Source organism: Puma concolor, chromosome E2 (genome assembly GCF_028749965.1).
Source record: "Puma concolor isolate L17-30 chromosome E2, mPumCon1.1.hap2, whole genome shotgun sequence".
Lineage (NCBI taxonomy): Eukaryota > Metazoa > Chordata > Mammalia > Carnivora > Felidae > Puma > Puma concolor.
Genome location: NC_141681.1, coordinates 57,337,916 through 57,391,667, shown reverse-complemented (window position 1 = coordinate 57,391,667; position 53,752 = coordinate 57,337,916). Strand labels below are relative to the sequence as shown.

Sequence of the window (53,752 nt, the reverse complement as noted above, 5' to 3'; positions counted from 1 at the left end):
TAAGACTGAATGTTTACTCCTGACTGACTTGGTTGGGAAAGACCACAATCTTCCTCATGCTTCCTTTTGTTCCTGATGCACAAATAGTCCCCACTGCACAGTATGATTGTGGAAACTGGTTGTGAATTACTGTTTAGATCAACTACCTAAGATATTTTTAGACGATGTCCCAATTCTTTTTCTATTAAGTTCTAGTCTATTACTAAAACACATTCAGAAGTGATAGAATATTTCCCAACGACAAGCCTTTTATAGAGCTTTCACTTTAAGGGAGAATGGAATGAATGGAATCTCAAAATCACTCCTTCCATTTTTATACCAAGATACTAGAATCAGGGAGTACCTGGGTGGCTCAGTCAGTTAAGCATCCAACTCTTCATTTTGCTGAGGTCATGATCTCATGGTTCATGGGATCAAGCCCCCCGTTGGGGTCCACACTGAGTGTGAAAAAATAAATGAACAAATTCTTAAAAACTTTTAAAAAAAGGTACTAGAATCAGAACATCTGTATTGAAACATGGCAAACTAGTTGATTCAGATAAAATTAACTTAAAATGAAATCAATAAATTTCATAGGAAATAAATCTGTAAGTTAGAAAACACTGAGGATTAACAATTTTTTACTCATTTCAAACACATATCAGACTGGTCATGGGTTGCATGCAATATTATACATTCAGGATAAAGAACAAAGTCCACTGAAGAATCTGTCTCATCCCAAAGTTATCCTTGAGTACCTTGTCAGTTAATATTAATAGTGGGTATTTTTAAATTTGGTCTATGAAATGTTTTCTTTTTTTTTCTTTCTTTTTTTTTTTTTTTTGTTTATTCATTTTTGAAAGACAGAGACAGAGCACAAGCAGGGGTGGGGCGGAGAAGAGAAGGGGACACAGGATCCGAAGCAGGCTCCAGGCTCTGAGCTGTCGGCACAGAGCCCGACGTGGGTCTCGGACCCACGAACTTTGAGATCATGACCTGAGCCGAAGTTGGACACTCAACCGACTGAGCCACCCAGGCGCCTGAAATGTTTTCTTCAGCATTGTTTTCTTTTACCTTCTGTTGTTGAGGTGGGTGGTAATATGAAATGTGAAAATTCCTCAATATATTTATTTTATTTTAATTAATTAATTTTAGAAAGGGTGCATACAGGGGCGCCTGGGTGGCGCAGTCGGTTAAGCGTCCGGCTTCAGCCAGGTCACGATCTCGCGGTCCGTGAGTTCGAGCCCCGCGTCAGGCTATGGGCTGATGGCTCAGAGCCTGGAGCCTGTTTCCGATTCTGTGTCTCCCTCTCTCTCTGCCCCTCCCCCGTTCATGCTCTGTCTCTCTCTGTCCCAAAAATAAATAAAAACGTTGAAAAAAAAAAAATTAAAAAAAAGAAAGGGTGCATACAAGTAGGGGACAGGGGCAGAGGGAGAGGGACAGAATCTTAAGTAGGCTCCATGTTCAGTGTAGAACTGACCTGGGGCTCAATCCCACAACCCACAGATCATGGCCTGAGCCAAAATCAAGAGTCGTGACAGTCAACTGACTGGGCGACCCAACCACCGCCCCCCCCCCCCCCATATCTTTATAAAAATTGCACTTTTAAAATGTGTAGCTAATTAGGAAAAACCCTCCTGGATTACTTCCATGTAAATAAGACAAAACCTAATAATGAAAAGGCCTTTGCCCCTCACTATTCATTCTTCTTGGTCATACAGTGGCCATCCTGCAGTAAGAAGAGAGAGAGTGCTGAGTGCTAAGGGAGGTGGAGCAGGCAGAAGACTGCCCAAGGAACCCGTCCCATCCCAGCCTGCATCTCTGGGCTTCCTGTTATGTGAGAATGATAGACCACCTAGTTGTTTCAGCCACTGATTTCCAGGAGGTCTGTCCCTCACAAATAAGAACTGTCCGACCTGACCAATAAGATTAATATTTGTATTGAGAGTAGAATGGAGCATGTGAGAGGGAATCTTGAATTTAACATTTTGTAGCTGAGAAGATCTACAAAAGGAATCCTTCACAGATGGGTTAGAGCTGTTTGGCACGTGCTCCCTAAAACTCACAAGATGAACCGAACAAAATACAGCTTGAGAATTTATGAGGAATGTGCAGAATGCTAGGGTACAAAGTTACAGGAGTAAGGAATTTGGTGTCACAAATAGAATTACATGTTTACTTGAGCATGTGAACTATTAGTCTTGGAGTTTTTTATGCACTACAGTAACTTTCTGCTTTGTAGAGATAAAACGCATTTGATCATTCTACCAGTCAGGAACTATTGTATTCACTGATATTAGCAGGAAACAAAATTCCCTGCCTTCAAGTAGCTTATATTCTATAAGGTTAAGTCTGTAAGGATAAAATATGATAGTGGTAAGTACCGTAAACGTTTCATGTACAATGACAGATCACAGGGTTTCCTAATTTAAACAATGTTTTCAGGCAATGCCCACATGATGAGGTCATCTTTGAGCAGAACCACTGAAAGCGTATCATGCAAATACCAATGAGGAAGGGCAAGTGGGTGGAGGAAACAAGCAGAAAATTGCCAGAATGGGAACATATTTACAGTGGATTGGGAATATCCACAATTGTTGTGTGGCTTAGAGAAATGTGAAACTAAGTTTCCACTGCAGGCATTTAAATTTTGGGAATCCTTGCAGTTAGAATTTTTAAAATTTTAATAGGAAAACTGCCCAGAGTGCTTCAGATTGTATGTAATAGATCCAAAACCATGACTTTTTTGGAGAATGCATGGACCTACTTCTTTATGGCAGCCTTACCCCTACCGAGAGAACATAGCAGTGGGGTGGGGTAAGGACTTAAAGGAAAGACAGTAAATACCATTTGTCAAAACTGTCTGAGGGATTTGATCCCAGAACTTGTTAAGATACATACTTTTCATCTTGTCTACCCCTGTAGCCAGCCAGGGGTATACTGCTACTTAAGAATGTGTATCAAGTAAAATTTGGTGGGTCTTTTATGCCTCAGTTATATCTTCAATGTCAATGTCAACAAATTTTTAACATATAATAAGATATTGTACTTAAAAATTGAATAGTAACAAAATCACATATTTCATGTTTCCTCATTAGTACAAGATCTACTAACCTCCAATTATTCCTAGTCTTATGCTTCCATGTGAGACCAATCTTGTGCCTAGTATTTATACAAAGTTGACTTTTCGTATGTTTCATATCCCAAATTTTATACTAACTCAGATGTGATGATAATGTGACTCTATGTGTGAGGTCGGCAAACTTTTATGCAAGGAACATACAGTAAATATTTTATTCTTTGTAGGCCATACTGATTCTGTTACCACTCTTCCATTATGTCCTTACTGGGTCAAAAGTACCTAAATATGAATGTGGCTGCATTCCAGTTACACTGTACTTAAAAATAGATGTTAGGCTGTATTTGGCTCACGTTCTGTAGGTGGCAGACTCCTGATCTACACAAAGGAATTAAGAGCACTAGAAGTAGTAACTCTATGGATAAATAAACAATACCTTTCCTATTTTTTAGCCTCCTTAAAATATGGTGGACTGTTTAATAAACTAACACTCTAGTACATATGTGTATAGCATATGTAAAAGAAACCCATACTAATGGTAGCACAGGGCAGAAGCAGAGAAATGGAAGTCCATGTGGAAAGGAAGTGTCGGGTGCTCTACATGAAGAAGTATAAACTCACGTGTAGTAAGCTGTATAGGATAACCCCTAAAACAAACACATAAAGGATAGTTATAGGTAATACCAGTAAACCAAAAAAGAATAAAAAGGATTTAAAACAAAATCATCTGTAAAAACTGAGTTATTTCAAACAAGGCAGAAAAAGAGGGAACAGAGAAAGGAGATCTACAAGCAACAGCAAGATAATTTAAATCTATATAGTAATATCTGTAAAAGGAAACAGCCTAAAAACCCCATTAAAAAGGAAAAATTGGGGCGCCTGGGTGGCGCAGTCGGTTGGGAGACCGACTTCAGCCAGGTCACGATCTCACGGTCCGTGAGTTCGAGCCCCGCGTCAGGCTCTGGGCTGATGGCTCGGAGCCTGGAGCCTGTTTCCGATTCTGTGTCTCCCTCTCTCTCTGCCCCTCCCCCGTTCATGCTCTGTCTCTCTCTGTCCCAAAAATAAATAAAAACGTTGAAAAAAAGGGGCGCCTGGGTGGCACAGTCGGTTGGGCGTCCGACTTCAGCCAGGTCACGATCTCGCGGTCCGTGAGTTCGAGCCCCGCGTCGGGCTCTGGGCTGATGGCTCAGAGCCTGGAGCCTGTTTCCGATTCTGTGTCTCCCTCTCTCTCTGCCCCTCCCCCGTTCATGCTCTGTCTCTCTCTGTCCCAAAATAAATAAACGTTGAAAAAAAAAAAAAATTTAAAAAAAAGAAAAAAAAAAAAGGAAAAATTGTCACTGATTTTTTTTTTTTTTTAGTTTTATTTATTTTGAGAGAGAGAGAGAGAGGGAGAGAAAGAATCTCAAGCAGGCTGTGTACTGTCAATATAGAGCCCAGCAACCTCATCAAGATATCTAAAAGAATAGGGGCACCTGGGTGGCTCAGTCGGTTGAACATCTGACTTCGGTTCACCATCTCACAGTTTGTTAGTTTGAGTCCTGCATCAGGGCCACTGTCTGCTGCTGTCAGCACAGAGCCTGCTTGGATCCTCTGTTCCCCTTTCTACCCCTTCTCCACTTGCATGTGCTCTCTCTCAACAATAAATTATGAAAACATTCAAAAATAAAAAGAGAGGCACCTGGGTGGCTCACTCGGTTAAGCGTCTAACTTCGGCTCAGGTCATGATCTTATGGCTCCTGAGTTTGAGCCCTGCGTCGGCTCTGTGCTGATGGCTCAGAGCCTGGAACCTGCTTCGGATTCTGTGTCTCCCTCTGTCTCTGCCATACGCCACTCATGCTCTGTCTCTCTCTCTCAAAAAATAAACATTAAAAAAACTCTTTTAATTAAAAAAAAATCTAAAACAAGACTGCATAAACTGAAGAGAAGTGGATGTTTCCACAGGTGCCCTGCTCCTTTGACGCCCAACATCTTATGAATTTTAGGTCATTTTGAGTTTTAATTTTCCCGCAGAGTGAAACATTTGACTTGATTAACCTTCAAGAGCTGGACTTCGTTCTTAGTTCTCATGCACAACACATTGTGGAACCTGCTTAAGCAATTAACCACACTCATTATATTTGTTCTCCAACATGAAATCTTTGGTGAATCCTGAGGCCAAGTCATAGCATGAAGGCCCTGCTATGCTGTTTGTAAGGTTTCTTTCCATGAGTCCGTGATTCTGTGGTATGGAGTTACCCCATGACATTGCTTTACATTCACATCTTCATTCTACATGTATTCTGGAGTTTACTGAGGCTTGAATACTGCTTAAAGGCCTGGCCACATTTGTGACATTTGTAAGGTTTCTCTCCAGTATGAGTTCTCTGGTGAACTGTCAGGCTTGAATTCTAACTAAAAGCCTTGCCATACATATTACATTCATAGGGTTTCTCTCCAGCATGAATTCACTTATGTTGAGTAAGGTCTGAACTCCTGACCAAGGCCTTGCCACACTCATTACATTTGTAAGGTTTCCCTCCCCTGTGAATTCTCTCATTACCCCAAAGGTGTCAATGTGTAGTAAAATCTTTACCGCACTGATTACATCGGTAAGGTTTCTCTCTAGAATGAATTCTTATGTTGAGCAAGATCTGAACACTCAGAAAAATGCTTTGCAACACACATTGCATTTGTAAGGCTTCTCTTCAGTATGAATTCATTCATGACCCCAAAGGTGTGACCATGTGGTAAAATCCCTTCCATATACATTACATTTATATGGTTTCTCTCCACTATGGATTTTCTGATGACTTGTGAGGTTTGAGAACCTGTTAAAGGCTTTGCCACACTCATTACATTTGGAAGGTCTCTGCTCAAAATGAATTCTTGGATAATTAGCAGAGGTCAAGCAATGGCTAAAAGCCTTCCCACACTCATTAAGTCTGTAAGTTTTTTCTCTGTTGGGGGTTTTCTCACATTGTGTCAGTAATGAAGGATGCATAAGAACCTTCCCACATTTATTAACAATGTTGCTTTTGACAGTAGAAGGAATTCTTTGAGGTAGTGAAATCGAGGGCTTTTTTTTCTTTTATCTTTATTTATTTTTTTTTTTAATTTTTTTTTCAACGTTTATTTATTTTTGGGACAGAGAGAGACAGAGCATGAACGGGGGGGGGGGGGGGCAGAGAGAGAGGGAGACACAGAATGTGAAACAGGCTCCAGGCTCTGAGCCATCAGCCCAGAGCCTGATGCGGGGCTCGAACTCACGGACCGCGAGATCGTGACCTGGCTGAAGTCAGACGCTTAACCGACTGCGCCACCCAGGCGCCCCTCTTTTATCTTTATTTTTGAGAGACAGAGAGACAGAGTGCGAGCAGAGGAGGGGGCAACAAGAGACGGAGACACAGAATCCGAAGCAGGCTCCAGGCTCTGAGCTGTCAGCACAGAGCCTGACGTGGGGCTCGAACTCACAGATCGTGAGATCATGACCTGAGCCGAAGTTGGACGCTTAACTGACTGAGTTGCCCCAGGCTCTCTATAAATTGAGGACTTTTTGATAGACTTCTCAGCTTGATTACTTTCATAAATTTCCTCTTGGGTTTGAAATCTCTGAAGTTCACCCAGATATGAATGAAAGCTTATTCCAAGCCTAATGCCCAAGCAGTTCTTATACTTGTTTCCTGAATAGCCTACCTTGCTCTTTAGTGACTTCTTCATCACATCATGTTTGTAATACTGAGATATACTTCTTCTTATGGAAACACTGTGCTTTACCGGGAAATGATTCCAGAATTTATGATGTTGTTGGTTTTCTCTACAGATGAGATTTAAAAAAAAAAAAATTTTTTTTTTAATGTTTATTTTTGAGAGAGACACAGACAGAATGCGAGTGGGTTAGGGCAGAGAAAGGGAGACACAGTACCTGAAACAGGCTCCAGGCTCCGAGCTGTCAGCACAGAGCCCGACATGGGGCTTGAACTCACGAGCTACGAGATCATGACCTGAGCCGAAGTCGGACACTCAACCAACTGAGCCACCCAGGCGCCCCGTGGTGAGATATTTATAATGGGATGTGGTTATTCCTTCATAATTTGTTTTCTTCATATACCCACTGAGTGGCAAATTTGTTCACATCTTGCTGGATTCCTCTTAAAGTCATCAAAGTCATGACTTATGCATCTTTCCAAAATCAACGTTTAGAATAACTCTCCATTATTAAGGCCATCTTTTAATGGTAATTCTTTGCTCACACATCTAGTATTGATATCTGTAAGATATAAATAATCATAGCCTTCCTATTAATCAGGGTGGGAAGATGAATATTTTATACTGAAAAGTATTACACCAAAAGTAAAACTCATAACTGACAGAGTTATCAACTTTCTCCAACTATGGTTTGGAAACACAAAGGACCTAAGATTCCTCAGTGTAAAGACAGTGTCATTACATATAATCCAAATTGTTTTCAGGGAAGCCTATTTCCAAATAATCTGTGACCAAGAGTTACAAGAGCCCTGAGAAAACGTAAATTTGCCACAGGCAACCCAAAGCACACAGAACCTCACAAGAAGCATAAAGGTGTCTCACATATGAAAACAGATAGTAAAGCTGATTATCGAATGCTTATTGTACACAACATTAAATCATGACTTAAAGAGAAACAAAATATTCTTCTGAATATGTGTTACAAAAATACATCCAGGTAGAACAGGCATACTGCAGTGTTAATAATCCAGAATATACATTAAAAATTATCTGTTAGTCATAAAATATAATAAACATTTTGTTAACCCCCCAAAAAATCTAGCAATTAACAGGTATTTACAATTCTAAGACATATATAGTCTGTGGAATTATAAAGAATTCACCCATAAGAACAAAGGAAAGGACCTGCATTTCAGAAAGAGCACACAATGTTGAGAACTGGAAAATATGCTGAACATCACGGATTCTGGAATAAGAGGTTCAGATAAATAGCTAATATTATAGAGATTAACAATGGGAAAATGGGACATCAAAATGATCAAGCTGGGAACTCCAAATGTACCTTCCTTTATAAAAGCAGGAAACAAGCTAGAAAAAAATGTCAGGATGAACTTAACTCTGGAAATTAATCACAGGATTCCAGCAACCAGGCACACTTTTAATCAAGAAAAAGGTAGCTGTACCCCAGCTAAGAAGTGGCCTTGAAGATAGGAGCCTGCAGGGGGTACAGACTTCCTGAACTACAGGGGAACAGATGGGACCTTTAAGGAATTGTTGCTGTGTTTGTTTAATCTGAAGGACTGGCTCAAAGTGCTTGCTGTCTTTGGCCTACTTCAGATCTCTACTTAGGTGGAGGTGATAACCAGGGGTCATATGTCAGAAACTTTTTTTTTTGTTTAAGTAATCTCTACACTCAACGTGGGACTTGAACTCATGACCCCAAGATCAAGATCTGTATGCTCTATGGACTGAGCCAACCAGATGTCCCTAAATTTTTTTAAAAAACATTTATTGACACATTTTTTTTTAATTTTTTTTTTTTCAAACGTTTATTTATTTTTGGGACAGAGAGAGACAGAGCATGAACGGGGGAGGGGCAGAGAGAGAGGGAGACACAGAATCGGAAACAGGCTCCAGGCTCCGAGCCATCAGCCCAGAGCCCGACGCAGGGCTCGAACTCACGGACCGCGAGATCGTGACCTGGCTGAAGTCGGACGCTTAACCGACTGCGCCACCCAGGCGCCCCTATTGACACATTTTTAAAAAACATTTAAAGGTAAATTAATGCCACCTAGGGCAAGGGATAACAATTGGAGCAAACAATGGGACAAACCTAAAACCCTGGTAAAAACATTGGGGAGTGAGGTGTACTGGGGAATAAGGCTTAGAAAATCCCCACATATTCCAGGGATTCTGGAAGGTTGTGAGCATGCCTGGGACTGGGTACTTAGGAAAAGACCTGAGAAATCCCCAAGCTTTACCTCCTGTTGACCGCCCAATTCTGAGCAGGCAGAAATGAAGGGTAAGGCACTGGTGTAATCTTCTTCCTGAATACATAAGTCATTCCCTAAAATAATCTACCCCATACACAAACACACAGAGTTCGTCTACAGAGAACATAAGCAGGTCTTGTTTTGAATATGGATGCAAAAATACTCAACAAAATACTAGCCAACTAAATATACATAGCATATGAAGATTATACACCATTAAAATTGAGATTTACCCAAATGTCCATCAATGTATGAATGGATAAAGAAGACGTGGTATGTGTATATATATATACATATACATATAATGGAATACTAGTCGGCAATCAAAAAGAAGGAAATCTTGCCATTTGTAACTACGTGGATGGCAGTGGAGGGTATTATGCTAAGAGAAATTAGTCAGTCAGAGAAAGACAAATGTCATATGACTTCACTCACATGAGGACTTTAAGAGACAAAACAGATGAACATAAGGGAAGGGAAACAAAAATAATATAAAAACAGGGAGGGGGACAAAACAGAAGAGACTCATAAATATGGAGAACCGAGGGTTACGGGAGGGGTTGTGAGGGGGAGGGATGGGCTAAATGGGTAACGGACATTAAGGAATCTACTCCTGAAATCATTGTTGCCACTATATGCTAACTAATTTGGATGTAAATTTTAAAAAATGAAATTAAAACAAATAATAATAATTGAGATTTGTTCGAAGAATTCAAGGGTAAATGGTTCAACACATGAAAATCTATCAATGTAATAAACCACCTTCATGTAAGAAGGCAAGAAAAAATACAAACCTACATAATCATCTCATTGTATGCAAAATGTTTGAAAAAATCCAGAACTCTTTATTGATAAAAAAAAAATTCAGCATACTAGGGGCGCCTGGCTGGCTCAGTCACTAGAGCATGTGATTCTGGATCTCAGGGTTGTGAGTTCAAGCCCCATGTTGGGTATAGAGATTACTTAACAAATCAAGGAAAATACTTTTAAAAATTCAGTATACTAAAAAGAAAAGTGAACTTCCTCAACCTCTTCATGATCATTTATGAAAATACCACAGCTAATATCACAGTCAACGGTGAAAGAATAAAAGCTCTCCCCCCATAGGCAAAGAAAAAGACACAAATGCACACTTTTACCACTGCTATCAACGTGTTCTGGAAGTTTTACCCAAAGCCATTAAGCATGAAAAAGGAATAAAAAGCATACATATTGGAGAAGTAAAAGAAAAACTACCTCCGCATGTAGATAGCATAATCCTATCTACAGAAAATTCCATAAAATACCCCCCAACACACACACACAACCTTCTAGTGTTACAAATGATGTCAGGAAACACAGCATCAATACATGAAAAATCAGCTGTGTTACTACTACACATTAAATGGACAATGTGAAAAAGAAATGTTAAAAATTATTCCCTGTATAACATAACATCCAAAGAATCGGATACTTAGGAACAAATTTAACCAAGGAGATGAAAGATCAACAGACTGAAAACTATAAAACGTTGCTGAGAGAAATTAAACACCTAAATAAATGGAGAAGATGTTCCATATTTATGGATGGGAACACTTCATAATTTTGAAAATGGTAACATTCACCAAAGTGGTCTGGAGATTCTACAGACACACTATCAAAATTCCAAGACTTGTTGAGAAATAGAAAACATGATCCAATACATATGGAACCACAAAGGCCCCTAAAGAGTCCAGACAATTTTGATAAAGAAGAAATCTACAGAACAGAAAAACAGAGACAGAATGCACACAGGCAGTTTCAGGGACTGGGGACAGAAGAAAATGTGGAGAAACTGATTAAGGGTAATGGACACTAATTTGGAGTGATGGGAATGTACAACCAGACAGAGATGGTGGTTGAACACCTCGTAAATGCACTAAATGCCACTGATTTATTCAGTTGAAAATGGTTAATTTTGTTACGTAAATTCCACTTTAATTAAAAGTTCATCTTTAGGGACGCTTGGGTGGCTCAGTTGGTTAAGTGTCCAACTCTTTATATCGGCTCAGGTCATGATCTCACAGTTCGTGAGATCAAGCCCCATGTTGGGCTCTGTGCTGACAATGTGGAGTCTGCTTGGGATTCTCTCTCTCCCACTCTCTCTCTCTGCCCACCCCCCAGTATTTTTTAAAAAGTTAATTTTTAAATAACAATGTAAGTAATTTGACAACAGCTTTAAAAACATATATCTTCCAATTTTAATACCTTAAAATTTTGAAGCTAAGTCTGTTTATATAAAAATAATAGTTTCTCTTAGGCTGGCTTCCTCTAATACCCTGAAATTCTCACTGGATCCCTCATCATAATTCCATGCATGAAACAGACATGAGGCAAGGGTAATACATTTTACTATGTATTAGTAAACATATAATTATCAAGAATAAATAAAAATTAATGTGCACTTGCCCACAATTAATAATCTTGACTTCATAAAGATTATTAGGGAACTATAGATAATCTTAAGGGTCATATGACCAAAAGAACAAGGAATAACTTTTTTGTTTTTAATTTCTTTTGAGAGAGAGAGAGAGACAGAGCTAGAGACAGAGGAAGGAAGGGGCAGAGAAAGAGAACCCCACGCAGGCTCTGCACCACAAGCATGGAGCCCGATGCAGGGCTCAAACCCACAAACTATGAGATAATAACCTGACCCAAAGTCAGATCTTAACCAACTGAGCCACCCAGGGGCCCCAGCAAGGAATAACTTCTAATGAAGGCAGTTTTATCAGTTAAAGGAAGAAACAATATTTGCCAGTTCCAGAAGGTCCATGCAGGAGGTGGCTGTGCAGCGGTGACCAACAAATAAAAACCAATAACAGCCTGAGAACAACAGAACACCAGGATATGGGTCAAGAAGGACACTGTGCACTTCAAACAGAGTTCAGGTTAGTAGAATATGGGGAAGAAAACAGCCATCATGGGTTAATGAATAACAGGATTTCCAGAACCTTAGAAATTTTGTGGATACTGTCTCATGAATAACAGTGATGAAGAAGTACACGAAATGTAAGAAATTGGCTATGTTTCTATAAAATGAACTTAGATATTCAAGTACTAGTTCAATGTACCAAGAGTTACATGGTGAATCTAGACAGGGAGATGATTAATTAAAATAAAGCACTTAAACCAAAATATAAAACATCTATAAAATTCATATAAAATTCAACAAGTTATATTTAGAAAATTTTAAATATACCATAGAAAAAACAAGGTATTTTATATAACAAATTATGAATAAATTACTTTGTTTTTCTGGGATGAACAGAGTCACTTCATAACAAAAGCATATTCTCAAGATATCCAATATTCTTGATTTTAAAAATCTAAATTCAGGGCGCCTGGGTGGCTCAGTCAGTTAAGCGACCGACTTCAGCTCAGGTCATGAACTCATGGCTTGTGGGTTCGAGCCTCGCATCATGGTCTGTGCACAGCTTGGAGCCTGGAGCCTGCTTCATATTCTGTCTCTATTTCTCTCTCTCTGCCCTTCCCCTGCTTGTGCACTATCTCTCTCAAATATAAAATAAACATTAAAAAAAATTTTTTTTTATTCTAAATTCATTCAGATGGGCCAGGTATTTGTTAATGAGCAGGTATGAATTCAAGCAAAACATGTGCAGGAAGGATAAATATGATATATCTTCCCAAAATTCTAGACATTACATAGGTTTTAGAAAAACACTTGCTCCACCATAACCTGAACACTCAGGAAGCAAATTTGTAATACCTGGAAATGTGCATCAAAGTACCAGCATCTTCAACAAGGGAAATGGAGTAGAGCTCAATAATGTAATAAGCATCATGAACTCATAAATTCTCTCGATACAATAATTTAAAATCTCATTTGCTGGGGAAGGAATAAGGACGTACACATGGAACGAACACTGTTGTGTGAATAATAGTTCAGTTAACAGCCTCATAGATGGGTTATGAAGGCGGACAATGATCCCTCTAGAATAACTTCCTGTATTTCTTCAGCCAAATCAAGGGGGATGACCCTTAGTGTACTCAATCACCACTCCCACAGTGCCCTTGAGAGACACTTTTGTGACACTCCAAAAACCAGAAGTCCTGGAGCCCTAAGCCAGGCTCTCATGCTACACTCGATGCCAGCATCCTGGAACATGCTGACCACTCTACTCAGGTGCTTTGGGGGCACAACTCCACTTAGCAGAATGGTGCTTTGACATCTAAATATAAGCGTTCTGCATCTAGAATGTTCTTTTTACCACTAAAACTTTGTATGGAAGAGTTCACCACACAAGTCGTCCAGTACATAATGGGTAGGTTATCACAACAGAAAATACGAGGATAAAAGTTCAGACACTAAGAAGTGTATTTCACAACCCAGAAAGTTTCAGAGGCAAAACCACACAAACTTAGGAGACTATGAAATCAGGGAGAGCCAAGGTTTTCCCACACTCCCAGACTAAGGAAGACCTGCAAGACAGAGACAAAGAAGATAAGAGACTAAGGAAAGGGGTTATACTTTGTGGGATGTTGAAACAGGACCTGGGATCTACCTACAGACTCCTGGCTGATGGCCCAAAGCCCGAGATATGGTCCCCATGAAGGACTGGGGATCAAACAAAGGTCCCCCCAGCTGACTGCCCCCCGCCACACACTGTCTTTACAGCATTGCTGAGTAACAATCTTGAAACACCCACTCCATTCCCAGTACACATGCCCCTACAGCGTGAAAGTGGAAATGAAGAAATGGCAGAGGCATGGAGCAGGCAGAGGGCTTGGGACAGCCCATGCACCTGCCTCTGGCCCTAGATGCAAAGAGTGTTCCCATCATGACAGGTCACTCAAGCACATGAAACAGGATACAAGCTGGAGAAGGCCCGCAGTCAGGACGAAGGGGGCCTCACCTAAGATCTGTGTGACTGACTAGAGAAGGAGATGCAACGAAGGAAGACGCCCCTTACAAACAGCCCTCCATGTGCTCCCCAAGGTCGAACCAGTGAGGACTCCTGGGGGCAGAGAAGGGCATGCTTGGGTCGTGACAAAGACTTTGCCCTTGTCGCTGCTAGGAGCTGCACTACCACTGAGGAGGGCAGGAGACATGCACACACCAAGAAGAGGGTGAAGGAGGAGAATAACACCCTCCTTTGAGACCCCATAAGAGATCAACTCTTCTTTTCCAAACACCTCTCCCACCCGGGGAGAATGTCCCAAACAACATTTCAGGGAGTCAATTCCCCTCTGCCATCTGACCCTCACTTGCCTTCACATCTTTGATACCTTCCCACCCACCTGGGTTTTGCCGCTAGTTTCACCCCACTCCTGGCCGTGCAAGGCTCTTCCTTCCTCCACAGTGGAGATGGTATTCAGCTCAGAAAGAGGGTCTTGCTGACATGGAAACCGGTAGATGATGTCCTGCAGCTTTTCCATAAACTAATCCCAGTTCCTGGACAGCTGAGACCAAGGACATTCAACACAGGCGGGTTGTGAATAGCATTTCACAGACTTGTTCAGTGACCGACCTACATCTTCCAAATGCTTGAATGTTTGACAAATACAGATATCCAGCTCTCTTCCCAGAACTACTGAATCAAGAGTACAGGAATAAAACCAGGCAATCCGATATTTTAAAGTTTTGACATAAAGTCTTGTGTCTCCTCAACTTCTAGCGCCACCACTAACCTGCATGTAGTGAGCACATCATCGGAAGAAAGGGGGCACTTCAAATCCAGACACCTCATTGTGAAGCTTTTCATTTCTGGATCAACAGGGCTTCACTCTCAGTCAAACAGGGCAGGGACTCTCAAGCGCCTCCCAAAAGAAACACAAAGATAGCCTAGAACATTTCCCAACCTCTGCAGGGAAACTATCCTCACCCAGGGAGACCAGGGTCCTGTAGTTCTCCAACATCACGTCCCTGTACCAGGCCCTCTGAGCGGGGTCCAGGCACTCCCACTCCTCCTGAGAGAACTCTATGGCCACATCCCTGAATGTCAACAGTTCCTGAAATGAAAGCACATTTCACCAAGAGGCCATCAGGAGAGTACTTCTTATACAAAAATGAGAGGAGGAGAGAGGTATAAGCATCAACTAGAAATGAGTGCTGGAATAATCTACAAAAGATCATTTTCAGCAAGTCATATATCCCTGATTTTATACTTTCCATCAGAAAATTTCCCTTAGCTACATTCTGAGATTTTACAATATTGTGCAAGAAAAGAAAATATACATACAATACTGTATATATGAAAACTGCTGAGTTGATCTTAAAAGTTCCGATCATAAGAGAAAAAATGCTGTAACAACGTATGGTGATGGATGTCAATTAGACTTACTGTGGTGCCAATCTCACAATATATACAAATATCCAATCATTAGCCTACACCCCTCAAACTAGATTGATGCTATTCGTCAATATTCCTAAATTTAATAAAATGCTTAAAATAAAAAAAAAAAAGTAATGATATGTAGTAACTCTACATATACTTAGTGGAATGGAGAAGCTGAGGGTACAATATTATGACTGGGTGGAAATGAAAGGTACTTTTTAAAAAAAATTTTTTTTAAATGTGTTTATTTTATTTTTGAGACAGAGAGAGACAAAGCATGAGCAGTGGAGGGGCAGAGAGAGAGAGGGAGACACAGACTCCGAAGCAGACTCCAGGCTCTGAGCTGTCAGCACAGAGCCCAACACGGGGCTCGAACTCATGAACTGTGAGATCATGACCTGAGCCCAAGTTGGATGCCCAACCGACTGAGCCACTCAGGCGCCCCTGAAAGGTACTGTTGATGGTCGTTCTATGTATGGCTTCAACTAGAAAACAAAGAAATACGGTACCTGGGTGGCTCAGTCGGTTAAGTGTCCGACTTTGGCTCAGGTCATGATCTCATGGTTGAGGAGTTCAAGCCGTGTGTAGGGCTCTGTGCTGACAGCAGCCTGGAGCCTGCTTCGGAGTCTGTGTCTCCCTCTCTCTCTGCCCCTCCCCCACTCACACTCTGTCTCTTTCTCAAAAAATGAATAAAAACTTAAAAAAAAAAGGAAACTGATAATCTGAGGATGAACATACTTTTGTAAACAATGTACTGGGAAGCAAAGAATATCTAAGGAAATGTTTTTTGTTTTTTTGTTTTTACTTTTGAGAGAATACAAGAAAATTTCATGAAATTATCACATACTAGAAAGAAATAATGGTACAGAAGAAAAGACAACATGATCTTCCCATTAGGACAAAGAATTAAGTATGCTGGAGGCTTAAAGATGTTTGCTCACCTTCCACTGATATTTTCATGGAATAAAGGGGAACAAATGGACACTGCATTAGCTCTGGAAGATAGCAGTATCACCCATCCACAGAATGATTTTCTAGTCCCCAAATTACTAAATGGGGCCCTAAGTGACAATAGCTGGCCCAGGAAGAATGGTAGATTTATATCATCTCCATAATGTACCCCAACATACAGACTTAACATTATGTGAAGGAAGGGGAAAAAAATACACACAAACGAAAAACCTTCACATGGTAGATTATATGAGTTCTATATCTAGAACTATTATAAGTTCTAGATAGTATGTTGTATACACCAAATGACAGCTAATTTCTCCATGAGCTAGGGCATGAGTAGTGTCTTCAGGGATGACCAAGTCCATACAGGCATCACCAAAGGTAAAAATTGGAAAGATGGGAAGCTAATAGTTACAGAACTCACTAAAAGTTTTGAACATTTCCCATATGGTAAGCATTACTCTGATGCTTTACAAGTTTTAACTTGTAAAAGGAATATAGCATCCAATTAAATTAGTATCTGTTCCCATTTTATACAGGACCCAATTCTGTCACACACACTCTAAGGAACATGCCTCAAGTCATATAGGTAATAAATGACAGAGCCCAGACCTAAACAAGTTGTCAGGCTTTAGGATGGAACCCATGGCACCACACAGTGAAGTAATGGACACAACAGTAAAAGTGTGTTGACAGAGGGCTTCCTAGTGGAGAAAACCTGAAACAAGTTCAAGGCTGAAAAATAAACACGGATAAAGATCAATATATATGTCTGCACAGGTGCATGTGCACAAAGTATTCCTACTGCTGTTATCTCATTTAGGTGATTGTGCAAAAAAGAATTTAAGGCCATGGAAAACGTGTCAGGCATACTTTCAGAGTTAAAATAAATAAAAATTATTTATGAAATGAAACACACTGAAAATAACTGAAATCAAAGTACCAGTCTCTAAATGACATCTGTGTTTAGATAAATCTTCATTATCTATGATTCCGTGCATTTCATGTGCATTTCAGCATTTCTAGTACAACGAACACGTATAAATTGTACTAAATGTAAATAAAACTGTCAATGTTTTTCTCTCAGCCTACGACAAAAACCTTGTAAAAACATTTTTAAAATAGCAACATGTAAATCCAATCTCCATAAAATACATTCACAGAATTGTAGGAGCTGGAATCTGCGTGGAGATAGAGGGGCTGAGATAAGGTCCTGGGGTGAGCGTGAGCAAGCATGTCAGGAGGGACGCTTCAGAGTGAGATGAGCATGTCCCGGTGGTGGTACAGGACGGAGAGGACAGAACAAGGAACCCAGATGTGACTTTACCTGAGTAAAGTCACATCCTGACTCCTAGGCTTTCCTCCTCTTCCTTCTCACTAATTCTCAAGATGGGTCTCGAGACGTCAAACCTGAGTGTCAAATATATGCTGTTTAATGCTTAGAGTCAACTTACCCCTTTCTGTGCCACAACCACAGACAGGTAGACCTCCCCATGTGGGAGACGGCCCTCTGCTGCCCACTGCCAAAGAGGGGTTCAGCACAGTAAACTGCTACACAGAGACCTCTTCCTGCAGAATGCACTCCCCTCCTGGTGAGGCACACACACAAGCTGCAGCAGGGGGGATCTGGGCTGCACTAACTCTCCCCTTGGAGTCACAGGCTTCCCCAATAACACCCCATGTCAAGGACAGCCCGCCTCACCTCTCTCCCTGTCTCTAGGTCCGGGGCTGGTTCATTCCTCATTAATGGATGAGCTAAGGCCCTGGGACCCAATGCTGGATACAAATTAGAATCACCTGGGGCATTTTCAACACCACTGAGTCTGTTCCCCATCATCCCAAACACAAGAAGGGGAATTCCTGGTGACTGGGCATAAGAGGTAACTACAAAATGCCTCAGCAATCCAATGCAAAGCCAGGGTCGAGCACCACTCAGAGGGCACCAGCCCAGCACACCTCCCACCTGAGGCTCTGCTCTCTCCTGGGCCCCTGTATCCAGACAGTGGAAGAGGAAGGAGCAGAGAGACCCATGCGGAGTAGGCATTACAGGCCAGAGCCGGGGTAGGGACGAGGCTAGGATGTGACAGGGCAGTGTCAGAGATGGCCCCACAAGAAAGTGATATCAAGACAAAGACCTGGGGAAGGAGGATCACCATGTGCATTTGAGGAGTCACAGAATTCTAGGCAGAGGGACCACCCTTGGGAAAGCCCTGAGGCAGTGCTGACCCTGGGCCCCGCAAGAGCAGACCTTTGAGTGCCTCTATCCCAGCAAGGGAGGAAGAGACAAGCCGGGTATTAGGTCACAGAAGTAGATCAGGAATAGCCAGCCGGCCCTTGTCTTCAGACACTGTTCTCCCCCATCCCAAGTGAATTTTGGAAACCATGTAGTCTCTCATACATCTTAAGTTAGTATCTAATTATTATTATTATTTTTTTAGTGTATTTAAGTGAAAACACACACACAATATGCTGTGCATTTTGAAAACATGCCAAGATGGTCACCTAAGCCCCAGGAAGGATGGCACTACTCTTAACTGAGAAGTGGAGGACTGCAGGGAACATAATTGGGGGAGTTCAGGAGCTCATGTTTGTACATCATAAGGTGGAGATGCCTGTTAGACGTCCCAGCAGACGTGTCAAGGAGACAGCTGGACAACACAATCTGGAGTTCAGGGAGGAGGTCTGAGATGGAGTGTGTAACTGGGAGACTGAGGGGGTTTAAGGCCCTGAGATAAGGTGACATGGAAAGTCACCGGGTATAGATGGAGAAGAGAAGAGGTCCAAGACTACGCTATGGGGCCCTCCCCCAATCAGAGAGCAGGGAGTTTAGAAAAAATCAGCAGAGGAAACTGAGAAGTGAACATGGTGGAGACAAGAAAACTGAAACAGACACACAGATGATAGATAAGATCTGTCAATAGTGGGATGTCCCAAAAGCCTTAAAAAAATGTCTTTAAAGGAAGAAGGAGTCATCACTGTTCAACATGTTGCTGCTCAGACAGATGAGGAGAGCCAATTAGCCAGCGTTTCTGTGAAATGAGAGGACATCAGTGCCTCTGACACGGAGAGTGGAACAACGGATGGGAAGCCCTGACTGGATGAGGGTCAGTGTTAATTACAGGGAAGACTGAAGAGAACACAGACAATTTTTGTGTATTTTGCTCTGAAAAGGAGCAAAGGGCTCTTACTAAAGAAGACAATGTCCATAAAAGAAAATTTTTGTTTTTGTTGTGAAGATGAGAGAGTGAATGAAGGGTTTTGTTAAGGTTGGGCTATACTACAATCTGCACATGATGGCTAAAATACTTCCCTAGAGGTAAAAACTGAGCACAATTTGGTAGGATACCATGTCCATGCTGAGATTTGAGGGGTCTGGGAAGTGGTGCACACTGTCAGGGTGGAGGACAGCTGTGTGAAAGGGCGGTCCATTCCTCGTCCACAGTGAAGGAGAAGACCCAGATGCATGAGGCTTGTAGGTGGCCCAATCAGCGAAGATCTCTTTCTCATCGTTCCCAGGTGCTCAGACAGACCATCTTGGACTGAAAGTGAAGACAGGAAAGGAGCAGATGGCCTTCTCGGGGGCCCTGGAAGAAAAGGTATAGTAGGCAAATAGGGAAATTCCAGAGGAGGTGGTCCAGAAATTTGAAGGGAGACCAGTCAACCTTGGTTTATGTTTTCCTCTAGCTCTGATGGAAGACAGACTCAATAAGTAAGCAGAGCTGGAGGAGATGATGATGTGGAGGAGAAAGCAAGGAAGTCAAGGGTTTGCAAGGGAATGGTTACATCAGTCCTTTGCAGGTGTTTAATTTGCGTGGCTATTAGTAAGTGAAAGGTTTGTCTGTCACCATATTTTAAAATAACCTGAAAAGGTGAGGAGAGCATATTCATAATGTTTACCATTTATCCCCCTACAGCAGAGAGGAAAAGCCTGGGCCCCACACACACAGAATGAATGATTGAAGGTCTCTAGTGTAACCTTCATGCAATGGTTTACGCAAGGGTCCTTGATGTCTACAAGGGTCCTGGTTGTCCTTAGCATGGTCTTCTCACAAGTGAAGAGCGAGCCAGCCAGGGGCACCAGAAGAGGCCAGAGCCAAAGGTCCTTCACTGAGACCACTAGCCTCACCCCCAGCAGGTAAGAAAGGCACACTTAAGAAACTGAGTCGGTTGAACCACTGCCGTAGCCACCTCGGGTGGAGCACACCCACTCCAGCAATAAAGGAGCCTGAACTCTGCAGAAAGAGCAGAGGCCTCTGGGCTGCTGAGAGCCACTGATGGCGATGGTCCTGGTGTCAAAGATTTCTGACTTTGCAATGACATTTGGCTGAAATATTCACAGCCCAAATGCTGACTTATTTGGTCTACGACTGTGCAAACTGAGAGGTGGAGCAGGAAGTGTGTGTGTGAACAGACAGTACAGGGGAAGCTGGGAAGCTGGAAAACTGGAAGGAGGGGACACAGGAGAGGCACAGACAGACAAACCAGCTTTGTCCCTCAGGTCACCCACCTGGAGAAGCACCACTCTGCCCTTCCAGAAAAGATGAAGGACAAAGGGGGAATCATGTATGTAGGGTGAATGTGTGCCTTGGGGGGAAATAACCCTTCTCTTTCCTTTTTTTTTAGTTTTTTTTTTTTTTTAATTTTATTTTTGTGAGAGAGAAAGAGAGTATGAGCAGGGGGGGTGCAGACAGAGAGGGAGGCAAAGAATCTGAAACAGGCTCCAAGTTCTGAGCTGCCAGCACAGAGCTTGATGTGGGGCCTGAACTCACAAACTGTGAGATCATGACCTGAGCAGAAGTCAGATGCTTAACCGACTGAGCCACCCAGGCAGCCCTGGACTCAGACACTCTTACAAACCTCCCATGGAAGCCAATGCATTCCCTGGAGACACCATCAGGATCCTTCTATTCAGCTATGGAATCCCACAACATATTCCAGGCCCCAATAACTCAATCATTTATGATAGAATAATACACATAAAAACGCCCAAAGACCCACTGATCCCTGAAGCTGTATTTTCATTCACAGTGACCCCACCCCAAATGTTGGCACCTCCGTAATCTACTAAATAAAATAACGTCTCCAGTGATGTACATACCCCAACAAGACCCCGGCATCTTCTATGCAAGCACCTCAAATTATCATTTGTATCCTCCCAAATGCATATAAAACTTTGACTTCCACCCTAACCATAAGAGTTCCCTAAAAGACCAAAAATAACCTCCAAAATCATCTCTATTTTCCCTGTAATTCCACTGTTGGTTGCATAATGAATCTTACACTCTCAAGACGGCCTACACAAGTCACTTGCGGAGCGATGCTAAGGTGCAGCTCCTGGATCCACCCCCTCAGGACCAACGCACTCATGTCCCTGCAGACTGAAGGATAAAGAGCCAGAGTCATGATGGCCAAGGAACAAAAAGTGCAGGGAAAAAGACTCGAGACAGGAAAAAACGTTGGTGTGTGGGAACAGAGAAAAGGCAAATGTGACTGAGGCACAGGTAGCCATGAGAGGAGGGTAAGTGCTCTGAATATATATATATATATATATATATATATATATCTTAAACAATAACTGCCATACCTCCCTGTCACCCTGTGGCAACCACCACTCTACTTTCTATATCTGAATTTGGCTGCTCCAGGTACTTTATATAACTGGAAAAACACATTTGTCCTTTTGTGTCTGGCTCATTTCAATTAGCATATGTTCATAGTTTATCTATGTTGTAGACTGTTTCTGAATTTCCTTCCTAAATTAAAAAAAAAAAATTTTTTTTACATTTATTTATTTTTGAGAGACAGACAGAGCACGAGTGGGGAGGGGCAGAGATAGAAGGAGACCCAGAATCCGAAGCAGGCTCGAGGCTCCAGGCTCCGAGCTGTCAGCACAGAGCCCGATGCAGGGCTCGAACTCACGAACCATGAAATCATGACCTGAGCTGAGGTCGGACGCTTAACAGACTGAGCCACCCAGGCGCCCCCCCCTTCCTAAATTTTTAAGCTTAACAAGGCTCTGTTGGATGTATATACATTTTGTTCATCATTCATCCACTGATGCACATGTGGGCTGTATCTGTCATGAACACAGGTATAAAAATACGTGTTCGGATCCCTGCTTTCTATTTCATTGGTACATACTCAGAAGTGGGATTGGTTGATCATATGGTAATTCTATCTTTAATCTTTTTGGGAAATCACTACATTCTCTTCCAGAGAGGGTACACCATTACTTTCCCACCATCAAGGCACAGAGAGTTCAATTCCTTCACATCCTCTCCAATGCTGGTTATTTTCAGTTTTTTTTTTTTTTTAACGTTTATTTCTGAGAGACAGAGAAGGACAAAGCACGAGTAGGGGACGGGCAGACAGGGGGAACAGAATCCAAAGCAGGCCAGGCTGAGCTGTCAGCATAGAGTGAAACATGGGGCTCAAACTCCCAAACCGCAAGATCATGACCTGAGCTGAAGTCGGATGCTTAACTGACTGAAGCACCCAGGTGCCCCTTTCGAGTTTTATTTTTTATAATACATATCACAAAAACTGTGAAGGTATCTCATTGTGGTTTTTATTTGCTTTCCAAAATGATTACGGATATTGAGCATTTTTTCACGAGCTTACTGGCTATCTGTATATCTCTTCTATGGAGAAGCATCTGATCAAGTCTTTTACCCATTTTTATTTAAAAACAATTTTTTTTTTTTTTTAATTTGAGAGAGAGAGAGAGAGGGAGAGCACAGACGTGAGAGGTAGAGAGGGAGACAGAATCCCAAGCAGGCTCTCTACTGTCAGCACCAAGCCCAACGTGGGGCTCAAACCCAGGAACTCTGAGATCATGACCAGAGCAGAAATCAAGAGTCAGCTCCTTAAATGACTGAGCCACCCAGGTGCTCCTTTTGCTCACCTTTAAATTGGTTGGTTTTTGTTATTCTTGAATTGTAGGTCTTCCTTTCCCTACACCTGCACTTTCCGGGGGAACTCTTCACACCTATTTCACCTTGTCCTACTCTTTCTCCCCAAGCTTTCTGACTGCTCCACTCGCCATACGTTTCTGCCTCTCTCTGCCCCCACGGGTGTCCTCTCTGCTCTCCCTGTTCCAATCCCGCTTTCCGGTTACACCCCCTCCGCCCGGCTCACTGGCACCGCCATCGGATCTCGCACCGCTGTTTCTCTCCCCGCTGTCATCCCACCCTCTCCTGCTGTCTCTGTCTCTGCCTCGCCCGCCCGCAACCTTTCGCTCCTTCCCGCTCTGCGTTTGAAGCGCCTGGCTCTTGTGGCCCCACTTCTGCTTGTGCTCGCTATTTTGCTCCCCTTGTCCTGGGGCGCCTCCCTTTTCTCCACATTTCGCTCTTTTCTCTTCTCCGCCTGCCACTCTCCCGAGTTACTGCGTCCGCTCCCACGGTCCCTCTGTGTCGACCCTGATCTTCCCTCCTTCATTCTCTCTCTCTCGCTCCTCATCCCTGGCCTCCCTGCCGCAGTCACGGCTTCCACAAGGCCCCTCAGCCTCGCGTGCGAGACGTGACCCGCGCTCTGACACCCCGCGCTCTCCCGTCCTCGGTCCCGCTCCTGAAAGCCCCCGCTCAACAGCGTGCTCTTCCCGGGCATCCGTCCTCCCACCACATGCGGGGCTGCAGGGGAGATTCCTAGGAGGCGGCGGGGTCTGCGCCACCCCAGGGCCAGACTCCGAGCCCCGATGGGCCCAGACCCGCCAGGCTGCGGGCACAGGCGCCGAGCGCTGCCATCCACCCCGCACGCCCATCTCCCGAGACTCACGCGACGCGGGGGACACGGGTGCCCAGGGACACAAGGCGGCAGGCAGCCTCTGAAAGCCCGAGGGCCCCGAGCACGACAGGCGGGCACCGACTCCGAAAGATCCGAACCGAAACCAACTGGGACCCCCGAGCCGGCAGCAGGGTTCGGTGTGTCCGCGACGCCACTCACCGCGGTGGGAGGCGCGGGGGAGGCGACGTTAACGTGCATTGAGACCCCCCCCCAGACGCTGGGCGTGTGCGACTGTTGACTGGAGACGCTCACGTACAAAACGGAAAGTTCAAAAGCAGCAGCAGCCGTGATGACCTTTTAACCTCTCTAGCCACTTGTGTGAGGGGCCTGTAAAACGCTGCGCGTGCGCGTTAGTGGAAGGGCAGGGCTGAGGCGGGCCCTAGGGAGAGCACTACAGGCCACGTGTTGGGTACGATAAGTTACACGCCTTGGGCGTGGCTGACGAAGCGCTCTGGCAATGGGCAAGTTATGAATAGTTATTTATATAGTTATGAATAGTTATTTATATAGTTATGAATAGGTTATGAATAATATTTAGCCCGGATGCTCACCTTGGCGGGGCCTGGGAGGACCGCTTCCGGCAACCGCCCGCCAGTCCTGGTCAGGCCTGGGTCGCAGTTCCGGGTCGCAGGATGGGGCGGAGGTTGAGGAGCGCTTCCGGTAATGAGAGGGGGAAATAGGCCCCTGGAGCCCGGGGCGGAGGGAGCTATGCCGACAGCTTGTAGCCCAGGAATCGCCCTGACGTTTGCCCTGGCTGGGCCCTTGGGGGTGAGGCCGGGACCTCTGGACGGGGTGGGCGGAGGCCCCAGGAGGAGTCTTTCTTTGGAATCTCTGTGTCCTGTGTCAGTGGACTGCTCTCTGCCTGTTTTGAGTCGATGTCTCCAACAATTTGAGGTAGAGCTCAGAGTTGTGTGGGCCACGTGTGTTGAAAGGGAACATGTTTACGTTTTATCAAGGTGAGCCAGTTTTCGTTACAAATGCTTTTGTTATAGAGGTAGAGATTGGCCTCCTGGGAGAGGCGAGCTGGGCTCCACTGTCTGGGACCTGGTCCTGGGTGCAGAGTGATGTGGGGCCACGGCTGGATCCAGGAACTGCTCCTCTGCTAGAATTTTTTTAATTTTTTTTTTTTTTAATTTTAACGTTTATTATTTTTGGGACAGAGAGAGACAGAGCATGAACGGGGGAGGGGCAGAGAGAGAGGGAGACACAGAATCGGAAACAGGCTCCAGGCTCCGAGCCATCAGCCCAGAGCCTGACGCGGGGCTCGAACTCACGGAGCGCGAGATCGTGACCTGGCTGAAGTCGGACGCTTAACCGACTGCGCCACCCAGGCGCCCCTCCTCTGCTAGAATTTAATTTAAGCAATTTAACTAAGCCAAGGAGTCCACCTGTCTGTGCAGGAGATGCAAACTGAAATATGAAATGTGAAAACCTACCAATGTGAAATGTGCCATTTTTACAGACATTTTTCAGAACCTCATTTCCACTTTATCGACTTTCACCATGTGCTTATTTCCAGAGACATTCATAGGCACACACTAGGGTGTGGTAGATGAATTTTTTTTTTTTTTTTTTTTTTTTAATGTTTGAGAGAGAGTGCGAGAGATTGTGAGCAGGGGAAGGGCAGAGAGAGAGAATCCCAAGCAGCCTCTGGGCTGGCATGGCCACTACCATGAGATCATGACCTGAAGCCAAAATCAAGAGTCTGACACTTAACCGACTGAGTCACCCAGGCTCCCTAAGACATGAGATAATTTAGGTCACTAACCATTGCTTAAAATATATATGTGTGTGTGTGTGTGTGTGTGTGTGTGTGTGTGTGTGTGTGTGTGTGTGTGTGTGTATATATATATATATATATATCAGCACTGTTGACAATAGCCAAAGTATGGAAAGAGCCCAAATGTCCATCGATGGATGAATGGATAAAAAAGATGTGTTGTTGGGGCACCTGGGTGGCTCAGTTGATTAAGTGTCTGACTTGGGCTCAGGTCATGATCTCACCGTTCATGAGTTCAAGCCCCCTGTCAGGCTCTGTGTTGACAGCTCAGAGCCTGGAGCTTGCTTCGGATTCTGTGTCTCCCTCTCTCTCTGTCCCTCCCCTGCTCATGCTCTGTTTCTCTCTGCCTCTCAAAAATAAATAAACATTGAAAAAAAATTTTTTTTAATGTGTTGTATACACATGCACGCACACACACACACACACACACACACACACAATGGAGTATTACTCTGCAATCAAAAAGAATGAAATCTTGCCATTTACAGCTACGTGGATGGAACTGGAGAGTATTATGCTAAGAGAAATTAGAGAAAGACAAATATCATATGATTTCACTCCTGAGGAAGTTAAGATATAAAACAGATGAACATAAGGGAAAGAAAAGCAAAAATAATATAAAAACAGGAAGGGAGACAAAACATAAAAGTCTTAAATATAGAGAACAGAGGGTTCCTGGAGGGGTTGTGGAAGGGGGGATGGGCTAAATGCGTTAGGGGCATTAAGGAATCTACTCCTGAAATTATTGTTGCACCATATGCTAACTTGGATGTAAATTAAACAAATAAATTTTTAAAAAAATAAAAATTTAAAAACCATAAAAAAGCCCTTTAAAACATAGATCTAAGTTGAGTTCTCTGTATTTTTATTTATATATTCATTTTGAGAGGGAGAGCACGTGGGAAGGAGAGAGGGAATCCCAACCAGGCTCCACACTGTCAGCTTGGAGCCCAATGTGGGGCTCTAACCCACGAACTTTGAGATCATGACCTGAGCTGAAATCACAAGTCACACACTTAACCTACTAAGCCACCCAGGCACCCTGAGTTCTTTATATTTCTCATTGCATTCCACACCTAACATGACTGATAAATTCAAATAACTTTGAGCTGAACTTTTGTGACATTATAATTCATTGTTCAATAATTTCCAAATATAATTTCAAATCCACTTTACTTTTAGCCAAAGTAACGTGTTTTTATACAAAAATTATTTATATTTTGGCACTTCTGTTTTCTATTTCTGAATGCTCTGTGAGGTGTGGATTATAAAACTCTCTAACATATACATTCTTTAGAAGACTATTGAGTTAGTTTTCATTTAAATACTTTTGCAATATTTCCAGGGGCATTTGATAGGCATGCGTATTCTCATTATATGAACCCTAAAGAAAGTGAAGGTAGTTATCAATATTCCAGTGGTTTTATTTATACTTTCAATAACCTTTAAGAGAATATCCATTAGTTACTATACACCATGAAATACAGGTTTCTCTAAAATACATTCATGTTAAAGATGAATTCCCCTGTAAGAAATGTTAATGAGATAAAGGTGTTTTGGATATATATTTTAAACATATATTAAATTTACAAGGTTTCACTGTTCTATATATTACATAGTGTTTCATAAGCTTTAAGCATTAGTCATAGCCTTTTGATGTTCATTTCATTTGAATTACTTAACATTTACTACAGTTAAAGTATCATTACTCATAAAATTCTTAAGTTTTCACTCAGAAATTAATACCCTGGGGACACCTGGGTGGCTCAGTCGGTTGAGTGTCCAACTTTGGCTCAGATCATGATCTATCTCATGGTTCATGAGTTCAAGCCCCCGTTGGACTCTGTGCTGACAGTTCGGAGCCTGGAGCCTGCAGCCTGCTTTGGATTCTGTCTCCCTCTCTCTCTGCCCCTCCCCCGCTTATGCTCTGTCTCTGTCTCTCAAAAATAAATAAATGTTAAAAAAAAATTAATATTGTGATGATCCCACAGGATTGAATTTTGGATGAAAACGTTTTAAGATTTCTCTGAGATATTTGCTGGTTTTAGTAATGTTTGACCCCTTGGTTAAATACAGTGGCCCACTGAGTATAATTTTAAGATCTCCCAGTATGAATTTCTGATTAGCGAAGATTCATCCTGTCTAAAGACCTTCCAAATTCATTACATTTGCCAACTTGTTTTCTACACACTTGATCTTAGCCAAAAGGCCGAGAAGGGATTGCCAAGTTCTTTTTTTTTTTTTTTTTTTCAACGTTTATTTATTTTTGGGACAGAGAGAGACAGAGCATGAACGGGGGAGGGGCAGAGAGAGAGGGAGACACAGAATCGGAAACAGGCTCCAGGCTCTGAGCCATCAGCCCAGAGCCCGACGCGGGGCTCGAACTCACGGACCGTGAGATCGTGACCTGGTTGAAGTCGGACGCTTAACCGACTGCGCCACCCAGGCGCCCCTAAGTTCTTTTCTAATATGTACAACTGTGATATTTAATTATCAACAAAGGATGGATCTATTTAACATGAGGCACCTGGGTGGCTCAGTGGGTTAAAGCATCCGACTTGGACTCAGGTCATGATCTGGTGGTTCATGAGCTGAAGCCCTGCATCGGGCTCTGTGCTGACAGCTCAGAGTCTGGAGCCTGCTTCAGATTCTGTATCTCCCTCTTTCTCTCTGCCCCTCCCTTGCTTGTACAAAACTAACCCATGTAGCTTTAAAAAAGGGGGGATAGATCAAAACTTCCCACATTTATGCCAATGTTAGTTTTGACACCAGCAAAGCTTCCTTCAGTTTGTGAAACTAAGAAACCATCTTGCTACATGTATTTTTACCTGATTACATTTACAATGTGCGTCCTCAGTTTTAAATGTCAGCAAGTCACTCGGGTGTATGAACGAGAATCCAATCCTATTAATAAATCATTCCATGTGGTTTTTTTTCTTGCATTTTAAAAAACATACAGTGCTAAGGATAGACTTGGTGATCGTAATATTGACAACCAGCCATGTTGGCATGAAAGATTTCAGCATGGACTCCCATGTTCACAAGCAAATAAGTGACTAGTGGCACTTTCACTAAACACTCCACAGTTGGGAAGAAGCCCATTATAGGTCAAAGTCATAGATTCATTTTGTTTATGGGGAATTTTGCTGCTTATAAAATTTACAAGTCGCGGGGGACCCTTCTCAGGGGCACGTCTGGAAGTCAGCTGAGTCCGCGGGCAGCACCCTTGACCGCAGCGCGGCTGAGCACCTACTGTTCGGGCTTTGGGACCCGCCTGACTCGGCCGCCATGCGCTCCGGGCTCTACCTCCTGGTCCCTCAGCTTCCGCCTCCGTTTCTGGCCCGGGGAAGTTGCCCACAGACACCCCGAGTGCCAGCTAGGGTTCATCCCCCGAAGGCTGGAAGGCCTCTCCGCGCGGAGCAGTGGTTGCCCCAGCGCTCCGCTCCTGACCCGGAAGAGCTGGACTCCTGGGGTGGCGTGGGCCGCTCGGCCACCCCGTGTACTCCCCAAGCTTTCGGTGCGCGCAACGCCAATCCCGCTGCTAGTCCCGCGGAACCACCTTGGGAGCAGGAGACAGAAAGGAGGCGTGCGGGACAATCAAGGGACTGCAAAGGGGCAGTGACAGTCCTTACGGTGCGAAGGCTTCGGCTTGTCGCCCCCTTTGGGCTTCCCAAGGTCTGGCCCACACCCTGGCTTCCCCAACCAGACAGGGCTGAGATGTGGGGAACGCATGAGCGGAGCAAGCAGGACCCGATGGAAATAGTGCTTCCGTCGCTGCAGGTAAGGGGCTCAAAATCTTTTGGTTTTCACTAAAAATTAGCGAGAGTAGGAGGCTAAAGAAGGGCTGGAGGAAGGCACCTGAGCATGTATGTAAGTAAATAATCTTGCATGCAGGGAATGCGGGGGCGGCCATCGTGTTGGGGGGAATCAGCCTTACACTTCCGTATTTGAGCTGTGCGAGCAAGCTGGGTGAATCTGGTTCTTGGGGGTTTTCCATAAAGTGGAAGTCTCTACACCGTCACAGAACCAAGGACCTACTTCCAAGCTGACATTAAACGGAAGTTGTTTAATGGTGACCAAAGGGGAAGATTCAGTAGGCGGACAGAAATCAGCCCCACGTTCTTACTGGGTCTTCCGGTAGTCCTCTTCGTGCCGCACGGTTTTCCTAACCGAAGAGAAAGTTAAGTCCCAGTGCTGTCCAGCCACACTTCGAATGAGCTCTGGGCCCCGGTGCAGCTGCAGCTGCATGGAGCTGGGGAGGCAGTTCTCTGACCAGATGCGCTCATGTGGTGGCCTTTAGCTGCTGTTTTCCATCCCAGTAGCATTCCCTCCCTCACAGAAGCCTGACTCCCTCTGGGAACCCTCCCCCCTCTGTCTTTTTCTGAAAAGTCCAGCTAAATTGCTCAGGAAACAGGCCAGCTTTCCTAATGTTCCAAGCTTCAGTCCTCAGGGCCTGCAGGGATGTTGGATGGGGGGCAGGTGCACCAGCCCCGCATTCTCCCCGGGACCCAATCCACACTGGCTATCCTGGTCAGCCAAGTTCCCAATTCCCAGGAGGCTTCTGTGGCTACCTGCAAGTTCTCCAGGATCCAAGTAGCCACTGAGGTGCACACCGGGCCGGCGGGGGGGGGGGGGGGGGGGGGGGGGTGGTGGTGGCTGTGGATGTGCTCTCAGAGTCCCATTGTGAGAAAGGGAGAGTCTGGATATGTGGACCCATCTCTAGCTCAGAAAGAGAGAGCTAGGGGAAGTTTCCTGAAAGTGAGAAGTGCTGCTAACTGTAGGAACTTTTCCTCCAGATAAAAATAATAATAATAAAGCCATATTAAAAATTTAGACTAGTACAATAATAATAAATTGGTCAGGAACTTTAAAGTATGTATCTCTGAATGGCACTGAAGGTCCCTGCATCTTTGATATGGCTGTTGTGTCTGTTCCTCTCACAAACACATCCTTGAGGCACACAGGGTTGAGTGATTTCACTAACTTCATGCCTTGTTTAGCAGCAGACTGAAGACTTGAACTTATGGGGGGTGGTAACAAATCACAGGATTTAACCATCATGATACACTGAAAAAGCTGGATGGTAATGTTCTTCCAGTAATCTAGATTTACATTTAGGTGTTTTCATAACTTGTTCTCATATTTTAGATTACTGGTATATTATTTATAATACTGGCTATGACCAGTTTCCATTTCCATTCTGTGCAAAGATTTATTTTACATGCTAATAAAAATTAGGCATAAAGCTCTGAGATCTTAATAAACTTTAGATACTCTGATTGCAACATAGTACCATAGGAACCTGCCTCATGACTGAGTTGGACTTAATGACTGCAAGATTCACTTGATAATAGTATGATAACAGAGAGTTCTCTGTTTTTATACTAGGAAGAAAACAGAGTGGCACCTGTCACCAAAGCATTGAACTATTTCATACAATGTCCCGAAGTATGGTAGATAAAATACCATTTACACCAAGGCTGCAGGCTACAAGGTTAAGGTACAAAAGTTAACTGCCTTTGGAGATACCAGAAATGAACAAGTGAATTGAAAATTAAAAACAAAACCCATTTACATTAGGACCAAAACAAAAGGTTCCATCACGGGCACTGTTAGGGCAATATGTGAAACGTCTGTGATGAAGACATAATGTCAATAATATATTTTCAACCACAGGTTCAAAGTCAGTAATAAAGTAACCTCATTAAGAAATCTAAAAGAACAGGGGTGCCTGGGTGGCTCAGTCAGTTGAGTATCCTGCTGAGGTCATGATCTCACAGTTCGTAAGTTTCAGCCTCGCATCGGGCTCTGTGCTGACAGCTTAGAGCCTGGAGTCTACCTTAGATTCTGTGTCTCCCTCTCTCTCTGCCCCCAACCCCATTCTGTATCTCTCAAAAATAAATAATAAATATTTTTAAAAACAAACAAACAAAAAAAGAAATCCAAAACAATAAAAAGATTGTATAAACTTAAGGGGTTTCCACAGATGTCCCTGCTCCTTTGACACCCATCATCTCATGAATTTTAAAGCATTTCGACTTTTAATTTACCTGCAGAGTGTAACATTTGATTTGATTAACCTTCAAGAACCAGACTAAGTTCTCACTATTAGGAATTCTCTAATGCACAGTACATTGTGGAACCTGCTTAAGCAATGTACCACCTAATTATATTTGTAGGGTTTTTTCCAACATGAAATCTTTGGTGAATCCTGAGATCAAGTCATGGCATGATGGCCGTGCTACATTCTTTTGTAAAGTTTCTTCACAGTATTCATTCCCCTATGACTCCAAAGGTGAGAACATTTAATAAAAGTCTTAACGCATCCTCTATACCTTCACTGTATGTATATTCTGATGTCTACTGAGGCTTGAATACTGCTTAAAGGATTTGCCACATTCATGACATTTGTAAGGTTTCTCTCCAGTATGAATTCTTTGGTGAACTGTAAGGCTTGAATTCTGACTAAAGGCCTTGCCACATACATTACATTTGTACGGTTTCTCTCCAGCATGAATTCTCTTATGCTGTGTAAGGTTTGAACTCCCAGTGAAGGCCTTTCCACACTCATTACATTTGTAAGGTTTCTCTCCAGTATGAATTCTCTCATGACTCCAAAGGTGTGAACGGGTGGTAAAATCCTTACCACACTGATTACATTTGTAAGGTTTTTCTCCAGAATGGATTCTCTTATGTTGAGCAAGATTTGAACACTCAGAAAAGGCTTTGCCACACACATTGCATTTGTAAGGCTTCTCTCCAGTATGAATTCGTTCATGGCCCCAAAGGTGGGAACGTATCATAAAATGCTTACCACATACATTACATTTATATGGTTTCTCTCCAGTATGAATTCTCTGATGTCTTGTGAGGTTCGAGAACCTGTTAAAGGCTTTGCCACACTCGTTACATTTGTAAGGTCTTTGCTCAGAATGAATTCTTTGATGATTAGCTAAGGTTGAACAATGGCCAAAAGCCTTCCCACACTCACTGCATTTGTAAGGTTTTTCTCTACTGGGGGTCTTCTCATATTGTGTCAGTAATGAAGGATGCATAAGAACCTTCCCATATTTATTAACAATGTTGGTTGTGACACTAGAAGCAATTCTTTGAGGTGGTGAAACTGAGGATGTTTTGGTAGACTTCTCAACTTGATTACTTTCACAAATTTCCTCTTGGGTTTGAAATCTCTGCAGTTCAGCCAGATGTGAATGAAAGCTTACTCCAAGCTTATTGCCCAAGCAGTTCATATACTTGTTTCCTGAATGGCCTACCATGTAGTTTAGTTCCTTGTTTGTCATATCATGTTTATAATATGGAGATGTACTTCTTCTTATGGAAACACTGTGCTTTACAGGGAAATTATTCCAGAATTTAGGATGTTGTTGGTCTTCTCTACAGGTGAGATTTTTATAATGGGATGTAGTTATTCCTTCATAATATTTTTCTTCATAAATCCACGGAGTCTCAAGTTTGTTCACATCTTGCTGGTCTTTCTTCAAATCAAAGTCATCAAAGTCATGACTTAGGTCTCTTTCAAAAGTCAACGTTTGCAGTAATTCTCCATTATTAATGTAGTCTTTTGGTGGTAATTCTTTGCCCACACATCTAGTAGCCTTATCTGTAAGATATAAATAATCGTAGGCGTCTTATTAACCAGAGTTGAAGATGGGTATTTACATTGAAACGTATTACACCAAAAGTAAAACTCATAACTGACAAGGGTTATCAGGTTTCTCAACCATGGCGTGCAAATGTATAAACACAGAAAAGACATAAAATTCTTCAGTAAAGAAAGGATGACTACATATGGTTTAAATTATTTTCAGGGAAACCTATGTTCAAAAGCTCTATGGTCAAAAGTTCCAACTGCCCTGGGGCGCCTCGGTGACTCAGTCAGTAAGGTGGCCAACTTCAGCTCAGGTCACTATTTCATGGTTCGTGAGCTTGAGCCCTGTGTCAGGTTCTTTCCTGACAGCATGGAGCCTGAAGCCTGCTGGGGATTCTGTGTCTCCCTCTCTCTCTGCCCCTCCCCCACTTGTACTGTGTCTCTCTCAAAAATAAACATTAAAAAAAAAAAAAGTTCCAACTACCCTGAAATAATAGAATTTTCCACAGGCACCCCAAAGTTTACAGAACCTCACAAGAGGGATAAAGGTGAATCATATTTGTAAAAAATATAAATATTAAAGCTAACTGAATACTTATTTTGTACACAATATTAAGGCCACATTTTGAAGATAGTAAAATATTCTCATGAAATACTTCTTCAAAAATATATCCATGCAAATGTTAATAATCAGTGCACTGAGGTTATATACCGTAATATACATAAAAATTAAGTGTTAATCAAAATAAAAAATAATAAAGATTTTAGTAACCCAAGGCAAATCCAGCACTAATTAATAAGTATGTTCATTTATTAAAAATATATGGACTTCAGAATTCTAAAGAACTCACCATAAGAAAAAAAGAGGTTGTATTTTAGAAGCACATAATATCATAAATGGAAAACATGAATATTTTGAAATAGAAGTTCTGATAAATAAGTAATATTACAGAAATTAACAATGAGGAACTGTGACATCAAAATGGCAAGAAGGGAACTCCAAATGTACCTCTTTTTACAAAGCAGGAGATAAACTAGCAAAAATTGTCAGAATGAAATTTATAAGACCTCTAGAAATTAGTCACAGGATTCTAGGCACCAGATACACTCTTAATCAAGAAAAAGGTATTTGTTTTAACTTGCTGTGACTCTGTGCTCCGCACCCCAGCTAGGAAATGGCCTTGAAGATGGGAGCCTTCAAAGAATTGTGACTAGTCATTTGTTTGTTTCAATCTGTCTGCTGGCTCCCTGAGGGACTGGCTTAAAGTGTCTACCCTTCTTTGGCCTACCTCACATCTCTATCTAGGTGGAAGTGATAACTAGGGGCCATTTGTCACAAATATTTAAAGGTAAATGTAGTAGCCACTGCCATCTAGGGAAAGGGATAACAATTGGGGCAAATACTGGACAAACCAAAACCCTAAGAAAAACCTTGGGGAGTGAGGTGCAGTGGGGAATAAGGCTCTGAAGTCCCCCTACATACTCCAGGGACTCTAGAAGGATACAGGTATGTCCAGGACCAGGCTCATGAGAAAAGACTTGAGAAACCCCCAAGCTTTTACCTCCTGCTGACCACAAGATTCTGAGCAAGCAGAAGTGAAGGGAAGGCACCACTGTAAACTTCTATACTGTGTGTTTCATGCACTCCCCAACACACACACACCTCATCTACAAAGTATGGAAAGTTGGTTTGTTTTGTGTTTGGTTCCAGCTGTTTCAGGAAATCTGTTGAATCACTAGCTGACCAATAAGCGAACCAAAGACTTCAGTGGCTACCTGTAGCAAAGAAGATATACCACAGAAAATTTGTTGAGAGAAACAAACACACAGCAGCAATCACAAGAGACATAAAAAAACCCTAGGAAGGGAGAATATTATGATTTCCAAAGTATCAGCATATTCATATTCATAATGTCCCGTTTTTTAAAATTTTGTTTGTTTCTGAGACAGAGAGAGACAGAGCATGAGTGGGGGAGGGGGAGAGAGAAAGGGAGACACAGAATCAGAAGCAGGCTCCAGGCTCTGAGCTGTCAGCACAGAGCCCAACGCAGGGCTCAAACTCACAAACCATGAGATCATGACATGAGCCAAAGTTGGTCACTCAACCAACTAAGCAACCCAGGTGCCCTAATAATGTCCCATTTTTTAATAAGAAGGTACAAAGGAGGCAACACAACAATAAAGTGTGACCCATACAGAAAAATAAATAACAAATCTTGACCCTAACGAAGCCCAAACTTTGGAATTATTAAACAAACACTTTATTTTTTTTTTTTAAATGTTTTAATTTTTTTTTTTTTTTCAACGTTTATTTATTTTTTGGGACAGAGAGAGACAGAGCATGAACGGGGGAGGGGCAGAGAGAGAGGGAGACACAGAATCGGAAACAGGCTCCAGGCTCTGAGCCATCAGCCCAGAGCCCGACGCGGGGCTCGAACTCACGGAGCGTGAGATCGTGACCTGGCTGAAGTCGGACGCTTAACCGACTGCGCCACCCAGGCGCCCCTAAACAAACACTTTAAATCAACTATTTAAGCTAAAGGAAATGGTGGGCAAAGAATTAAAAAGAAATCAGAAAAATTGTGTTTAAATAAACAGAGAATATCAATAAAGAGATAGAACATGGAAGATGAAACAAAACACCTTCTCAAGTTTAAATGTAAAATACTCAAAGTGTAAAATACACAAAATGAAAAACTTCACAGAGAAGTTCAATAACAGATTTCATGAGGTAGAAATAAGATTCAGCAAACTAGTAGGGAAGTCATTTGAAATCACCTTGTCTGAGCAGCACAAGAATGAATACAAATGAACAGAGTCTAATAGTCCTACCAGACAACATCATGGGGAACAATATATGAACAATGAGAGTCCCACAAAGAAAGGGAAGGAGGCAAAGGAATACGGAGAAAATATGGTAGACAATTCTGTAACTGTTAAAAGACATGAATCTACAAATCTAAGTACTCAATGAACACACAATTAAGAAAAATTCAGAGAGACGAACACTGCAACAAGTCATGATCACTACGTGGAAAGACAAAGGTAAAAAGAGAATCTTGAAAGCAAGAAGTGAGAAGCGTCATGTAGAAAGCACACACAATAACTTGCAGAGCTGAATGTTCAGCCAAACCATGAAGCAAAAGACCATGGGATAACATATTTAAAGTGTTGACAAAGAAAACAAAAACAAAAACCTGGCAATCAATTCAATCTCCAGAAACCCTGTCCTTTGAAAATAAGGGAGAAATTAAGACTTACTAGAGAAACAAAAGGTGAGGAAGTTCCTTATAACTAAAATAACACTACAAGGAATAAACAATAGCACTTCTTAGTTTATTCTGAGGCAAACATTATTCTGATTCCAAACCAGACAAAGATATCACAAGAAAACTACAGAACAATACCCTTATTAATAAAGATGTAAAAGTCTTCAGCAAAATGCCAGCCAACTAAATAGAAAGCATTTTTTTTTCAACGTTTATTTATTTATTTTTTGGGACAGAGAAACAGAGCATGAACGGGGGAGGGGCAGAGAGAGAGGGAGACACAGAATCGGAAACAGGCTCCAGGCTCTGAGCCATCAGCCCAGAGCCTGACGCGGGGCTCGAACTCCCGGACCGCGAGATCGTGACCTGGCTGAAGTCGGACGCTTAACCGACTGCGCCACCCAGGCACCCCTAGAAAGCATATTAAAATCACACAACATAAGTAAAAGGGACTTATTCCAAGAATTCAGTGGTAGAAAGTTCAACATATAAACATCTATCAACGTTACAATCCACATTAATATTAGGAAGACAAAAAGAAAAACAAAACCTAATGATCTCATTGTATGCAAAATATCTGAAAAATTCTAGAACTCTTAAATGACAAAACACTCAGCATACTCAGAAGTGACCTTCCTCAACCTTTAAAGATTATTTATGAAAAACTACAGCTAATATCCTCTAAGAAACAGTAAAAAACTTCCCCCTGAGATAAGAAATAAAACATGAATATCCACTTTCACTGCTGGTATCTAACACTATTCTGCAAGTTCTAACCAAAGCAATAAAACAAGAAAAAAGGAAAACAAGCATAGATAATAGAAGAGAAAAAGGAAAATTATCTCTGTGTGAAAATGACACAGATAAATAAATATATATAATATACATATATGTAAATATATAAAATATATCTGTTCTATAGATTTTCTTTTTCTATTTTGTCTGGACTCTTCAAAGCCCTTTGCAGTTCTGTATGTTTTGAGTCATGTTATGCACTTTCTTTAAAAAAAATTTTTTTTACATTTGTTTACTTTTGAAAGAGCAGGACCAGAGGAGGGGCAGAAAGAGAGAGGGAGAAAGAGGATCCAAAGTGGGCTCCACACTGACATACCCCCCCAACACACATACAACCTGCTAATGTTTAAAAAGATGTCAGGAGGGGCGCCTGGGTGGCGGAGTCGGTTAAGCGTCCGACTTCAGCCAGGTCATGATCTCGCGCTCCATGAGTTCGAGCCCCGCGTCGGGCTCTGGGCTGATGGCTCAGAGCCTGGAGCCTGTTTCCGGTTCTGTGTCTCCCTCTCTCTCTGCCCCTCCCCCGTTCATGCTCTGTCTCTCTCTGTCCCAAAAATAATAAATAAACGTTAAAAAAAAAAAAAAAAAAAGATGTCAGGAAAGTTGCAGGATACGGTACCAAAATTCACTTGTGTTTTACACACTATAATGAACAATCTGAAAAGGAAATTTTAAACATGGTATCAAATATAAAGTACCATCCAAAGAATAAAATACTGTGAAATAAATTTTAACCAAGGAGGTGAAAGACCTATAGGCTGAAAACTGTAAAATGCTGCTCAGAGAAATTAAACACATAAATAAAGAGAAAGACAATACATAATTATGGATTGGAAGATTTCATATTTTTCAAGATGGCAATATGAGGGCCCTGGGTAGCTCAGTCAGTTAAATGACCTTGTTCTCAGCTCAGGTCTTGATCTCAGGGTCGTGGGTTCAAGCCTGTATGGGTCTCCACACCGGGCATGAAGCCTACTTTAAAAAAAAAAAAAAAAAAGGCAATATTGACCAAAGTGATCTGGAGACCCTACATAGACATGTCAAAACTCCAAAAACCATTTTTAAATAAGTGGAAAACATGGGGCGCTTGGGCGGCTCAGTCGGTTAAGCGTCCGACTTCAGCTCAGGTCATGATCTCGCTGTTTGTGAATTTGAGCCCCACGTTGGACTCGCTGCTGTCAATGTGGAGCCTGTTTTGGATCCTCTTCCCCCTCCCCTCCCCCTGGCCCTTCCCCTGCTCCTGCTCTCTCTCAAAAAAAAACAAACATTAAAAAAATTTTAAATACATACAGAATTGCAAAGGGCTGTGAAGAGTCCAGACAAAATAGAAAAAGAAAATCTACAAACAGATTAAACAGAGACAGAATGCAGACTGTTGTTTCAGGGACTGGGGACAGAGGAAATTGGGGAAAAACTGCTTAATGGGTAAACTGGAGTGATGGAAATGTGCAACTAGGCAAACATGGTAGTTGAACAACCTGTAAATATGCAAACTGCTCACTTGAAAATGGCTAACTTTATGTTATGTGAATTCTACTTTAATTAGAAGTTCTTTTTAAACTAGCTAACAACTGAAGTTATTAATTTCACAATAGATTAAAAAATTTGAAACTAAGTCTATTTATATAATGTAAAAATAATAGTGTCTCCTAGGCTAGCTTCCTCTCATACTCTGCAGTTCTATCACTGGATCTATCTATCGCCATGAAACGTACATGAGGTGAGGGATGCTACCACCAAATGTATTAAAAAACATATAATTATCATGAATGAATAAAAATAACATGCACTTGCCCAAAATTAATAAATCCTGACTTCACAAAATTATCAGGAGACTATAGATAACCTTAAGGGTCATATGACCAAAACAACAAGGAATAACTTCTAATGAAGGTGGTATTACCAGTAGCAGTTTAGGGCAGAAACAATATTTGCCAGTTCCAAAGATCAATGGAAGAGGTTGGCTGTGCAGAGGTACCAACAATACAGGAAACAATAATGGTGGCAGAACAACAGGACAGCGGTATGTGGGTCAACAAGAACAACGTGAACCTTAGAGTTCAGGTTAAATAGAAGATGAGAAACAAAATAGTAATCATGGGTTAACTGAAAAATGGAATTTCCAGAATCTTAAAAATTTTGTGGAGATCTATGCCATAAGTAACAGTGATGAAGAAGTACATGAAAGAAATTGGTCATGTTGCTATAAAGTAAAATTAGATATTTAACTATTAGTTCAGTATACTCAGAGTTACACGGTGGATCTATAAACTGAGATGACTAAAATAAAACATTTGAACTGAAATTAAAAAATATATCAAATTTATATAAAACCCAACAAGTTATCTTTAGACAAATTAAAACATACTATAGAAAAGGATGATATCTTATATAACTGTTTATGGACGAAATTTTTATAATTCTGGAATTAACAGTCATTTCATAACAAAACTATATTCTCAAGATATCCAGTATTCCCAATTTTAAAATCCAAATTCACTCAAAAGAGAAAAGTATTTATTATTTTAATGTTTATTGATTTATTTTGAAAGAGAGAGAGAGAGAGCTTGAGGAGAGGAGGGGCAGATAAAGAGAGTGAGAGAGAATTCTAGGCAGGCTCCATACTGTCAGTGCAGAGCCCAGTGTAGGGCTTGATCTAGGGAATGTGCGATCACGACCTGAGTTGAAACCAAGAGTCAGAAGCTTAACCAAGTGGGCCACCCAGGAGCCCCAAGAAAAGCATTTATTTTTTTTTTTAATTTTTTTTTTCTCAACGTTTTTATTTATTTTTGGGACAGAGAGAGACAGAGCATGAACGGGGGAGGGGCAGAGAGAGAGGGAGACACAGAATCGGAAACAGGCTCCAGGCTCTGAGCCATCAGCCCAGAGCCCGATGCGGGGCTCGAACTCACGGACCGCGAGATCGTGACCTGGCTGAAGTCGGACGCTTAACCGACTGCGCCACCCAGGCGCCCCGAAAAGCATTTATTAATAATGTGTTATAATGTCAAGCAAAACTCATGCAGAAAGGGTAACTATGATTTTACTCACCCCATTGTAGAGGTTATATAGGTTTGGGAAAAGGCGTGCTCACCCATAACCCTTAACGCTCAGGAAGGAAATCTTGTAAAATGTATGAGACAACATTCATTCACTGATTAAATAGTCCCACAAATTGCAGGTATAAGACTAACAACACTAACTTGAGGAGGAACAAGGGCATACACATGGAATGAATACTGTTGTATGAACATTAGTTTAGTCAACAGTCTCAAAGACGGGTTTCTGAAGGCAGACAAAGATCTCACTAGAATAATTTCCTGTATTTCTTCACGCCAAATCAAAGGGGGATGACCCTTAGTGTACTCGATCCCTATTACCACTGTGCCCTTGAGAGACACTTTTGTGACACTCCAAAAACCAGAAGTCCTGGAGCCCTAAGCCAGGCTCTCATGCTACACTCGATGCCAGCATCCTGGAACATGCTGACCACTCTACTCAGGTGCTTTGGGGGCACAACTCCACTTAGCAGAATGGTGCTTTGACATCTAAATATAAGCGTTCTGCATCTAGAATGTTCTTTTTACCACTAAAACTTTGTATGGAAGAGTTCACCACACAAGTCGTCCAGTACATAATGGGTAGGTTATCACAACAGAAAATACGAGGATAAAAGTTCAGACACTAAGAAGTGTATTTCACAACCCAGAAAGTTTCAGAGGCAAAACCACACAAACTTAGGAGACTATGAAATCAGGGAGAGCCAAGGTTTTCCCACACTCCCAGACTAAGGAAGACCTGCAAGACAGAGACAAAGAAGATAAGAGACTAAGGAAAGGGGTTATACTTTGTGGGATGTTGAAACAGGACCTGGGATCTACCTACAGACTCCTGGCTGATGGCCCAAAGCCTGAAATATGGTCCCCATGAAGGACTGGGGATCAAACAAAGGTCCCCCCACTGGACCACCCCCCGCCACACACTGTCTTTACAGCATTGCTGAGTAACAATCTTGAAACACCCACTCCATTCCCAGTACACATGCCCCTACAGCGTGAAAGTGGAAATGAAGAAATGGCAGAGGCATGGAGCAGGCAGAGGGCTTGGGACAGCCCATGCACCTGCCTCTGGCCCTAGATGCAAAGAGTGTTCCCATCATGACAGGTCACTCAAGCACATGAAACAGGATACAAGCTGGAGAAGGCCCGCAGTCAGGACGAAGGGGGCCTCACCTAAGATCTGTGTGACTGACTAGAGAAGGAGATGCAACGAAGGAAGACGCCCCTTACAAACAGCCCTCCATGTGCTCCCCAAGGTCGAACCAGTAAGGACTCCTGGGGGCAGAGAAGGGCATGCCTGGGTCCTGACAAAGACTTTGCCCTTGTCGCTGCTAGGAGCTGCACTACCACTGAGGAGGGCAGGAGACATGCACACACCAAGAAGAGGGTGAAGGAGGAGAATAACACCCTCCTTTGAGACCCCACAAGAGATCAACTCTTCTTTTCCAAACACCTCTCCCACCCGGGGAGAATGTCCCAAACAACATTTCAGGGAGTCAATTCCCCTCTGCCATCTGACCCTCACTTGCCTTCACATCTTTGATACCTTCCCACCCACCTGGGTTTTGCCGCTAGTTTCACCCCACTCCTGGCCGTGCAAGGCTCTTCCTTCCTCCACAGTGGAGATGATATTCAGCTCAGATAGAGGGTCTTGCTGACATGGAAACCGGTAGATGATGTCCTGCAGCTTTTCCATAAATCAATCCCAGTTCCTGGACAGCTGAGACCAAGGACATTCAACACAGGCGGGTTGTGAATAGCATTTCACAGACTTGTTCAGTGACCGACCTACATCTTCCAAATGCTTGAATGTTTGACAAATACAGATATCCAGCTCTCTTCCTAGAACTACTGAATCAAGAGTACAGGAATAAAACCAGGCAATCTGATATTTTAAAGTTTTGACATAAAGTCTTGTGTCTCCTCAACTTCTAGCGCCACCACTAACCTGCATGTAGTGAGCACATCATCGGAAGAAAGGGGGCACATCAAATCCAGACACCTCATTGTGAAGCTTTTCATTTCTGGATCAACAGGGCTTCACTCTAGTCAAACAGGGCAGGGACTCTCAAGCGCCTCCCAAAAGAAACACAAAGATAGCCTAGAACATTTCCCAACCTCTGCAGGGAAACTATCCTCACCCAGGGAGACCAGGGTCCTGTAGTTCTCCAACATCACGTCCCTGTACAAGGCCCTCTGAGCGGGGTCCAGGCACTCCCACTCCTCCTGAGAGAACTCTATGGCCACATCCCTGAATGTCAACAGTTCCTGAAATGAAAGCACATTTCACCAAGAGGCCATCAGGAGAGTACTTCTTTCAGAAAAATGAGAGGAGCAGAGAGGTATAAGAGTTAATTATAAATGAGTAATTGGATAAGACACATCATTTTGAGCAAGTCATAAATCCCTGATTTTGCTTTGTTACACTTTCCACCAGAGAATTTCCATCAGCTAAACTACGAAGAATTTTACAATATTGTGCCAGATAAAATTCAAAAATGAAAAACGTCAACAAATGGTAGACTATATGCAAGTTCTAGACAGTATGTTGTATACACCATATAACACTTAATTTCTCCATGACTTAGAGCACGAGTAGTGTCTTCAGGGATGACCAAGTCCAAAGTAGCATCAATGAAAAGTGAAACTGGAAAAAATGAGAAGCTGATGACAATAAATCTATTCAAAGTTTCAAACACTTCTCATATGGTACATATCACCCTACTTGTAGAAGAACATAGCATCCAATTAAATTAGTCGTGGTTTCCATCTTACACAGGACCCAACTCACACACACACGCTAAGGAACATGCATCAATCAGGTAATAAGTGGCAGAGCCTGTCCCTAAACAAGTGGTCAGGCTTTAGCATGGAACCCATAGGGCCTCACAAGAATGTAATGGACACACGGTAAAAGTCTGTTGACAGAGAGCTTCCTAATGGAGAAAATATGAAACAATTTAATGGCTGAAACTTAAACCTGGATAAAGATAAATATATTTGTCTGCAACAGGCGCATGTGCACAGACAGTATTCATACTGCTGTTACCTCATTTAGGTGATGGTGTAGAAAAAAATTTAAGGCCATGGAAAACATGTCAGACATACCTTCAAAGTTAAAATAAATATGAAACTTATTTCTGAAATGACACGGTGTTTTATACACACCACAGGCTCCTGCTCACACACGTGTGCACCTACAACACACACACTGAAAAAAAACGAAGTCAAATTAATGGTTTTTAAGTAACATCTTTTTATAGGTAAATCTTCATTCTCTATATCATTTTTACTCATGTGCATTTCAGCATTTCTGGTAAAATAAACACGTATGAATTGCATTACAGGTAAATAAAATTGTAATGTTAAGCCTGCTTACAAAAACAACACTGGAAGAAAAAAAAATCTAAGTAATCACACTCCCAAAGTCTGGCTCGAACCTCCAGATCAAGAGTCACTTGATCTACCTACTGAGTCAATCAGGCAGCCTCTTGCAAAAAAATATTCAAAAATAGTAACAAGCGACTCAATCTCCATTAAATACACATACAGTTGAAGTATGAGCTGGAATCTGCGTGGAGATAGAGGGGCTCAGATAAGGTCCTGGGGTGAACGTGAGCAAGCATGTCAGGAGGGACGCTTCAGAGTGAGATGAGCATGGCCCAGTGGTAGTGCAGGACACAGAGGACAGAACAAGGAACCCAGATACGACTTTACCTGAGAAAGAGTCATTCTTGACTCCTGGACTTGCCTCCTCTGCGCTTCTGTCCCAGGCAAGATGGGTCTCGAGACGTCAAACCTGAGTGTCAAATATATGCTGTTTAATGCTTAGAGTCAACTTACCCCTTTCTGTGCCACAACCACAGACAGGTAGACCTCCCCATGTGGGAGACGGCCCTCTGCTGCCCACTGCCAAAGAGGGGTTCGGCACAGTAAACTGCTACACAGAGACCTCTTTCTGCAGAACGCACTCCCCTCCTGGTGAGGCACACACACAAGCTGCAGCAGGGGGGATCTGGGCTGCACTAACCCTCCCCTTGGAGTCACAGGCTTCCCCAATAACACCCCATGTCAAGGACAGCCCGCCTCACCTCTCTCCCTGTCTCTAGGTCCGGGGCTGGTTCATTCCTCATTAATGGATGAGCTAAGGCCCTGGGGCCCAATGCTGGATACAATTTAGAATCACCTGGGGCATTTTCAACACCACTGAGTCTGTTCCCCATCATCCCAAACACAAGAAGGGGAATTCCTGGTGACTGGGCATAAGAGGTAACTACAAAATGCCTCAGCAATCCAATGCAAAGCCAGGGTCGAGCACCACTCAGAGGGCACCAGCCCAGCACACCTCCCACCTGAGGCTCTGCTCTCTCCTGGGCCCCTGTATCCAGACAGTGGAAGAGGAAGGAGCAGAGAGACCCATGCGGAGTAGGCATTACAGGCCAGAGCCGGGGTAGGGACGAGGCTAGGATGTGACAGGGCAGTGTCAGAGATGGCCCCACAAGAAAGTGATATCAAGACAAAGACCTGGGGAAGGAGGATCACCATGTGCATTTGAGGAGTCACAGAATTCTAGGCAGAGGGACCACCCTTGGGAAAGCCCTGAGGCAGTGCTGACCCTGGGCCCCGCAAGAGCAGACCTTTGAGTGCCTCTATCCCAGCAAGGGAGGAAGAGACAAGCCGGGTATTAGGTCACAGAAGTAGATCAGGAATAGCCAGCCGGCCCTTGTCTTCAGACACTGTTCTCCCCCATCCCAAGTGAATTTTGGAAACCATGTAGTGTTTTACCCATATTAATGTATCTTCTTTTAATCTATTTCTTTTTTTTAACGTTTATTTTTAGGGAGAAAGCATGCATGCACACATGCGGAAGTGGGGGGGGGGGGGAGGGGAGAGAGAGAAAGAGAAAAAATCCCAAGTAGGCTCTGCACTGGCATTGCACGAACCGTGAGATCATGACCTGAGCCAAAACTGAGTTAACCAACTGAGCTACCCAGGTGTCCGCCCCACCCCTTTTTTTTATTCTGTCTTAAGTAAAAACACACACAATAATGTAATATGCTCTGGAATTTGAAAACATGCCAAGATGGCACCTAAGCCCCAGGAAGGATGGCACTACTCTTAACTGAGAAGTGGAGGACTGCAGGGAACATAATTGGGGGAGTTCAGGAGCTCATGTTTGGACATCATAAGGTGGAGATGCCTGTTAGACGTCCCAGCAGACGTGTCAAGGAGACAGCTGGACAACACAATCTGGAGTTCAGGGAGGAGGTCTGCGATAAGACTGTGAAACTGGGACCCCGCGAGGTATTTAGAGCCATGAGATATAGTGGCACAGAAAGTGACTTGGTGCAGGCTGAGATGGAAAATGTCCAAGACCATGTTATGGGGCCCCCTTTCAATTAGAGAGCAGGGAATAGAGGAAAAATGGGCAGAAGAAATGGGGAAGTGAACAGCAAGAAGAAAACTGAAACAGACACACAGATGACAGGGAAGATTTGTCAGGACAGGGATGTCCTGAAAGCCATTAAAAAAAAGTCTGTAGGGGCGCCTGGGTGGCACAGTCGGTTAAGCGTCCGACTTCGGCTCAGGTCATGATCTCACGGTCCGTGAGTTCGAGCCCCGCGTCGGGCTCTGGGCTGATGGCTCGGAGCCTGGAGCCTGCTTCAGATTCTGTGTCTCCCTCTCTCTCTGCCCCTCCCCCGTTCATGCTCTGTCTCTCTCTGTCCCAAAAATAAATAAAAACGTTGAAAAAAAAAATTAAAAAAAAAAAAAGGTCTGTAAAGGAGTCACCACTGTTCAACATGTTGCTGATCAGACAGATGAAGACAATGAATTAACCAGTAGATTTAGAAAATTGGAGGGCATTACTGCCTCTGACAAGGAGAAAGAAATGGTAGATGGGAAAGCTGGGTTGGATGAGGACTGAGACAGAATATACACAAGCATTTTGTGTTTTGCATAGAAGGGCCCTTTGGGTCTTTTGACTACTGTGAATAACGCAGCTATGAACATAGATGTACAAAATACCTGTTTGGGTCCCTGCTTTCAATTTCTTTGGCGGATTATATGGTAATACTATGTTTAATTTTTTTTTTTTTTTTTTTTTTTTTTTTTTTTTAGCGTTTATTTATTTTTGAGACAGAGAGAGACAAACCATGAACGGGGGAGGGTCAGAGAGAGGGAGACACAGAATCCGAAACAGGCTCCAGGCTCTGAGCTGTTAGCACAGAGCCCGACGCGGGGCACGAACTCACGGACCGCGAGATCACGACCTGGGCCAAAGTCGGCCGCTTAACCGACTGAGCCACCCAGGCGCCCCACTATGTTTAATTTTCTAAATTTATAATGAAAATAATTATAAAATTATTTTATACAGGAGCTGTATAAACAGGAGTTCTGTAATTCTCTTTCCCATCGGTTCAATTCAAACAGGCAAATTTCAAGTTAAAAACCTTATGAAGACACAGGTCACTGGATCACAACTTAATCACCCATATCCCATCAACCACCACTCATCCAGACCTGGGTTCCCCCTTTTTTCTCCCTCCGGAGCACTGATTTCTGTCAATCTGTTCATGTCTCCCTCTTTCCTGATTCTCTCCGCTGTTTTTCCCGGTGTTTCCCCATCTCCTCCCTTGCTTTCTCCCCTTTCCTCTCTTCCTTTCCCTACACCTGCACTTTCCGGGGAACTCTTCACACCTATTTCACCTTGTCCTACTCTTTCTCCCCAAGCTTTCTGACTGCTCCACTCGCCATACGTTTCTGCCTCTCTCTGCCCCCACGGGTGTCCCCTCTGCTCTCCCTGTTCCAATCCCGCTTTCCGGTTACACCCCCTCCGCCCGGCTCACTGGCACCGCCATCGGATCTCGCACCGCTGTTTCTCTCCCCGCTGTCACCCTACCCTCTCCTGCTGTCTCTGTCTCTGCCTCGCCCGCCCGCAACCTTTTGCTCCTTCCCGCTCTGCGTTTGAAGCGCCTGGCTCTTGTGGCCCCACTTCTGCTTGTGCTCGCTATTTTGCTCCCCTTGTCCTGGGGCGCCTCCCTGTTCTCCACATTTCGCTCTTTTCTCTTCTCCGCCTGCCACTCGCCCGAGTTACTGCGTCCGCTCCCACGGTCCCTCTGTGTCGACCCTGATCTTCCCTCCCTCATTCTCCGTCTCTCTCTCCTCATCCCTGGCCTCCCTGCCGCAGTCACGGCTTCCACAAGGCCCCTCAGCCTCGCGTGCGAGACGTGACCCGCGCTCTGACACCCCGCGCTCTCCCGTCCTCGGTCCCGCTCCTGAAAGCCCCCGCTCAACAGCGTGCTCTTGCCGGGCATCCGTCCTCCCACCACATGCGGGGCTGCACGGGGGATTCCTAGGAGGCGGCGGGGTCTGCGCCACCCCAGGGCCAGACGCCGAGCCCCGATGGGCCCAGACCCGCCAGGCTGCGGGCACAGGCGCCGAGCGCTGCCATCCACCCCGCACGCCCATCTCCCGAGACTCACGCGGCGCGGGGGACACGTGTGCCCAGGGACACAAGGCGGCAGGCAGCTTCTGAAAGCCCGAGGGCACCGAGCACCACAGGCGGGGACCGACTCCGAAAGATCCGAACCGAAACCAACCGGGACCCCCGCGCGGGCAGTGCCGCCAGCACGGTTCGGTGTGCCCGCGACGCCATTCACCGCGGTAGGGGGCGCGGGGCAGGGGACGTTAACGTGTCTTGAGACCCCAGGCGCTGGGCGTGTGCGACCGTTGACTGGAAACGCTCACGTACAAAACAGAAAGTTCAAAACCCACTGAGGTCGATACGACCTTCGCTTCGACCAGCCGCTTCCGGGTCTTTCAGTAACTGCGCAGGAGCGCAGGTGGAAGATCGGGCATGGGACATGCCTGGAGGGAACGCTTCCGGTAATGGGCGGGGTGCGTCTATTGGCCAGGCCCCGACGGGCAACGGCTGAGGGCGGGGTTGAGGCGGGGCCTAGGTGAAGCGCTTCAGGCAACGGAGTGGACGCAAGCACCTGCCACACCTTGGCCCAAACGCTGGAGGCAGGATGGGGCGGAGCTTTGGAGGGGCGCTTCCGGTAATGGGAGGAAAACAAATATGGCCGCTGGACTGAGAGTATCCGGAGGGCCTTGACAGGGCGGTGACCTGAGCGGACTGTTTAGGCACCCGTTGAAACGCGATGTTCGCTGGGACTGGGGCTTGAGGGCAAGGCCAAGACTTCTGGGCGGGATGTGCGGGGGCGGGGGGGAGGTGTGCTGGTCTTCTCTGGGTGCGGATCCCTGGGCGTGTCTTTTTTTGGAAATTCCCACTCTCTGAATATGTTTTGTGTTCTCTGGGTCAAGACTGTTCCCTACCCCCCAATAAATTTTTTTTACGTTTATTTTTATTTTTGACAGACAGAGTGCGAGGGGGAAGGGACAGAGAGAGGCAGAATCCGAAGCAGGCTCCAGGCGCTGAGCTCTCAGCACGGAGCCTGACAGTGGGGGATCATGACCTGAGCAGAAGTCAGAGGCTCCACCGACCGAGCCCCGGGGCGCCCCTAGAGTTTCAGAGTTGTGCGGGCCGCTTGTGTTGAAAGTTTACATTTTATCAAAGTGACAATCGCTTAACTCAAAAACTTTTCAGAACATTCTCTTTATCCCTCTCTCGCTGCCCCTTCCCCACTTGCACTTTCTCTCTCTCAAAATAAATGAACTTAAAAATATAGGGGCGCCTGGGTGGCGCAGTCGGTTAAGCGTCCGACTTCAGCCAGGTCACGATCTCGCAGTCAGTGAGTTCGAGCCCCGCGTCAGGCTCTGGGCTGATGGCTCAGAGCCTGGAGCCTGTTTCCGATTCTGTGTCTCATTCTCTCTCTGCCCCTCCCCCGTTCATGCTCTGTCTCTCTCTGTCCCAAAAATAAATAAAAAAAAACGTTGAAAAAAATTAAAAAAAATATATATATATATATATTTCCACAACAAGAAACACTAAGCCCCTTGGCTGGGTGTGGAGACAAAGGAACTCCCTTGCACTGTTGGTGGGAATGCAAACTGGTGCAGTCACTATGGAATACAGCATGAAGGTTGCTCAAAAATTTAATTCTGTAACTACCTTATGACATAGTAATTTCATTGTTGGGTATTTACCCAACCAAGAGGAAAACACTAATTCACAAGGATACATGCACTCCTGCGTTTATAACAGCATTATTTACAATAGCCAGAGTATGGAAAGCAGATTAGTGTCCATTGATAGAGGAATGGGTAAAGAAGATGTGGCATAAATACACAATGGACTATTACTCGGCCATAAAATGGAGTGAAAGTTTGCCATTTCAAAGAAATAGATGGAGCTAATGTATATTATACTAAGTGAAATAAGCCGGCCAGAGAAAACAAATACCATAGGAATTCACTCGTGGAATTTAAGGAAAAAAAGAAAAAAGAAAGAACAAAGGGGGGGGGGGGGGGGAAGACCAAAAAAAAAAAAAGCCTTTTTATTGTTTTGAGAGAGAGAGAAAGAGAGAGAGAGAGAGAGTGTGTGTGTGTGTGTGTGTGTGTGTGTGTGTGTGAACAGGAGAGCAGCAGAGGGAGTGAGAGAGAGAGAGAGAGAGAGAGAAAGAATCCCAAGCCAGCTGTTCATTGTCAGTCCAGAGCCAGACACATTCTGGTCTTGATCTCACCTACTGTGAGATCATTACCTGAGCTGAAATCAAGAGTCAGACACTGAACTAACTGAACCACCCAGGTGCTCACCCCCTAAAACAGACCTTGAACCTTAGAAAATTTATGGTTAGCAGAGGGGGAACTGGATGGGGATATGGGAGAAATAGGTGATGGGGATTAAGACTACACTTATGATGAACACTGGGTAGTATACAGATTGGTTAAATCATGATACTGTACACCTGAAACTAATGTAATACTGCATGTTAACTATATTGAAATTAAATTTTAAAACTTAATTAAAGAAAACTTTTCACAAAGTGGTAGAAAGGCACATCCTGCGAGAGGCAGGCAGGGTCTGCAGTCTGGGACTAAGTCATCCATGGAGAGTCTATGTGGGGCCATGGCTGGATCCACATATGTCTCCTGCATTAGAATTTAAGCAATTTAACTAAGTAAGGAGTGCTTCTGTCTGTGTAGGGGATGCAAACTGAAATGTGATATGCAATGCTTACCAATGTGAAATGTGCCACTATTTACCGGCATTTTTTCAGAACGTCATTTCCATTTCTATCCCCGTTTACCATGTGCGCAACCCTGTGCTCATTTCCAGAGATGTTCATAGCCACAACACCTGGGATGTGGGAGATGAGGGATAAGACATGTGATAATTTAGCTTACTAACCATTGCTAAAAAAAGAAAAGAAAAGAAACCCAAAACTTCAAAATGTGAAACTAAGTTGAGTTGTTCTTTATATTATTCATCGTGTTCCACACTTGAGGTGATTGATAAACTCAAATAACTTTCAGGTAATCTTTATGACATAATTCATTTCTCAGTAATCTCTAAATATAATTTCAAAATCACTTTACTTTTTTAATTTCAGAAGATTTTTTTTATTTTTAAAAAATTGTTATAGTTTATTTTTATTTCCACTTAGCTAACATATAGTGTTAATATTAGTTTCAGGTGTAAAGGATAGTGATTCAGTAATTCTATACATCACCCAGTGTTCATCAGGACAAGTGCACTCCTTAATCCCCATCACCTTTTTAATCCATCCCTCCATCCACCTCCCCTGTGGTGACCATCAGTTGTTGTTTTTTTAAATTTTTTTAAGTTTATTTATTTATTTTTGAGAGAGACAGAGAAAGAGTGGGTGGGAGGGGGCAGAAAGAGAAGGAGAGAGAGAAAATCCCAAGCAGGCCCCTCACTGTCAGCACAGAACTGGTCACGGGACTCAAACCCACAAACCCTGAGATCATGACCTGAGCTGAAATCATGAGTCAGATCTTGGGGCGCCTGGGTGGCTCAGTCAGTTGGGCGTCCAACTTCGGCTCAGGTCACGATCTCACGGTCCGTGAGTTTGAGCCCCGTGTCGGGCTCTGTGCTGACAGCTCAGAGCCTGGAGCCTGCTTCAGATTCTGTGTCTCCCTCTCTCTCTGACCCTCCCCCATTCATGCTCTGTCTCTCTCTGTCTCAAAAATAAATAAACATTAAAAAAAAAAAAAGAGTCAGATCTTTACCCAACTGAGCCACCCAGGCACCCCCTACCCCCATCAGTTTGTTTTCTATAATTAAGAGTCTATTTTTTGTTTTGTCTTTCATTTTTTCCCCTTTGGTCTTTTGTTTTCTTTCTTAAATTACACATGAGTTAAATCGTGTGATATTTGTCTTTCTCCAACTGACTTATTTCACTTAGCCTAATACACTCTACTTCCATTCATGTTGTTGCAAATGGCAAGATTTCATTCTTTTTTATGGTTGAATAATATTCCAGTGTGTGTGTGTGTGTGTGTGTGTGTGTCACATCTTTTATTATTATATTTTAATTTTTTTTTTTTTTTTTTAATTTTTTTTTTTTTTTTTTTTTTTAATTTTTTTTTTTTAACGTTTATTTATTTTTGAGACAGAGAGAGACAGAGCATGAACAGGGGAGGGGCAGAGAGAGAGGGAGACACAGAATCTGAAACAGGCTCCAGGCTCTGAGCTGTCAGCACAGAACCCGACTCGGGGCTCGAACTCACGGACCGCGAGATCATGACCTGAGCCGAAGTCGGACGCTTAACCGACTGAGCCACCCAGGCGCCCCTATTTTAATTTTTTAAAGTAAGCTTTACACCTAACATAACACTTGAACTCACAACCCTGAGATCAAGAGTTCTGTGCTTTACCGACAGAGCTAGCCGTGCCCCTATACTACATCTTCTTTATCCATTCACCAATCGATGGACATTTGGGCTGTTTCCATATCTTGGCTATTGTAAATAATGATGTTGTAAACATAGGGATGCATGTATCCCTTTGAATTAGTGTTTTTGTATTCTCTGGGTAAATACCCAGTAGTGTGATTGCTGGATCATAGGGTAGTTCTATTTTTAACTTTTTTTTTTTAATTTTTTTTTCAACGTTTTTATTTATTTTTGAGACAGAGAGAGACAGAGCATGAATGGGGGAAGGGCAGAGAGAGAGGGAGACACAGAATCGGAAACAGGCTCCAGGCTCTGAGCCATCAGCCCAGAGCCCGACGCGGGGCTCGAACTCACAGACCGCGAGGTCGTGACCTGGCTGAAGTCGGACGCTTAACCGACTGCGCCACCCAGGCGCCCCTTAAGGAAGCTCCATACTGTTTTTGACAGTGGCTGCAACAGTTTGCATTCCCACTAACAACGCATAAGCGCTCCTTTTTCTCCACGTCCTTGCCAACACCTGTTGTTTCTTAGGCTGTTGATTTTAGACATTCTGACATCTGTAAGGTGATACCTCACTGTAGTTTTGATTTGCATCTCCCTAATGGTAAGTGATGATGAACATCTTTTCATGTGTCTTTTGGCGATCTGGTTGTCTTCTTTGGAGAAATATCTGTTCATGTCTTCTGCTAAATTCACTTTACTTTTTATCCATAGTAACTAACATGTTTTCATTGAAGAAAATTATTTTATAGTTTAGCAATTTTGTTTCTTTCCTGTTTCATTTTGGATAAAGACTTTTAATATATTAAATTTGTAAGGTTTTTCTTCCTTACATGCATTATGCATGTAAGTAGTGCTTATAGTTTTGATGGTCATTACATTTGAATCACTTAACATTTAGTAAGGTTTGAATATCATTACTCATAAAATTCTTAAGTTTTCATTCCAAAATTAATAATGTGATTATCCCACAAGGATTGCGTTTTGAATGAAAATGTTGCCACATATATGACATTTTAAGATTTCCCAGCACCTGGGTGGCTCAGTCAGTTGAGCATCCAACTTCAGCTCAGGTCATGATCTCTGGTTTGTGAGTTCAAGCCCTACATTGAACTCACTGCTGTCAACCTATCAGCACAGAGCCTGCTTCAGATCCTCCGCCCCCCGCCCCGTCCTTCTCCCACTTGGGTTCTCTCTCAAAAAATAAATAAAACATTTTTTGCCAAGATGTCTCTGAGGCACTTATTTACTGGTGTTTAGTAATGTTTGACTGTTGGCTAAATACAGTGCCCCATTCAGTATAATTTTAAGATCTCTCCAGTTTGAATTTCTGACTAGTGAAAATTTATCCTAAAGAC

At 43.3% G+C, this 53,752-nt stretch overlaps 1 protein-coding gene, 1 long non-coding RNA gene and 1 pseudogene across 4 annotated transcripts; all 3 read right to left on the bottom strand.

Annotated features, from left to right (window-relative positions):
* Positions 1–5,313: 5,313 nt before the first annotated feature.
* LOC147573809 (uncharacterized) lies at positions 5,314–15,021 on the bottom strand (annotated as a pseudogene).
* A 17,153-nt stretch (positions 15,022–32,174) lies between these two features.
* Positions 32,175–44,398, bottom strand: LOC112850872 (zinc finger protein 677-like). 3 transcript variants are annotated; one of them, XM_086688427.1, is made up of 3 exons: positions 44,292–44,321; positions 42,716–42,842; positions 32,175–33,466 (listed from the first exon to the last, which is right to left on the bottom strand). In XM_086688427.1, exons 1-3 carry the CDS (start codon positions 44,304–44,306, stop codon positions 32,175–32,177), a joined length of 1,434 nt encoding a protein of 477 aa, XP_086544553.1. In that variant the 5' UTR covers positions 44,307–44,321. The 3 variants fall into 3 exon arrangements, 1 of the variants encoding a protein (XP_086544553.1); XR_015244435.1 differs by lacking the exon at positions 32,175–33,466 and adding an exon at positions 43,683–43,785 and having other exon boundaries at positions 42,816–42,842; positions 44,292–44,398; XR_015244434.1 differs by lacking the exon at positions 32,175–33,466 and having other exon boundaries at positions 42,725–43,785; positions 44,292–44,398.
* LOC147573808 (uncharacterized) lies at positions 41,192–42,202 on the bottom strand. The gene is made up of 2 exons (XR_015244449.1): positions 42,133–42,202; positions 41,192–41,313 (listed from the first exon to the last, which is right to left on the bottom strand). It is a non-coding gene; the product is annotated as an uncharacterized LOC147573808 (long non-coding RNA).
* Positions 44,399–53,752: the final 9,354 nt, after the last annotated feature.

Bases quoted from the DNA above. Each gene is read 5' to 3' on its own strand.
- LOC112850872 (XM_086688427.1), bottom strand. The intron at 33,467-42,715 runs GTGAGGATAGTT...TATATCTTACAG, and splicing joins CAGGACCCTGGTCTCCCTGG to ATAAGGCTACTAGATGTGTG.